This window comes from Anolis carolinensis, unplaced genomic scaffold (assembly GCF_035594765.1).
Source record: "Anolis carolinensis isolate JA03-04 unplaced genomic scaffold, rAnoCar3.1.pri scaffold_15, whole genome shotgun sequence".
Taxonomy (NCBI): Eukaryota; Metazoa; Chordata; class Lepidosauria; order Squamata; family Dactyloidae; genus Anolis; species Anolis carolinensis.
In genome coordinates, this window is record NW_026943826.1 from 13,386,434 (window position 1) to 13,456,664 (window position 70,231).

The window sequence follows — 70,231 nt, forward strand, 5'->3', positions numbered from 1 at the left end:
GAATCACCGAATATGGTATCCTCAAACGATATCATGCACATCCCTACTCTGGATTGATGTGTTCTAGCTCAGGCTGGATCTACACTGCCATATCATACTAATTATTAAAGCAGATAATACACATTATATGAGTCTACATTGCGATATAACCTGGTTCAAGGCAGACAATCTGGATTTTATATGGGAGTGTAGAAGCTGTCACTTGCCCGTGGGATGTGAAAGAGCCAAAGGTTGTCTTCTCCTCTCTCAAGTGGTGAGGTGTGTGTGTGTGTGTACCTAAAAGCCAGTCGTCTATATACTGGAACCTCATTTTGTACTATTTGCTTAGGCAAGCAACCTTCAGGGGCGGTAGGAATGCTAAACAACAAAATTAAGCAACAAATCCAAGTAATGCCCACCTGTTGCAAACAAACATGAACCCGTCTCGCCACTCAAAGCGAGTCATTCGGGGGGAAACAATTGTACAATATTGTTGTGGAAGAAGAAGGAGAGATGTTGTGTCGTGTTGATTTTCCACCTGACAGGATTTGTGTGTTCCTGTGCAATACCAAATAAAGTGCGCTCGGGAAGATATGACATATAAGGTAGACATATTGATCAATAGTCAAGAAAGAGCTGTCATAGCAAATCTATTGACTTGACTAGTTTTCCACTAGTTAATAGATACACGAGTACAAGAGTATGTCTTCCTACTCACTAAGCTGCCTTCTCCATCTCCTTGATGCTTATCCTCATGGGATTTATCTCCTTCCTCTGAAAGCCTGTCCCTATAAGGTTGACCTCCTTCTTCTTGATCGTTGTCCCCACAGGGTTTGGGCTGAGTATTTGATCTTGCAGGGTGTATCACATGCAACATAAGCAGATACACTGAGTCACACAGGAGAGAGGAAGTGTGTATAGATTTATAGTATATATATCTACTGTAATTGAGGCAATCAGTCTACTTGCTCCATCTATCTAAAGTGGAACTTAGCATTTGGGAAAGCAACAAAGGAGAGAATTTTTCTGGAACGTGACCCTACAGCCCGAAAAACTCACAGAAAGCAAAAATAGAAGATGTGTCTTATATTCTGTTAATGAAATCAGTTACACGTCGGAAATGGATTTGCAGAGTTGGGAATTCCAGGAATGGATTGTGAAAGCCGTGGAATCCGTCCTCGACATGATACCACGTCACTGGGACTCCGTTGTCCTCCAGTCGCTTCTTGTACAAGAGCCCGTCGTCTCGGAAAACATCGTACTCGCAGGTCAGAATGAAAGTCTTGGGGAGCTGTCGGATCATGTCATCCTCTGCTAACAGCGGGGAAAACATGGGGTTGGTTGATTCTTTGCATTGTTCGTAAAGTTCTGGGATAAACTGAGGCCACTCCATGGGCACGTAACCCTGGCCCTTGAATTTTTCCGGGATGAGGTCGGGACTGACCCACTTCTTGTATTTCATCCAGACGTGTTTGGGTAGGTGAGCGTTCCTCATGACACCTTCCACGTTGAACTTCTTCCCCGTCAGATACATCATGCCCATCTTCAAGGCCCTTTTCTTGAACAATATGGGGACTCTCTGGTTCTGCTGATATGAAGGCAAGTTGAAATCGACAGCCTGGAAATAGGGATAGATTAAGACCTGAGCACAAGGCTTTGGGAGATCCGTCCTGGCCGCCAACTGTTGACAAACGACGGTAGCAAATGTCCCTCCGCTACATTCTCCGTAGAGAGCTATGCGATTCGGGTCCACTCCGAATTCCGCAGCATTTTTCAAGAAGTGTGCGGTAGCCGTGCAGCAATCCATGACTGGGATCGGGAAGGGATGCTCTGGCGCCAAACGAAACCTGAAGCAGAAGCAAGAAACCGTCTGAATATGTAACTCTACAGGATAACGTTCTCTGGATTTTAGGATGTTTCCCCCCCTCCATTGTCAGTTTTATATGCTTCACATATTACGGATTACATGGGTAGAAGTTCGGTCAACATCAGGCTAATGGGGGCTAATGGGGATGAGGACAGTGAACAGTCTTAAAGGGAAACCCAGCGTAGAATGTGTAGGACCTTGTCATCAATATCTGGTGGAAGCACACCATGGAATCGAGCTGGAAGTCATAGGAAATGCGTCAAGAGAGACATTCCCTGGAATATCTAGCTCCTCCAGGATGGCCATAGGGTCAACTTGTGGTGGAATCACACCATAGAACCGAGTTGGAGGAGAGGGAAAAGGCTTAAGGAGAACACACTCCTCCCTGGGTTGGTGGCTCCTCCAATGGGAAGACGGCTAGTTGAGGAATGGATCATGGAGACAAGTCTCTTGGAAAGGGAATGGATTGAATAGTGTGGGAGAACGTATATCCTATACGACCAGAATGAGGGTGAAGTCACTTACGCAATGTTCACAGTGACGGAATCAGTCTCCTGGGAAATGTAGCGGCATAATGAGTCTCCCATCCCTGAAAAACACATCATGTTTCAAGAGAGATTATTACTGATGAGATTCATGACTGTGTACATAGAAAGATCCTATATACTCCACCCGAACCCTGTTTCCAGGAGAACTTACATATATTTCCGACAATGGCACCACCTGCAGGAATGACAACCACTCCTCTTCTCATCCCAGAAGGAGTCGTTTTGGGCCAATACACTCTGACCGGAACGCCATCAAAAACAAAGTCCTTGATTGTCAGTGTTGAGCTCCTCTTGGATAGCATTAGGCTAGCGGCCCTATCCAAAAATCTATCCTTATTCTGGATGCCAAGTTTTTCTAAAATGAATCCCTGTTTATAGAAAAATATAAAGGTGAAATTGATGTCACCAGGACCTGTTGACTTATGCAGCTTGAAAGATAATACATCTCTTGAGTAGAAAATTTAGGAAACGCTGATAAGGAATCACCAGATCAGAACAAAGGAAGTATGTATGAAATAACTTGCGTGTCCATGCTTAAAACCTTTGACTATAAAACCCACCGGAGCTGCGTCCTCAGTGTGTGGCACTTGCTCACCCGAAAGAAGGATTCATTCAACTAAACCTATTGTACCCGATCTCCTCGCTACTTTGTGTCTAAATGGATAGAGAACCTTGGAGTTTCAGGTTGCCTTTTTGGAAGAGACACCTTGTCTGAAGTTGGGAAGAGCGGGTTCAATGAAGAATAACTCAAGATGCTCAATGGAAGTCCAAGAATGTCCTGATACAAGTCATGGTGGGATTCCATATCCACGTCAAATTGCTCTTAGTTCTTGTTGAAGGGAAGTCCAAAGAGACCCGTCCCTTCGACTGTTGGTTCCACACTTCCGAGCTCTGCCCTCACCGCCCACGTGACAGGTCTCTTTTGGACATTTCCTTCCCCAAGAACTAAGGAAAATTCTTCCTGGATATGAAAACCCACCATGTTCTGCACCTTGCCCTTTTCAGTGGAAGGACTCTGATTCGACAACACACTGCAAATCCCAGGATTCCATAGGGAATATCCATGGTGTCGGAGTGCTCTCACGGTCTCGGAGAGGACACAGATCCCTCTAGAAGTTTCCAACTAGAACTAGAACCACTTTGGCAGGCTGGAAATCCAAGCCGAAGCTTCGAAACCATCCGTCTTCATGAGCTGAGTCAAAGCTGCCCATGCCCTTCAGAAGGCCCTTGTCTTGGTGGGACGCTGAGCGAAAGGAAGCATCCATACGATGACACCGCCAAAACGTGGACACAAAGTCACATAGAAGGGCATTAAAATCAGGAAGACTTACCATGGCCCCTCCATATCTGAATATGCCGTGCAAAACCCGTAGCCTTACGGGGTATTTGATTCCGGCGGGAATATCTAGCCTCCTCTGATCCTGATAAAGGGCCCACGCGATCACCAAGAGGAGAACCAGAAGGCTGGCATACAACACAACCATCCCCAGAGAGACAAGGAAGGCCATCCTCTTGACCAACAAGCACGGAAGAACTCTCCTTTCTCCTTGGTGGTTTCTGAGGTTCTGCACACCTTAGGTGTCCCCATTTAATAGGGAACTAATTAAGTCATGCCATCCCCTGCCCACACAACCATTCATTGAATCGGAAGTGGCTGATTATGTCCGATGGATGCTGCCCTTACAATTTATACCACGGTGACCCGTGTGAAGGAATACATTGTTGTGAATGACATGATGGGTTAATCTAGCACAGCGGTTCTTCTGCACTTCACTTCGCTTCACTTTATTTCTTAATTAGTCGCTCTCCACCAGAGTGCTCCGAGCGACTTACAATTTAAAATATCATTCCACAATATAAAAACATTCAACATAAAAACATTCAACAATGACTATTTGGCAAATTAGATCTGATTTACTTAAATGCACAACCAAACAGCCAAGTCTTGAGCGCTTTTACAAAAGGCCGCAACTCCGACATTGCTCTAACATATGGAGGCCATGAGTTCCACAGAATTGGAGCATCGGTCGAAAAGGCTCTACTAGGCCTTGTAGCTTCCAGGTGTACCTCCCTAGGGCCCGGTACGTGTAGGAGATTTTCCTGGGAGGATCGAGGTGACCACGGATGGAAAAAAGGAATGAGATATAATGGTCCTTGGCCATTTCGAGCTCTAAATGTCAGGACCAGTATCTTGTAAAAGATCCAGGTAACCAATGCAGTTGTTTCAGAATCGGTGTAATATGGGATCTTATAGATGATCCCGCTAGCAGCCTGGCCGCCGCATTTTGGACGATTAGGATCTTCTGGGTTTTTATCTTCGGAAGGCCGGCGTATAAGGCGTCACAATAATCCAACCTAGTGGTGACAGTTGCATGGATTACCGTTGCCAATGCTTCTGTCGAAAGGTAGGATGCCATTTTCCTTGCCTGACGAAGATGAAAAGAGGCCAGTGATCTGGGCCTCCGTTGTCAGCAATGAGTCCAACACAACCCCAAGGCTTTTAACAGTAGCAGACGGAACCAGAACTTCCCCATCGAGATCAGGCAGTGACTGGATTAACTCTGGTGGCTGGCTGGGACAGAGTATCTCAGTTTTCGCGGGATTCACTTGTAGTCTACTCGCTCGCAGCCAACTCAACACTGCTTCCAAACACAGCTTAAAGTTCTCAGGAATCGTGGTTGTCCCAGGTTCGAGACGCAAGAGTAGCTGGGTATCATCGCATAGCTCTATGCCAAAGCTCCGCACTAGTCCAGCAAGTGGTCGGACGTAGGTGTTGAATCGAAAGGATAGCACCCTGGGGAACTCCACAACCAAGGCAGGAGCTCTCAGAGCTTTGGCCTAGCCACTCCACCCTCTGTCTCCGGTCCCGGAGAAACGAACCATTGAGAAGCTAAACCTGGTACACCAGACATAGCCAATCAATGGATCAGCAAGTCATGGTACACGGTGTTGAATCTTTCTAAATCGTTCTGAAACCCATCAGCAATCTCTCTTGAAACATTATGTGTTCATCAGATATGACTGACCAACAATGCTGCTACATTGCCGAAAAAACCAATTCAGTCGTTGTGTGAGTTGGGCAAGTTTCTTCCTAGTCGTCCTGGTTGTATTGGTAAGTTTGTTCTAAAAGCGATGTCCTACCGAGAGCGCTCTCCCACCCAATTCAATCAATTCTGTATACAATAGTTTCCCAGAATACTCGTCCCTTTCTCAGTCAATGATCTTCCTACTGGGGAAACCAACAACCAAAAGGGGCATTCCTCAGCCCAAAGGGCATGACTTGTTTCGATATGCACCAAGAGGCCCAGAACATTAGTTCTCGAAAAAAATTATTGGTGCAGTTGATTAAATTTCGTGTTGCATTATTCATGGCTGAAGTTAATGTCTAAGGGAAAATTATTTGCTGAAGACACTCATTAAAAGAAATACCTTTTAATTAAATGAATGCAAAGGAATGATAAGAGTTGGGTGTCATCTGTATATACGTGGCATCGTAATCCAAAACTTCAAGGAAGCTCTCCCAATGGTTCCATCTATATGTTGATAGGATGCGGAATAAAACAGAGCCTCGAGGGAACCCACAGGCCAGATTCAACCATTTAAGTTTACCATCTAAGAAGAAACACCCAAGTTAACTCCATATACGATATGCTCTTTAATAATAGTAAAAGAAGCTACTCATGGGGCTATTTACCTCAAAAAAAGAATCCTACAATCTGACCAGTCAAAACAAAACTAAAATAAAATGTATGGTCCCGATCTCTGCAGTCCCTCATCCATGTTGGAGAAATTATTACTATTATTATTATTATTATTATTATTATTATTATTACTATTATTATTATTATTATTATTATTATTATTATTATTTTATGACACAGCAAACAAGATAGATACGCTGGATTTCATATCACAAAATCACAAGTCAAACACTTCCCAATAATAATAATAATAATAATAATAATATCAAGATTGAACTGCAAAGACTCTGGCAGAAACCAGTGCAGGTGGTCCCGGTGGTGATGGGCACACTGGGTGCCGTGCCGAAAGATCTCAGCCGGCATTTGGAAACAATAGACATTGACAAAATCACGATCTGCCAACTGCAAAAGGCCACCCTGCTGGGATCTGCACGCATCATCCGAAAATACATCACACAGTCCTAGACACTTGGGAAGTGTTCGACTTGTGATTTTGTGATACGAAACCCAGCATATCTATCTTGTTTGCTGTGTCATACAACGTCGTTGTGTCAATAATAATAATAATAATAATAATAATTACTCCAACTTAGATGAGAAACTGCAGAGATCGGGACTATACATTTTATTTTAGTTGTGTTTTGACTGGTCAGATTGTAGGATTATTTTTTTGAGGTAGAAGCATACCATAGAATCATGTTGGAGGACATGGATACCCCACAATCTCCGAGGATGCCTGCCATAGATGTGGACGAAACCCTATTATTATTATTATTATTATTATTATTATTATTATTATTATTATTATTATTGGGAAGTGTTTGACTTGTGATTTTGTGATACGAAATCCAGTATATCTATCTTGTTTGCTGTGTCATAATAAAATAATAATAATAATAATAATAATAATAATAATAATAATAATAATAATAGTAATAGTAATTTCTCCAAGTTAGATGAGAAACTGCAGAGATTGGGACAATATATTTTATTTTAGTTGTGTTTTGACTGGTCAGATTGTAGGATTATTTTTTTGAGGTAGAAAGCCCCATGAGTAGCTTCTTTCACTGTTATTATAGAGCATATCGTATATGGAGTTAACTTGGGTGTTTCTTCTTAGATGGTTACCTTAAATGGTTGAATCTGACCTGTGGGGTCCCTGGAGGCTCTGTTTTATTCCGCATCCTATCAACATATAGATGGAACCATTGGGAGAGCTTCCTTGAAGTTTTGGATTACGAGGCCACGTATATTTATTTATTTACAGTATTTATATTCCGTCCTTCTCACCCCGAAGGGGACTCATATGCAGATGACACCCAATTCTTATTTAATTAAAAGGCATTTCTTTTAATGAGTGTCTTCAGCAAATAATTTTCCCTTAGACATTAACTTCAGCCATGAATAATGCAACGGGAAATTTAATCAACTGCACAAATAAGTTTTTTGAGAATCATTGTTCTGGGCCTCCCGGTGCATATCGAAACAAGTCATGCCCTTTGGGCTGAGGAACGCCCCTTTTGTGCTTGTTTGTTTAGCCAGTAGGAAGATCATTGACCAAGAAAGGGACGAGTATTTTGGAAACTATTGTATACAGAATTGATTGAATCGGGTGGGAGAGCGCTCTCGGTAGGACATCGCTTCTAGAACAAACTCACAAATACAACCAATCCGAGTAGGAAGACACCCAACGCACAGAACGACTGAATTGTTTTTCTCATCAGTGTAGCAGCATTGTTGGTCAGTCATATCTGATGAACACATAATGTTTCAAGAGAGATTACTCATGGGTTTCAGAACGATTTAGAAAGATACTATACTCTTCACTAGGGGAGGAGGCTGATATAACTATATTCAAACTAATTCTTTTGGCTTCCTAAAATGGATCGCGGGTTGAAAGGGTGGACCTGGGTACACGTCTACATGGAATGGTTCATTTTCAGGGATACTCAGCTATTTCAGGAAGCATATTAGAGGCTTATTTGATATATGCAAATCAGTGTAAGTAGAGCCCCGGCTATCCGACTTCTGCTCATCCGACACTCCGGTTTATCCGACTTCCGCTCATCCGACACTCCGGATTATCCGACGTGTGGGAGGAGGGAGGGAGGCAGGCTGCAAAATGCGACAGCTAGAAGGAGGAGCCTGCCGCACTGTCGCCTTTGCAGCCTGCCCTCCCTCCCTTTCTCATTCACTCACTCACTCACTCACCTGCCTTCTTTCTCCCTCTCCCACCTTCTCACTAAGACCCGGCTGGTGAGTGAGAGAGGGAGGGAAGGTGTGCCTGCTACTCATAGCCAAGAAGCTAAGTGTGGAAAGAGTTAATTGCCAAGAAGCCATGATGTCCTTGATGTGTGGCTGGAACTAGGGAGTATCCAGACACAAGAGTTTGTGCATAATTGATTGCGTCAGTTCAGTTGAGTTCTGTCTGCCTAGAGTTCAAGTCAAGATCCGTTGGAGAACAAAACAGTCCTGTGTTTGTCTGTTTGTGTTGATTACTGCTGCATACAGTAAAACTTTGTAAATAGTCTTACCAACGTCTCTGAGTGTCTCTTCGTTCTGCGCTCCACTCCTTCCATCCAACTACTGCTGTGCTGCACATACTCTGACACGCCTTCCACTTGGAAACCAATGTCCTCAATGCGGGAGAACATGTGGGTCAAGAATAGGTCTCTTCAGCCCCTGCACTGGTCTCGTTTTCATGCATTCGGTAGTCGGAACATCTGAATCACCACATATGGTATCCTCAAACGATATCATGCACATCCCTACTCTAGATGGATGCGCTCTAGCTTTGGTTGGACCTACACTGCCATATTATACTAATTATCAAAGCAGTTAATCCATGTTTTATGAGTCTACATTGCTATGTAACCCAGTTCAAGGCAGACAATCTGGATTCTATATGGGAGGGTAGAAGCTGTCACTTGCCCGTGGATGGGAAAGAGCCAAAGGTTGTCTTCTCCTCGCTCTAGTGGTGAGCCAGTCGTCTATATATTGGAACCTCATTTGATACTACAGTAGAGTCTCACTTATCCAAGACTCACTTATCCAAGGTTCTGGATTATCCAAGGCATTTTTGTAGTCAATGTTTTCAATATATCGTGATATTTTGGTGCTAAATTCGTAAATACAGCCATTACAAGATAAAATTACTGCATATTGAACTACTTTTTCTGTCAAATTTGTTGTATTTCTTTTGGTGCTTAATTTGTAAAATCATAACCTAATTTGATGTTTAATAGGCTTTTCCTTAATCCCTCCTTATTATCCAAGATATTTGCTTATCTCATATTTCATGTTGTGAGTATATTGCACATTTAATACAAACATTCACACCTACATGTCATTTATCTCTTATCACATTTCTCCATCCTCTTCCCTTCTATATTGTCTACTCACATATCTAATATATCATCATTCTATTCATTCTATTCCCCCCTTTCTCTATCTTAAACCATTTATCTCTTTTCTCTCTCATATTTTCGAATAATGGTTTTATCTGGAACGCTTCATAATATAGTTCTAAATTTGGGATGCCCCACCCCAGATCTTCCTGGTGTGTAAAGTATATCTTATTTGGTAGTCTAGATTTCTTTTCTCCTAAGATCCATTTCTTGATAATCCTATTCCAAATATTTAATTGTCCTTGTTTAATTTCCAGTGGAAGAACTTGGAATAAGTATAATAATTTAGGTATCAGGAACATTTTAGTTGCTTTTTTTCCCCCCTAAGGTGCTCAGATTTTTGTTTTTCCAATTTTCCATATTGTTAGAAATTTTCTTCCATGCCTGTTTATAATTAATCTCCACCATCTTTCCCATATTCTTATGTATAATCACTCCCAAATATTTTATTTTCTTCTTACCCATACCCATTTCTGTTATATTATCTATTTCTCTCTTTTTTTGTTTACATCTAAATACATAATTTTTGATTTCTTTATGTTTACCCCCAATCCTTTTCAGATTTTTCAAAATCTGTTAGTATAATTTTTAATTCTCTAATTCCTATTAAAGGATGGGATAAAATTATCATAATGTCATCTGCATAAGTATTCAGCCTAATTTCCACACCATCAAATTTAAAGCCTTCTATCCTTACATTTCCTATTCCAAATTTAATCATTGTCTCCCGTAGAAATTCATGATTTATTGTATCAAATGCTTTGTATATATCCAATTTTAAAAATGCTAATTTCTTTCCTTGATGCTTATCCTCACCGGATTGATCCTCCACCTATGAAGTTGATAGAATTGTATTGGTGGTTGTTTGAGATTATTATTGTTGTATTAACTCATGGTTATTACCTTTATTGTGTTTTCACTTGTGTATATTGTGCAAATGTATTTATGTCGTTAATTCTGTGAATTATGTTGTCCCATGTGAGCCGCCCCATGGTGGCGGGGTATAAATAAGGTTTTGTTATTATTTATTATTATTGATCGACTTCCTCTGAAAGCCTGTCCCTATAAGGTTGACCTCCTTCTTCCTGATCGTTGTCCCCACAGGGTTTGGGCTGAGTATTTGATCTTGCAGGGTGTATCACATACAACATAAGCAGATACTCACACTGAGTCACACAGGAGAGAGGAAGTGTTTGTGGATATACAGTATATATATTTACCGTAATTGAGACAATCAGTCTACTTACTCCATCTATCTAAAGCGGAAGTTAACATTTGGGAAAGCAACAAAGGAGAGAATTTTGCTGGAACGTGACCCTACAGCCCGAAAAACTCACAGAAAGCAAAAATAGAACATGTGCCTTATATACTGTTAATGAAATCAGTCACATGTCGTAAATGGATTTTCTGAGTTGGGTATTCCAGGAGCGGAATGCCACTGACAGCCGTTATGCTGTGGAATCCGTCCTCAATGTGATACCACGTCACTGGGACGCCGTTGTCCTCCAGCCGCTTCTTGTACAAGAGCCCGTCGTCTCGGAAAACATCGTACTCGCAGGTCAGAAGGAAAGTCTTGGGGAGCTGTCGGATCATGTCATCCTCTGCCAACAGCGGGGAAAACATGGGGTTGGTTACTTCTTTGCATTGTTCGTAAAGTTCTGGGATAAACTCAGGCCACTCCATGGGCACATAACCCCGGCCCTTGAATCTCTCTGGGATGAGGTCGGGACTGACCCACTTCCTGTATTTCATCCAGACGTGTTTGGGGAGGTGAGCGTTCCTCATGACGTCCTCCACGTTGAACCTCTTTCCCGTCAAATACAATGTGCCGAGCTGCAAGGCCCTTTTCTTGAACAACATGGGGACTCTCTGGTTCTGCTGATATGAAGGCAAGTTGAAATCAATGGCCTGGAAATAGGAATAGATTAGGACCTGAGCACAAAGCTTTGGGAGATCCGGCCTGGCCGCCAACTGTTGACAAACGACGGTAGCAAATGTCCCTCCGCTACATTCTCCCAAGATAGTGATGCGATTCGGGTCCACTCCGAATTCTGCGGCATTTTTCAAGAAGTGCGCGGTAGCCTTGCAGCAATCCATGACTGGGATCGGGAAGGGATGCTCTGGGGCCAAACGAAACCTGAAGCAGAAGCAAGAAACCGTCTGAATATGTAACTCTACAGGATAACGTTCTCTGGATTTTAGGATGTTTCCCCCCCTCCATTGTCAGTTTTATATGCTTCACATATTACGGATTACATGGGTACAAGTTCGGTCAACATCAGGCTAATGGGGGCTAATGGGGTTGAGGACAGTGAACAGTCTTAAAGGGAAACCCATCATAGAATGTGTAGGACCTTGTCATCAATATCTAGTGGAAGCACACCATGGAACTGAGTTGGAAATCATAGGAAATGCGTCAAGAAAACCATTCCCTAGAATATCTAGGTCCTCCAGGATGACCATATGGTCAACTTCTTTTGGGAGCACACCATGGAACCGAGTTGGAGGAGAGGGAAAAGGCTTAAGGAGAACACACTCCTCCCTGGGTTGGTGGCTCCTCCAATGGGAAGACGGCTAATTGAGGAAGGGAACACTTCTTTGGAAATATGGAGTCAAGTCTCTTGGAAAGGGAATGGATCGAATAGTGTGGGAGAACGTATATTCTATACAAGCAGAATGAGGGTGAAGTCACTTACGCAATGTTCACAGTGACGGAATCAGTCTCCTGGGAAATTAAGCGGCATAGTGGTTCTTCTATCCCTGAAAAACACATCATGTTTCAAGAGAGATTATTACTGATGGGATTCATGACGGTGTACATAGAAAGATCCTATATACTCCACCTGAACTCTGTTTCCAGGAGAACTTACATATATTTCCGATAATGGCAGCACCTCCAGGAATGACAACCACTCCTCTTCTCTTCCCAGAAGGAGTCGTTTTGGGCCAATACACTCTGACCGGAACGCCATCAAAATCAAAGTCCTTGATCGTCAGTGTTGAGCTCCTCTTGGATAGCATTAGGCTAGCGACCCTGTGCAAGAATCTGTACTTATTCTGGATGCCAAGTTTTTCTAAAATGGATCCCTGTTTACAGAAAAATATAAAGGTGAAATTAATATCACCAGGACCTGTTGACCTATGCAGCTTGAAAGATAATACATCTCTTGAGTAGAAAATTTAGGAAACGCTTTATGCCTCATGGCTACTGCCAATTGCTGATAAGGAGTCACCAGATCAGAACAAAGGGAAAGGGAAGTATGTATGAAATACCTTGTGTGTCCATGGTTAAAACCTTTGACTATAAAACACCCGGAGCTGCATCCTCAGTGTGTGGCACTTGCCCACCCGACAGAGGGGTTTGTTCCCTACTACCTTTGCCTTCACTTCACTGGTGCCTCTTTCAATAATAATAATAATAATAATAATAATAATAATAATAATAATAAATCTCACAAAATATCGCATCTGATGTACGTGGATGACCTGAAGCTGTATGGGAAAACGGAAACTGAAATCCAGTCTCTGACTAACACTGTCCGAATTTTTAGCACTGATATCAGTACAACCACACTACAAACTAGAGCTGACAGTTGGCACAACAAAACATTGCATGGAAAGTTCCTTGACAAAATTGAAGGAAAAGCTGATAAGGAGAAGACCTGGCTCTGGCTCACGAATGGGACCCTGAAGAAGGAGAAACAAGGCCTGATCCTTGCAGCCCAGGAGCAAGCCATCAGAAGAAAGGCAATTAAGGCCAAGATTGAAAAATCAGCTGATGACGCAAAATGCAGACTGTGCAAGGAAACCGACGAAACCATGGATCATATCCTCAGCTGCTGTAAGAAAATTGCACAGACAGACTACAAACAGAGGCACAACTATGTGGCCCAAATGATTCATTGGAACTTATGCCTCAAGTCCCACCTCCCAGCAGCAAAGAACTGGTGGGATCACAAACCTGCAAAAGTATTGGAAAACGAGCACGCAAAGATACTGTGGGACTTCCGAATCCAGACTGGCAAAGTTCTGGAACACAACACACCAGACCTCACAGTTGTGGAAAAGAAAAAGGTTTGGATCATTGATGTTGCCATCCCAGGTGACAGTCGCATTGACGAAAAACAACAGGAAAAACTCAGCCGCTCTCAGGACCTCAAGATTGAACTTCAAAGACTCTGGCAGAAACCAGTGCAGGTGGTCCCGGTGGTGATGGGCACACTGGGTGCTGTGCCAAAAGATCTCAGCCGGCATTTGGAAACAATAGGCATTGACAAAATCTTGATCTGCCAACTGCAAAAGGCCACCCGACTGGGACCTGCACGCATCATCCGAAAATACATCACACAGTCCTAGACACTTGGGAAGTGTTCGACTTGTGGTTTTGTGAAACGAAATCCAGCATGTCTATCTTGTTTGCTGTGTCATAATAATAATAATAATAATAATAATAATAATAATAATAGTTCACATGGGGACCGAGCCCAAGAATCAACAGATAATCACAATGTCTTATTGGGACACCGATCAGGACCAGCTGCTTACACAGTGCTCTATAGACAGCTGGGATCAGCAACAACGGCAACACGCATAGGATCCATTCCCTTTCCTCCTGGGCTGGTGTACGGTTCAGACAGAGAACAAGTTCAACTAGCACCCATTCCAGCTGTCCAGATGACCCCAAAACGGGAGCTCCCAGCAAACCCAAGACATCTCCCAACCTTGTCTGAAGTTGGGAAGAGCGGGTTCAATGAAGAAGAACTCAAGATGCTCAATGGAAGTCCAAGAATGTCCTGATACAAGTCATGGTGGGGTTCCATATCCACGTCGAATTGCTCTTAGTTCTTGTTGAAGGGAAGTCCAAAGAGACCCGTCTCTTGGACTGTTCCTTCCACACTTCCAAGCTCTGCCCTCACCGCCCACGTGATGAGTCTCTTTTGGACGTTTCTTTCAACAAGAACTAAGGCCAATTCGACGTGGATATGAAAACCCACCATGTTCTGCACCTTGCCCTTTTCAGTGGAAGGACTCTGATTCGACAATACACTGCAAATCCCAGGATTCCGTAGGAAATGTCCATGGTGTCGGAGTGCTCTCATGGTCTCGGAGAGGACACAGATCCCTCTAGAAGTTTCCAACTAGAACTAGAACCACTTTGGCAGGCTGGAAATCCAAGCCGAAGCTTCGAAACCATCCGTCTTCATGAGCTGAGTCAAAGCTGCCCATGCCCTTCAGAAGGCCCTTGTCTTGGTGGGACGCTGAGCGAAAGGAAGCATCTATCCGATGACACCGCCAAAACGTGGACACAAAGTCACAGAAAGGGGCGTTAAAATCAAGAAGACTTACCAGATATGCTCCACATTTGGGAAAGCTGTGCAAAACCCGTAGCCTTACGGGGTATTTGATTCCCGGGGGAATGTCTAGCCTCCTCTGATCCTGATAAACAACCCACACGATCACCAAGAGGAGAACCAGAAGGCTGGCATACAACACAGGCATCCCCAGAGAGACAAGGAAGCCCATCCTCTTGACCAACAAGCGCAGAAGAACTCTCCTTTCTCCTTGGTGGTTTCTGAGGTTCTGCACACCTTAGGTGTCCCCATTTAATAGGGAACTAATTAGGTCATGCCATCCCCTGCCCACACAACCATTCATTGAATCGGAAGTGGCTGATTATGTCCGATGGATGCTGCCCTTACAATTTATACCATGGTGACCCGTGTGAAGGAATACATTATGTGAATGACATGGTGGGTTAATCTAGCACAGCGTCTCTTCTGCACTTCACTTCGCTTCACTTTATTTCTTAATTAGTCGCTCTCCACCAGAGTGCTCCGAGCGACTTACAATTTAAAATATCATTCCACAATATAAAAACATTCAACATAAAAACATTCAACAATGACTATTCGGCAAATTAGATCTGATTTACTTAAATGCACAACCAAACAGCCAAGTTTGCCATTTTCCTTGCCTGACGAAGATGAAAAGAGGCCAGTGATCTGGGCCTCCGTTGTCAGCAATGAGTCCAACACAACCCCAAGGCTTTTAACAGTAGCAGACGGAACCAGAACTTCCCCATCGAGATCAGGCAGTGACTGGATTAACTCTGGTGGCTGGCTGGGACAGAGTATCTCAGTTTTCGCGGGATTCACTTTTAGTCTACGCGCGCGCAGCCAACTCAACACTGCTTCCAAACACAGCTTAAAGTTCTCAGGAATCGTGGTTGTCCCAGGTTCGAGACGCAAGAGTAGCTGGGTATCATCGCATAGCTCTATGCCAAAGCTCCGCACTAGTCCAGCAAGTGGTCGGACGTAGGTGTTGAATCGAAAGGATAGCACCCTGGGGAACTCCACAACCAAGGCAGGAGCTCTCAGAGCTTTGGCCTAGCCACTCCACCCTCTGTCTCCGGTCCCGGAGAAACGAACCATTGAGAAGCTAAACCTGGTACACCAGACATAGCCAATCAATGGATCAGCAAGTCATAGTACACGGTGTTGAATCTTTCTAAATCGTTCTGAAACCCATCAGCAATCTCTCTTGAAACATTATGTATTCATCAGATATGACTGACCAACAATGCTGCTACATTGCCGAGAAAACCAATTCAGTCGTTGTGTGAGTTGGGTAAGTTTCTTCCTAGTCATCCTGGTTGTATTGGTAAGTTTGTTCTAAAAGCGATGTCCTACCGAGAGCGCTCTCCCACCCAATTCAATCAATTCTGTATACAATAGTTTCCCAGAATACTCGTCCCTTTCTCAGTCAATGATCTTCCTACTGGGGAAACCAACAACCAAAAGGGGCATTCCTCAGCCCAAAGGGCATGACTTGTTTCGATATGCACCAAGAGGCCCAGAACACTAGTTCTCGAAAAAAATTATTGGTGCAGTTGATTAAATTTCCTGTTGCATTATTCATGGCTGAAGTTAATGTCTAAGGGAAAATTATTTGCTGAAGACACTCATTAAAAGAAATACCTTTTAATTAAATGAATGCAAAGGAATGATAAGAGTTGGGTGTCATCTGTATATATATATATATATTTATTTATTTATTTATTTACAGTATTTATATTCCGTCCTTCTCACCCCGAAGGGGACTCATATGCAGATGACACCCAATTCTTATTTAATTAAAAGGCATTTCTTTTAATGAGTGTCTTCAGCAAATAATTTTCCCTTAGACATTAACTTCAGCCATGAATAATGCAACGGGAAATTTAATCAACTGCGCTAATAAGTTTTTTGAGAAGCAGTGTTCTGGGCCTCCCGGTGCATATTGAAACAAGTCATGCCCTTTGGGCTGAGGAACGCCCCATTGGGCTTGTTTGTTTAGCCAGTAGGAAGATCATTGACCGAGAAAGGGACGAGATTTTTGGGAAGCGATTTTAAAGAGGAATCGATTTAATTCGGTGGGAGAGCGCTCTCGGTAGGACATCGCTTTTAGAACAAACTTACCGATACAACCAGGACGAGTAGGAAGAAACTTACCCAACGACTGAGTTGTTTTTCTCGTCAATGTAGCAGCATTGTTGGTCTGATATATCTGATGAACACATAATGTTTCAAGAGAGATTACTGATGGGTTTCAGAACGATTTAGAAAGATACTATACTCTTCACTAGGGGAGGAGGTTGATATAACTATATTCAAACTAATTCTTTTAGCTTCCTAAAATGGATCCATTCGCGGATTAAAAGGGTGGACCTGGGTACACGTCCACATGGAATGGTTCATTTTCAGTGATAGCTGAGTATTTCAGGAAGGATAGCTATTTCAGGAAGCATATTAGAGGCTTATTTGATATATGCAAATCAGTATACAGTAGAGTCCCGGCTATCCGACTTCCGCTCATCCGACACTCCGGATTATCTGACTTCCGCTCATCCGACACTCCGGATTATCCGACGTGTGGGAGGAGGGAGGGAGGCAGGCTGCAAAATGCGACAGCTAGAAGGAGGAGCCTGCCGCACTGTCGCCTTTGCAGCCTGCCCTCCCTCCCTTTCTCATTCACTCACTCACTCACTCACCTGCCTTCTTTCTCCCTCTCCCACCTTCTCACTAAGACCCGGCTGGTGAGTGAGAGAGGGAGGGAAGGTGTGCCTGCTACTCATAGCCAAGAAGCTAAGTGTGGAAAGAGTTAATTGCCAAGAAGCTATGATGTCCTTGATGTGTGACTGGAACTAGGGAGTATCCAGACACAAGAGTTTGTGCATAATTGATTGCGTCAGTTCAGTTGAGTTCTGTCTGCCTAGAGTTCAAGTCAAGATCTGTTGGAGAACAAAACAGTCCTGTGTTTGTCTGTTTGTGTTGATTACTGCTGCATACAGTAAAACTTTGTAAATAGTCTTACCAACGTCTCTGAGTGTCTCTTCGTTCTGCGCTCCACTCCTTCCATCCAACTACTGCTGTGCTGCACATACTCTGACACGCCTTCCACTTGGAAACCAATGTCCTCAATGCGGGAGAACACGTGGATCAAGAATAGGTCTCTTCAGCCCCTGCACTGGTCTCGTTTTCATGCATTCGGTAGTCGGAACATCTGAATCACCACATATGGTATCCTCAAACGATATCATACACATCCCTACTCTAGATGGATGCGCTCTAGCTCAGGCTGGACCTACACTGCCATATTATACTAATTATCAAAGCAGTTAATCCATGTTTTATGAGTCTACATTGCTATGTAACCCAGTTCAAGGCAGACAATCTGGATTCTATATGGGAGGGTAGAAGCTGTCACTTGCCCGTGGATGGGAAAGAGCCAAAGGTTGTCTTCTCCTCCCTCTAGTGGTGAGCCAGTCGTCTATATATTGGAACCTCATTTGATACTACAGTAGAGTCTCACTTATCCAACACTCACTTATCCAAGGTTCTGGATTATCCAAGGCATTTTTGTAGTCAATGTTTTCAATATATCGTGACATTTTGGAGCTAAATTCGTAAATACAGCAATTACAAGATAAAATTACTGCGTATTGAACTACTTTTTCTGTCAAATTTGTTGTATTTGTTTGGTGCTTAATTTGTCCCCGTGGGAAGATGGTGGTGGGGTATAAATAAAGTTTTGTTATTATTTATTATTATTGATCTCCTTCCCCTGAAAGCCTGTCCCTATAAGGTTGACCTCCTTCTTCCTGATCATTGTCCCCACAGGGTTTGGGCTGAGTATTTGATCTTGCAGGGTGTATCACATGCAACATAAGCAGATACTCACACTGAGTCACACAGGAGAGAGGAAGTGTGTGTAGACATACAGTATATATATTTACCATAATTCAGACAATCAGTCTACTTACTCCATCTATCTAGAGCGGAAGTTAACATTTGGGAAAGCAACAAAGGAGAGAATTTTGCTGGAACGTGACCCTACAGCCCGAAAAACTCACAGAAAGCAAAAATAGAACATGTGCCTTATATACTGTTAATGAAATCAGTCACATGTCGTAAATGGATTTTCTGAGTTGGGAATTCCAGGAGCGGAATGCCAATGACAGCCGTTATGCAGTGGAATCCATCCTCAATGTGATACCAGGTCACTGGGACGCCGTTGTCCTCCAGCCGCTTCTTGTACAAGAGCCCGTCGTCTCGGAAAACATCGTACTCGCAGGTCAGAATGAAAGTCTTGGGGAGCTGTCGGATCACGTCATCCTCTGCCAACAGCGGGGAAAACATGGGGTTGGTTACTTCTTTGCATTGTTCGTAAAGTTCTGGGATAAACTCAGGCCACTCCATGGGCACATAACCCCGGCCCTTGAATCTCTCCGGGATGAGGTCGGGACTGACCCACTTCCTGTATTTCATCCAGACGTGTTTGGGGAGGTGAGCGTTCCTCATGACGTCCTCCACGTTGATCCTCTTTCCCGTCAAATACACCATGCCCATCCTCAAGGCCCTTTTCTTGAACAACATGGGGACTCTCTGGTTCTGCTGATACGAAGGCAAGTTGAAATCGATGGCCTGGAAATAGGAATAGATTAGGACCTGAGCACAAAGCTTTGGGAGATCCGGCCTGGCCGCCAACTGTTGACAAACGACGGTAGCAAATGTCCCTCCGCTACATTCTCCCAAGATAGTGATGCGATTCGGGTCCACTCCGAATTCTGCGGCATTTTTCAAGAAGTGCGCGGTAGCCGTGCAGCAATCCATGACTGGGATCGGGAAGGGATGCTCTGGGGCCAAACGAAACCTGAAGCAGAAGCAAGAAACCGTCTGAATATGTAACTCTACAGGATAACGTTCTCTGGATTTTAGGATGTTTCCCCCCCCTCCACTGTCAGTTTTAGATGCTTCACGCGTTGCGGTCAACATCAGGCTAATGGGGGCTAATGGGGTTGAGGACAGTGAACAGTCTTAAAGGGAAACCCATCGTAGAATGTGTAGGACCTTGTCATCAATATCTAGTGGAAGCACACCATGGAATCGAGCTGGAAGTCATAGGAAATGCGTCAAGAGAGCCATTCCCTGGAATATCTAGATCAGGGGTCGTCAAACCTTTTCAGTGGAGGGCCGGTTCACGGTCCCTCAGAAGATTGGGGGGCCCGACTATGATGAAATAGTCCAAAATTAGGATTGCTGTGGTTGTTTGCCTTCAACTCCTTGCAAACTTAGGTCAACCTTTAGTCTAAAGTTTAGGACAGAGACCAGGTAAAGGACCTTGGAGGATCACATCCAGCCCATGGGTCTTAGTTTGGGGACCCCTGATCTCATAAGACCATAGGTAAGGAAAGGGACCTCCAAAGACCATCTAGACAATCTCATAAGACCATAGGTAAGGAAAGGGACACTCAAAGGCCATCTAGATAGTCTCATAGGATGATATGTAAGGAAAGTGACCTCCAAAGACCATCTAGACGATCTCAGAAGACCATAGGTAAGGAAAGGGACCTCCAAAGACCATCTAGACAATCTCATAAGACCCTAGGTAAGGAAAGGGACACTCAAAGGCCATCTAGATAGTCTCATAGGATGATATGTAAGGAAAGTGACCTCCAAAGACCATCTAGACGATCTCAGAAGACCATAAATAAGCAAAGAGACCCCCAAAGACCAGGTAGACTAAGGTCAACCCTAAGTCTAAAGTTTAGGATAGGGGCCAGGCAAAGGACCTTGGGGGCCGCATCCGGCCCACGGGCCTTCGTTTGGGGACCCCTGATCTCCAGGATGAGCATATGGTCAACTTCTGGTGGAAGTACACCATGGAATAGAGTTGGAAGTCATAGGAAATGCGTCAAGAGAGACATTCCCTAGAATATCCAGGTCCTCCAGGATAACAATATGGTCAACTTCTGGAGGGAGCACACCATGGAACTGAGTTGGAAATCATAGGAAATGCGTCAAGAAAACCATTCCCTAGAATATCTAGGTCCTCCAGGATGACCATATGGTCAACTTCTTTTGGGAGCACACCATGGAACCGAGTTGGAGGAGAGGGAAAAGGCTTAAGGAGAACACACTCCTCCCTGGGTTGGTGGCTCCTCCAATGGGAAGACGGCTAATTGAGGAAGGGAACACTTCTTTGGAAATATGGAGTCAAGTCTCTTGGAAAGGGAATGGATCGAATAATGTGGGAGAACGTATATTCTATACAAGCAGAATGAGGGTGAAGTCACTTACGCAATGTTCACAGTGACGGAATCAGTCTCCTGGGAAATTAAGTGGCATAGTGGGTCTCCTTCCCCTGAAAAACACATCATGTTTCAAGAGAGATTATTACTGATGGGATTCATGACGGTGTACATAGAAAGATCCTATATACTCCACCTGAACTCTGTTTCCAGGAGAACTTACATATATTTCCGATAATGGCAGCACCTCCAGGAATGACAACCACTCCTCTTCTCTTCCCAGAAGGAGTCGTTTTGGGCCAATACACTCTGACCGGAACGCCATCAAAATCAAAGTCCTTGATCGTCAGTGTTGAGCTCCTCTTGGATAGCATTAGGCTAGCGACCCTGTGCACGAATCTGTACTTATTCTGGATGCCAAGTTTTTCTAAAAGGAATGCCTGTTTATAGAAAATATAAAGATGAAATTAATATCACCAGGACCTGTTGACCTATGCAGCTTGAAAGATAATACATCTCTTGAGTAGAAAATTTAGGAAACGCTTTATGCCTCATGGCTACTGCCAATTGCTGATAAGGAGTCACCAGATCAGAACAAAGGGAAAGGGAAGTATGTATGAAATACCTTGTGTGTCCATGGTTAAAACCTTTGACTATAAAACACCCGGAGCTGCATCCTCAGTGTGTGGCACTTGCCCACCCGACAGAGGGGTTTGTTCCCTACCTACCTTTGCCTTCACTTCACTGGTGCCTCTTTCAATAATAATAATAATAATAATAATAATAATAATAATAATAATAATAAATCTCACAAAATATCGCATCTGATGTACGTGGATGACCTGAAGCTGTATGGGAAAACGGAAACTGAAATCCAGTCTCTGACTAACACTGTCCGAATTTTTAGCACTGATATCAGTACAACCACACTAGAAACTAGAGCTGACAGTTGGCACAACAAAACATTGCATGGAAAGTTCCTTGACAAAATTGAAGGAAAAGCTGATAAGGAGAAGACCTGGCTCTGGCTCACGAATGGGACCCTGAAGAAGGAGACAGAAGGCCTGATCCTTGCAGCCCAGGAAGAAGACATCAGGACAAAGGCAATTAAGGCCAAGATCGAAAAATCAGCTGATGACGCAAAATGCAGACTGTGCAAGGAAACCGACGAAACCATGGATCATATCCTCAGCTGCTGTAAGAAAATTGCACAGACAGACTACAAACAGAGGCACAACTATGTGGCCCAAATGATTCATTGGAACTTATGCCTCAAGTCCCACCTGCCAGCAGCAAAGAACTGGTGGGATCACAAACCTGCAAAAGTCTTGGAAAATGAGCACGCAAAGATCCTGTGGGACTTCCGAATCCAGACTGACAAAGTTCTGGAACACAACACACCAGACATCACAGTTGTGGAAAAGAAAAAGGTTTGGATCATTGATGTTGCCATCCCAGGTGACAGTCGCATAGATGAAAAACAACAGGAAAAACTCAGCCGCTCTCAGGACCTCAAGATGGAACTTCAAAGACTCTGGCAGAAACCAGTGCAGATGGTCCCAGTGGTGATGGGCACACTGGGTGCCGTGCCAAAAGATCTCAGCCGGCATTTGGAAACAGAAGGCATTGACAAAATCATGATCTGCCAACTGCAAAAGGCCACCCGACTGGGACCTGCACGCATCATCCGAAAATACATCACACAGTCCTAGACACTTGGGAAGTGTTCGACTTGTGGTTTTGTGAAACGAAATCCAGCATGTCTATCTTGTTTGCTGTGTCATAATAATAATAATAATAATAATAATAATAGTTCTCATGGGGACCGAGCCCAAGAATCAAGAGATAATCACAATGTCTTATTGGGACACCGATGAGGACCAGCTGCTTACACAGTGCTCTATAGACAGCTGGGATCAGCAACAACGGCAACACGCATAGGATCCATTCCCTTTCCTCCTGGGCTGGTGTACGGTTCAGACAGAGAACAAGTTCAACTAGCACCCATTCCAGCTGTCCAGATGACCCCAAAACGGGAGCTCCCAGCAAACCCAAGACATCTCCCAACCTTGTCTGAAGTTGGGAAGAGCGGGTTCAATGAAGAATAACTCAAGATGCTCAATGGAAGTCCAAGAATGTCCTGATACAAGTCATGGTGGGGTTCCATATCCACGTCGAATTGCTCTTAGTTCTTGTTGAAGGGAAGTCCAAAGAGACCCGTCTCTTGGACTGTTCCTTCCACACTTCCGAGCTCTGCCCTCACCGCCTACATGATGAATCTCTTTTGGACGTTTCCTTCAACAAGAATTAAAGCCAATTCGACATGCGTTAAAATCAAGAAGACTTACCATGACCCCTCCATATCTGACGATGCCGTGCCAAACTCGTAGCCTTACGGGGTATTTGATTTCAGCGGGAATGTGTAGCCTCCTCTGATCCTGATAAATGGCCCACGCGATCACCAAGAAGAGAACCAGAAGGCTGGCATACAACACAACCATCCCCAGAGAGACAAGGAAGGCCATCCTCTTGACCAACAAGCACGGAAGAACTCTCCTTTCTCCTTGGTGGTTTCTGAGGTTCTGCACACCTTAGGTGTCCCCATTTAATAGGGAACTAATTAAGTCATGCCATCCCCTGCCCACACAACCATTAGTTGAATCGGAAGTGGCTGATTATGTCCGATGGATGCTGCCCTTACAATTTATACCACGGTGACCCGTGTGAAGGAATACATTATGTGAATGACATGGTGGGTTAATCTAGCACAGCGTCTCTTCTGCACTTCACTTCGCTTCACTTTATTTCTTAATTAGTCGCTCTCCACCAGAGTGCTCCGAGCGACTTACAATTTAAAATATCATTCCACAATATAAAAACATTCACATAAAAACATTCAACATAAAAACATTCAACAATGACTATTTGGCAAATTAGATCTGATTTACTTAAATTTACAACCAAACCGCCAAGTCTTGAGCGCTTTTACAAAAGGCCGCAACTCCGACATTGCTCTAAGGTATGGAGGCCATGAGTTCCACAGAATTGGAGCATCGGTCGAAAAGGCTCTACGCCTTGTAGCTTCCAGGTGTACCTCCCTAGGGCCCGGTACGTGTAGGAGATTTTCCTGGGAGGATCGAGGTGACCACGGATGGAAAAAAGGAATGAGATATAATGGTCCTTGGCCATTTCGAGCTCTAAATGTCAGGACCAGTATCTTGTTAAAGATCTGATGTTCTATTGGTAACCAATGCAGTTGTTTCAGAATCGGTGTAATATGGGATCTTATAGATGATCCCGCTAGCAGCCTGGCCGCCGCATTTTGGACCATTCGGATCTTCTGGGTTTTTGTCTTCGGAAGGCCAGTGTCACAATAATTCAACCTAGTGGTGACTGTTGCATGGATTACCGTTGCCAATGCTTCTGTCGAAAGGTAAGATGCCAATTTCCTTCCCTGGCGAAGATGAAAAGAGGCCAGTGATCTGGGCCTCCATTGTCAGCGATGAGTCCAACACAACCCCAAGGCTTTTAACAGTAGCAGACGGAACCAGAACTTCCCCATCGAGATCAGGCAGTGACTGGATTAACTCTGGTGGCTGGCTGGGACAGAGTATCTCAGTTTTCGCGGGATTCACTTTTAGTCTACGCGCGCGCAGCCAACTCAACACTGCTTCCAAACACAGCTTAAAGTTCTCAGGAATCGTGGTTGTCCCAGGTTCGAGACGCAAGAGTAGCCGGTATCATCGCATAGCTCTATGCCAAAGCTCCGCACTAGTCCAGCAAGTGGTCGGACGTCGAAACGATCGCACCCTGGGGAATTCCACAGCAAAGGCAGGAGCTCTCAGAGCTTTGGCCTGACCACTCCACCCTCTGTCTCTGGTCCCGGAGAAACGAATTGAACCATTGAAGAGCTAAACCTGGTACACCAGACATAGCCAATCGATGGATCAGCAAGTCATGGTCCACGGTGTCAAATCTTTCTAAATCGTTCTGAAACCCATCAGCAATCTCTCTTGAAACATTATGTATTCATCAGATATGACTGACCAACAATGCTGCTACATTGCCGAGAAAACCAATTCAGTCGTTGTGTGAGTTGGGTAAGTTTCTTCCTAGTCATCCTGGTTGTATTGGTAAGTTTGTTCTAAAAGCGATGTCCTACCGAGAGCGCTCTCCCACCCAATTCAATCAATTCTGTATACAATAGTTTCCCAGAATACTTGTCCCTTTCTCAGTCAATGACCTTCCTACTGGGGAAACCAACAACCAAAAGGGGCATTCCTCAGCCCAAAGGGCATGACTTGTTTCGATATGCACCAAGAGGCCCAGAACACTAGTTCTCGAAAAAAATTATTGGTGCAGTTGATTAAATTTCGTGTTGCATTATTCATGGCTGAAGTTAATGTCTAAGGGAAAATTATTTGCTGAAGACACTCATTAAAAGAAATACCTTTTAATTAAATGAATGCAAAGGAATGATAAGAGTTGGGTGTCATCTGTATATACGTGGCATCGTAATCCAAAACTTCAAGGAAGCTCTCCCAATGGTTCCATCTATATGTTGATAGGATGCGGAATAAAACAGAGCCTCGAGGGAACCCACAGGCCAGATTCAACCATTTAAGTTTACCATCTAAGAAGAAACACCCAAGTTAACTCCATATACGATATGCTCTTTAATAATAGTGAAAGAAGCGACTCATGGGGCTATTTATCTCAAAAAAATAATCCTACAATCTGACCAGTCAAAACAAAACTAAAATAAAATGTATTGTCCCAATCTCTGCAGTTTCTCATCTAACTTGGAGAAATTACTATTACTATTATTATTATTATTATTATTATTATTATTATTATTATTTTATTATGACACAGCAAACAAGATAGATATGCTGGATTTCATATCACAAAATCACAAGTCAAACACTTCCCAATAATAATAATAATAATAATAATAATAATAATAATAATAATAATAATAATAGGGTTTCGTCCACACCTATGGCAGGCATCCTCGGAGGTTGTGGGGTATCCATGTCCTCCAACATGATTCTATGGTATGCTTCCACCAGAGGTTGAGCGTTGAGGAACCCGTTCCTTGTCGTTCTCCAGATGTTGAGACACACTTAGGAAGAGATTCCGTTACATAGAACATTGGGTTGACCTTTGAGAAACGTGTTCTTCTTATGACGAAGAACATGTACCTCAACAGTCAACCCCATGTTCCATGTAACACTATCTCTTCCTAAGTGCATCTCAACATCTGGAGAACGACAAGGAACGGGTTCCTCAACGGTCAACCCAATGTTCTATGTAACGCTACCTCTTCATGAGTGTATCTCAACATCTGGAGAACGACAAGGAAAGGGTTCCTCAACGGTCAACCCAATGTTCTATGTAACACTACCTCTTCATGAGTGTATCTCAACATCTGGAGAACGACAAGCAACGGTCAACCCAATGTTCTATGTAACGCTACCTCTTCCTAAGTCTTTCTCAACATCTGGGGAACACTCCTGTGTCCCTTCCAAAAGAATTTTCCTTAGTTCTTGTGGAAGGAAACGTCCAAAAAAGACTCGTCATGTGGGCATAGAGGGCAGAGCTTGGAAATGTGGAACCAACAGTACAAGGGACGGGTCTCTTTGGACTTCCCTTCAACAAGAACTAAGAGCAATTCGACGTGGATATGGAACCCCACCATGACTTGTATCAGGACATTCTTGGACTTCCATTGCGCATCTTGAGTTATTCTTCGTTGAACCCGCTCTTCTTAACTTCAGACAAGGTTGGGAGATGTCTTGAGTTTGCTGGGAGCTCCCGTTTTGGGGTCATCTGGACAGCTGGAATGGGTGCTAGTTGAACTTGTTCTCTGTCTGAACCGTACACCAGCCCAGGAGGAAAGGGAATGGATCCTATGCGTGTTGCCGTTGTTGCTGATCCCAGCTGTCTATAGAGCACTGTGTAAGCAGCTGGTCCTCATCGGTGTCCCAATATGACATTGTGATTATCTGTTGATTCTTGGGCTCGGTCCCCATGAGAACTATTATTATTATTATTATTATTATTATTATTATTATTATTATTATTATTATTATTGAAAAAGGCACCATTGAAGTGAAGACAAAGGTAGGTCGGGAGATGAGCCCTCTTGTTCTTTCCAGTTGTAGAGATGCTTCTTCTGATATTAGAATGGGGCACCAACAATGGCCAGGAACTCAGATGGCTAGGTGAGAGTAGCCCTGCCAACACACAAGGTGAAGTGATGAACAACTTGAACAACTGTCTCGGTCTTTTGGACCATATGGATCCCATCCAAGCACCGCGACGGGTTTGTGAATCTGTTGAGACACACTGCTGCGTCCCTTCCAAAAAGGCAACCTGAAACTCCAAGGTTCTCTATCCATTTAGACACTAAGAGGCGTTTAGTTGAACAATACGTTTAGTTGAACAAATCCCTCTGTCGGGTGGACAAGTGCCACACACTGAGGACGCAGCTCCGGGGTTTTTATAGTCAAAGGTTTTAAGCATGGACATGCAAGGTATTTCATAATACTTCCCTTTCCCTTTGTTCTGATCTGGTGACTCCTTATCAGCAATTGACAGTAGCCATGCCGCATAAAGCGGTGCGTAAATTTTCTACTCAAGAGATGTATTATCTTTCAAGCTGCATAGGTCAACAGGTCCTGGTGATATTATTTTCATCTTTATATTTTCTATAAACAGGGATCCATTTTAGAAAAACTTGGCATCCAGAATAAGTACAGATTCGTGCACAGGATCGGTAGCTTACTGATATCCAAGTGGAGCTCAACACTGACGATCAAGGACTTTGATTTTGATGGCGTTCCGGTCAGAGTGTATTGGCCTAAAACGACTACTTCTGGGAAGAGAAGAGGAGTGGTTGTCATTCCTCCATGTGCTGCCATTGTCAGAAATATATGTAAGTTCTCCTGGAAACAGGGTTCGGGTGGAGTATATAGGACATTTCTATGTGCACAGTCATGAATCCCATTAGTAATAATCTCTCTTGAATCATGATGTGTTTTTCAGGGATAGGAGACCCACTATGCTGCTTAATTTCCCAGGAGACTGATTCTGTCACTGTGAACATTGCGTAAGTGACTTCACCCTCATTCTGGTCGTATAGAATGTATTGTTAATGTATTTGCGCTGTTACTTTTGTAACATTGTGAGCCGCCCCAAGTCCCCACGGGGAGATGGTGGCGGGGTATAAATAAAGTTTTATCATTATTATTATTATTATTATTATTATTATTATTATAGAATATACGTTCTCCCACACTATTCGATCCATTCCCTTTCCAAGAGACAACTCCATGTTTCCAAAGAAGTGTTCCCTTCCTCCATTAGCCGTCTTCCCATTGGAGGAGCCAACAAACAAGGGAGGAGTGTGTTCTCCTTAAGTCTTTTCCCTCTCCTCCAACTCAGTTCCATGGTGTGCTTCCACCAGAAGTTGACCATATGGTTATCATGGAGGACCTGGATATTCTAGGGATTGTCTCTCTTGACACATTTCCTATAACTTCCAACTCTATTCCAGGGTGTGCTTCCACCAGAAGTTGACCATATGGTCATCCTGGAGGATCTAGATCAGGGGTCCCCAAACTAAGGCCCGTGTGCCAGATGCGGCCCCCCAAGGTCCTTTGCCTGGCCTCTGTCCTAAACTTTAGACTTAGGGTTGACCTTAGTCTACCTGGTCTTTGGAGCTCTCTTTGCTTATCTATGGTCTTATGAGATCGTCTAGATGGTCTTTGGAGGTCACTTTCCTTACCTATCATCCTATGAGACCATCTAGATGGCCTTTGAGGGTCCCTTTCCTTACCTAGGGTCTTATGAGACCATCTAGATGGTCTTTGGAGGTCACTTTCCTTACCTATGGTCTTATGAGATTGTCTAGATGGTCTTTGGAGGTCCCTTTCCTTACCTATGGTCTTATGAGATCAGGGGTCCCCAAACTAAGACCCATGGGCTGGATGTGATCCTCCAAGGTCCTTTACCTGGTCTCTGTCCTAAACTTTAGACTAAAGGTTGACCTAAGTTTGCAAGGAGTTGAAGGCAAACAACCACAACAATCCTAATTTTGGACTATTTCATCATAGTCGGGCCCCCCAATCTTCTGAGGGACCGTGAACCGGCCCTCCACTGAAAAGGTTTGAGGACCCCTGATCTAGATATTCCAGGGAATGGCTCTCTTGACGCATTTCCTATGACTTCCAGCTCGATTCCATGGTGTGCTTCCACTAGATATTGATGACAAGGTCCTACACATTCTACGATGGGTTTCCCTTTAAGACTGTTCACTGTCCTCAACCCCATTAGCCCCCATTAGCCTGATGTTGACCGCAACGCGTGAAGCATCTAAAACTGACAGTGGAGGGGGGGAAACATCCTAAAATCCAGAGAACGTTATCCTGTAGAGTTACATATTCAGACGGTTTCTTGCTTCTGCTTCAGGTTTCGTTTGGCGCCAGAGCATATCTTCCCGATCCCACTCATGGATTGCTGCAAGGCTACCGCACACTTCTTGAAAAATGCAGCGGAATTCGGAGTGGACCCAAATCGCATCACTATCTTGGGAGAATGTAGCGGAGGGACATTTGCTGCCGTCGTTTGTCAACAGTTGGCGGCCAGGCCGGATCTCCCAAAGCCTTGCGCTCAGGTCCTAATCTATCCCTATTTCCAGGCCATCGATTTCAACTTGCCTTCGTATCAGCAGAACCAGAGAGTCCCCATGTTGTTCAAGAAACGGGCCTTGAGGATGGGTATGGTGTATCTGACGGGGAAGATGTTCAACGTGGAGGTCCTCATGAGGAACGCTCACCTCCCCAAACACGTCTGGATGAAATTCAGGAAGTGGGTCAGTCCCGACCTCATCCCGGAGAGATTCAAGGGCCGGGGTTATGTGCCCATGGAGAGGCCTGAGTTTAGCCCAAAACTTTATGAACAATGCAAAGAAATAACCAACCCCATGTTTTCCCCGCTGTTGGCAGAGGATGACGTGATCCGACAGCTCCCCAAGACTTTCATTCTGACCTGTGAGTACGATGTTTTCCGAGACGACGGGCTCTTGTACAAGAAGCGGCTGGAGGACAACGGCGTCCCAGTGACGTGGTATCACATTGAGGACGGATTCCACTGCATAACGGCTGTCAGTGTCATTCCGCTCCTGGAATACCCAACTCAGAAAATCCATTTCCGACATGTGACTGATTTCATTAACAGTATATAAGGCACATGTTCTATTTTTGCTTTCTGTGAGTTTTTCGGGCTGTAGGGTCACGTTCCAGCAAAATTCTCTCCTTTGTTGCTTTCCCAAATGTTAACTTCCGCTCTAGATAGATGGAGTAAGTAGACTGATTGTCTGAATTACGGTAAATATATATACTGTATGTCTACACACACTTCCTCTCTCCTGTGTGACTCAGTGTGAGTATCTGCTTATGTTGTATGTGATACACCCTGCAAGATCAAATACTCAGCCCAAACCCTGTGGGGACAACGATCAGGAAGAAGGAGGTCAACCTTATAGGGACAGGCTTTCAGGGGAAGGAGATCAATAATAATAAATAATAACAAAACTTTATTTATACCCCACCACCATCTCCCCGCGGGATGGGAAAAGAGCCAAAGGTTGTCTTCTCCTCCCTCTAGTGGTGAGCCAGTCGTCTATATATTGGAACCTCATTTGATACTACAGTAGAGTCTCACTTATCCAACACTCACTTATCCAAGGTTCTGGATTATCCAAGGCATTTTTGTAGTCAATGTTTTCAATATATCGTGACATTTTGGAGCTAAATTCGTAAATACAGCAATTACTAGATAAAATTACTGCATATTGAACTACTTTTTCTGTCAAATTTGTTGTATTTGTTTGGTGCCTAATTTGTAAAATCATAACCTAATTTGATGTTTAATTGGCTTTTCCTTAATCCCTCCTTATTATCTAACATATTCGCTTATCGAAGGTTCTGCCAGCCCATTTAGCTTGGATAAGTGAGACTCCACTAAGGATTCTTCAGGGACCATAGGAAGCAAATGCGAAACAGCAAACCTAACCAACAAATCCGTGTAATACCCACCTGTTGCAAATGAACATGAACCCAGCTCTCCACTCAAAGAGAGTCATTCAGGGAGAAATAATTATACAATATTCTTGTGAAATAAGGCGGCGAGATGTTGTGTTGTGTTGTGTTGATTTTCCACCTGACAGGATTTGTGTGTTCCAGTGCAATACCAAATAATGTGTGCTAAGATATGACAACGCATAAGTAGCCTAAGTAGACATATTCATCAGACCTATTGGCTGGACTGGCTTTTCACAGTGGTAATAGCTACTCACTAAGCTTCCTACTCACTAAGCTGCCTTCTCTATCTCTTTGATGCTTATCCTCACCGGATTGATCCCCCACCTATGAAGTTGATTGAATTGCATTGGTGGTTGTTTGAGATTATTATTGTTGTATTAACTCATGAGTTATTACCTCATTGTGTTTTCACTTGTGTATATTGTGTAAATGTATTTATGTCGTCACTTCTGTGAACTATGTTGTCCCATGTGAGCCGCCCCATGGTGGTGGGGTATAAATACATTTTTGTTATTATTTATTATTATTGATCTCCTTCCTCTGAAAGCCTGTCCCTATAAGGTTGACCTCCTTCTTCTTGATCGTTGTCCCCACAGGGTTTGGGCTGAGTATTTGATCTTGCAGGGTGTATCACATATAACATAAGCAGATACACTGAGTCACACAGGAGAGAGGAAGTGTTTGTGGATATACATTATATATATTTATGTATGTGAATATGCGTGTATTCATTTATTTATTTAATATACTGGTCTTCTCCCCCAGGGGAATCCAGAGCGGTCTTACACAATGGCAAAATTAAATGCCATGCTCGCCAGAACTGGTAGGACAGGCTTCAATATACAGTACTGTAAAAATATTAAAATTAAAATAGTGTCCCTACTTCACGGATTTTCACTTGGTCCTGCAACATAACCCCCACGATAAGTGAAGGAACACTGTATATATATATATATATATATATATATATATATATATATATATATATGTGTGTGTGTGTGTGTGTGTGTGTGTGTGTGTGTGTGTGTATTAGACATGTCCAGAAAATCGTTTTGAATCGTATATCGGATTTATTTCGGATTGTTCTCGCTTTTTGATACGCATTCTGAGACATTGTCTCACAGTGCAACCAGCAATGTAATTCGAACCATTATTGGCCCATTCTCTAATTGTCTTAATGTTTTGTTAATTTTTTACCCCCCAATTATTTTTTAAATATATATTTTTTTTAAATTTTCTAAAAAAAATGTGTTTCTGCAACCTACCTTGAATGGGAGCTTAGCGCAGCCTAACTTGGCTGCCGCTCCCCGGCCAATCAAAAGCTTCCACGATGGATGCAAAGGTGGGGGCTAGGTTCCTCTGCGTCCACGTGGAAGATTGCCATAAAAGCCCGTTGTGTAGCCCGGGCAAGCCATTCTGGGCTGGGCTTTGCGCGGAGAGGGTGGTGGTCGGCAAACAGAGAACAAGCAAGCCTCTTGAGGGGGAGAGAGGGTGAAGTGGCCCAGTCTGGCTGTTCCCACAGAGGGGTTTGGGGAAAAGGTTAGGGTTTTGTTGCTGGTTCTTTCTCTTAGCAAGGGAATTTCTAGTTTTCAAAGTATCTTTGCACTCCTTGCCAGGGCATTGCTTGGCGTGGTGGTCACTGGTCCATTTCTAATTGAAGGCATTGGGTTGAGGCTTGTGGGATTACATAGCCAGAGACACCATTGATTTCCAGTGTCCTTGCTTACAAATACAGCAAGAGATTTTCTAGTTTTCAAAGTATCTTTGCACAACTTGCAAGGGTATTGCAAATTTGATGTGGATAGCTCAAGAAATGAGGGCGGGAGAGCCCTGTAAAAGTCCCCCCCGCCCAGTTCTTTTTTTTTTTTTTTTGGCTATTGCGCATGCGCGTCCGCCATTTTAGAAACATTTAGAATCATTATGAATTTTTGGAAATATCCAAAAATTTTGGGTGAAAAAATCGGAAATAGTTTCTATGTCGAAGCGCTGGCGCCCCCTACTTTACAAACGAGAATTGAAACATTTTTTTCATCGATTGGACATGCCTAGTATGTATGTATATGTGTGTGTGTGTTTATTCATCTTTCAAAAGTACTTTGTAGAAACACAACGACATCCCGACTACTGAATTGCGAAGATGTGCCTCTTGGATTCCTTCTCCTGGCAATCTCAGATAAGTTCTTGACAGCAAAAGGAAGCGTGTGTTTTTTATTTACCGTAATCAGTCTACTTACTCCATCTATCTAAAGCGGAACTTAGCATTTGGGAAAGCAACAAAGGAGAGAATTTTGCTGGAACGTGACCCTACAGCCCGAAAAACTCACAGCAAGACAAAATAGAACACGTGTCTTATATACTGTTAATGAAATCAGTCACATGTCGGAAATGGATTTTCTGAGTTGGGTATTCCAGGAGCGGAATGCCAAGCCACACTGTTATGCTGTGGAATCCGTCCTCAATGTGATACCACGTCACCGGGACGCCATTGTCTTCCAGCCGCTTCTTGTACAAGAGGCAGTCGTCTCGGAAAATTTCGTACTCGCAGGTCAGAAGGAAAGTCTTGGGGAGCTGGCGGATCACGTCATCCTCTGACAACAGCGGGGAAAACATGGGGTTGGTTAATTCTTTGCATTTTTCATAAATTTCCGGTCTAAACTGAGGCCACTCCATGGGCACATAACCCCGGCCCTTGAATCTTTCCGGGATGAGGTCGGGACTGACCCACTTCCTGTATTTCATCCAGACATGTTTGGGGAGGTGAGTGTTCCTCATGACACCTTCCACATCGAACTCCTTCCCCGTCAGATACAATGTGCCGAGCCGCAAGGCCCGCTTCTTGAACAACATGGGGACCGCGTAGTTCTGCTGATACGAAGGCAAGTTGAAATCGACGGCCTGCAAATAGGGATAGATTAAGACCTGAGCGCAAGGCTTTGGGAGATCCGTCCTGGCCGCCAACTGTTGACAAACGACGGTAGCAAATGTCCCTCCGCTACATTCCCCGTAGAGAGCAATGCGATTTGGGTCCACTCCGTAGTCCGAGGCATTTTTCAAGAAGTGCGCAGTAGCCGTGCAGCAATCCATGACTGGGATCGGGAAGGGATTCTCTGGAGCCAAACGAAACCTGAAGAAGAAGCAAGAAACCGTCTGAATATGTAACTCTACAGGATAACATTCTCTGGATTTTAGGATGTTTCTCCCCCTCCACTATCAGTTTTACATATTTTAGGCTCTGTTTTTGTGTACAGGATTCGGAAGATTCGGGGGATTCGAGGGATTTGTCTGCCGAGTCCATGAAAACGAGCCTGGAGCGGGGCAGCTGAAGCCTTAGCTGAGATGGATAACAGAAACCATAACAACAACAAGAAGAAGAAGTAGAAGAAGAAGGAGGAGGAGGAGGAGGAGGAGGAGAAGGAGAAGAACTTGTCCTGGCATAATATGTAAAGGAAAGTGAAAAATCTGCTTTGATTGAAGTCAAAAATCAGAAACTCTTCAACAAGAAGACTGCACTACAAACTAGAGCTGACAGCTGGCACAACCTAGCATTGCATGGACAGTCCCTTGGAAAAATTGAAGCTGATAAGGAGAAAATCTGGCAATGGCTCACTAATGGAACCCCGAAGAAGGAGACAGAAGGATGAAATCACTTACGCAATTGACACAAGGACGGAATCAGTCTCCTGGGAAATGTAGCGGCATAGTGGGTCAGCCAACCCTGAAAAACACATCATGTTTCAAGAACGATTATTACTGATGGGATTCATGACTGTGCACATAGAAAGATCCTATATACTCCACCCGAACTCTGTTTCCAGGAGAACTTACATATATTTCCCATAATGCCACCACCTGAAGGAATGAGAACCACTCCTCTTCTCTTCCCAGAAGGAGTCGTTTTGGGACAATACACTCTGACCGGAACGCCATCAAAAACAAAATCCTTGATCGTCAGTGTTAAGCTCCACTTGAATATAAATATGCTAGCGGCTCTGTCCAAGAATCTGTACTTATTCTGGATGCCAAGTTTTTCTATAATGTATCCCTGTTTACAGAAAAATATAAAGGTGAAATTAATGTCACCAGGAGCTGTTGACCTATGCAGCTTGAAAGACAATACATCTCTTGAGTAGAAAATTTAGGAAACGCTTTATGGCTACTGTCAATTGCCCACCCGACAGAGAGATTCATTCAACTAAACCTATTGTACCCAATCTCCTTGCCTCTTAATGTCTAAATGGATAGAGACCTTGGAGTTTCGGGTTGCCTTTTTGGAAGGGACACAGCAGTGTGTCTCAACAGATTCACAAACCCGTCGCGGTGCTTGGATGGGATCCATATGGTCCAAAAGACCGAGACAGTTGTTGGAGCATCACTTCACCTTGTGTGTTGGCAGGGCTACTCTCAGCAAGCCATCTGAGTTCCTGGCCATTGTTGGTGCCCCATTCTAATATCAGAAGAAGCATCTCTACAACTGGAAAGAACTAGAGGGCTCAACTCCCTACCTACCTTTGTCTTCACTTCAATGGTGCCTTTTTCAATAATAATAATAATAATAATAATAATAATAATAATAATAATAATAGTTCACATGGGGACCGAGCCCAAGAATCAACAGATAATCACAATGTCTTATTGGGACACCGATCAGGACCAGCTGCTTACACAGTGCTCTATAGACAGCTGGGATCAGCAACAACGGCAACACGCATAGGATCCATTCCCTTTCCTCCTGGGCTGGTGTACGGTTCAGACAGAGAACAAGTTCAACTAGCACCCATTCCAGCTGTCCAGATGACCCCAAAACGGGAGCTCCCAGCAAACCCAAGACATCTCCCAACCTTGTCTGAAGTTGGGAAGAGCGGGTTCAATGAAGAAGAACTCAAGATGCTCAATGGAAGTCCAAGAATGTCCTGATACAAGTCATGGTGGGGTTCCATATCCACGTCGAATTGCTCTTAGTTCTTGTTGAAGGGAAGTCCAAAGAGACCCATTCCGTGGACTCTTTCTTCCACACTTCCGAGCTCTGCCCTCACTGCCCACATGACGAGTCTCTTTTGGACATTAATTAAGGCCAATTCGACGTGGATATGAAAACCCACCATGTACTCCATCTCCCCCTTTTTAAATGAAAGGACTCTGATTCAACAACAAACTGCCCATCGCAGGATCCCGTCGGACATAGCCATGGTGTCGTAATGATCTCATAGTCTTGGAGAGGATACAGATCCCTCTAAAAGTTTCCAACCAGCACGTTTTGACTTTGGGAAGAAAGGCTCTCTCTGAAGAGAACGTTAGGAGAGAGCAATTTATTTATTGATTGATTTATTTATTTGCTACATTTATAATCCGCCCTTCGCACCCCGAAGGGGACTCAGAGCAGCTTACAATTTATATTTACATACGATATTATATTATTAGCACAGTACAATACTGGCAATAATTTACTATATTGTACTGTATCAATATATTGTAATATTATTAGTAATATTACATGTAAAATATAATATATAATTAATATTATTATATTGTATTATTAGTATTATATCATATTACAAAATAATATTATGAATATTATATGTATATACAATCTATATATATAAAAGAGTGATGGTATCATGGCGACCCACAAAACAACAAAACTACAGGCCCCCCAACCTCGAAATTTGACAACACAACCCATCATCCACACCTCTAGGTTGATACAACAAAAAGAAAAGAAAAATAAAGTCCTAATTTGAGAGAGAGGAAAAATTGCTTTTATCCAATTGCTGCCAGTTAGAAGGCTAAGCTCCTCCAACTTGGTCTCCTAGCAACCCAATAAAAAATAATAAAAAACACTAAAAATTAATACAATAAAATACTATAATAACAGAAAATAACTAAAAATAATACAAGAAAATAATAAAATATAATAAATAAAATATAACTTACAATAAAATTAATTTAAAAATGCAAATAACATCAAATAAAAATTACACAACAATTTTTAACCAATACCACCACCACTTTGCCACAGCTACGTGTGGCCGGGCACAGCTAGTATGTTATAATTATTATATATTATATAATATGATCCCGGAAACAAATGGGTCTGGATTTGGTACAACATGCCGCCTTGTTTTAACCCCATCCAACTGGGCGCTTCCAAAACTGAGAAGTAGAACCATTTTGGCAGGCTGGAAATCCCAGCCGAAGCTTCGGAACCACGCGTCCCCATGAGCTGAGTCAAAGCCACCCAATGCCCTTCAGAAGGCCCTTGCCGTGGGGTGACACTGAGCAAAAGGAAATATCCAGATGATGATGCTGCCAAAACATGTACAAAATGACACAGAGAAGGGCGTTAAAGATCAAGAAGACTTACCATGGACCCTACAAATTTGAAAAAGACATGCCAAAATCGTAGCTTTCCGGGGTATTTGATTCCCGGGGGAATGTTTAGCCTCCTCTGATCCCGATAAATGGCCCACGCGATCACCAAGAAGAGAGCGAGAAGGCTTGTATACAACACAGGCATTCCCAGAGAGGCAAGGGAGGCCATCCTCTTGACCAACAAGCGCGGAAGAACTCTCCTTTCTCCTGCGTAGTTTCTGAGGCTCTGCACCCCTTGGGTCTCCCCATTTAATAGGGAATTAATTACCAAATGTCACCCCATGCCCTGACAACCATTAATTAATTAGGGAGTGGTTGATGATGTCCGAGGTATGCCACCCGTACAATTTATACCACGACGACTTGTGTCAAGGAATACATTATGTGAACGACATTATAGCGTAATCTAGAACAGAGAGTCTCAAAGCAGACCTGTCTCAGACCCAGCTTAGGGTTCTTCGTTGTTCAAAAGATGTTGAGACACACTTAGGAAGAGATAGCATTACATAGAACATTGGGTTGACCATTGAGGAACACGTTCTTCGTCATAAGAAGAGCGCGTTTGTCAGCAGTCAACCCAACATTCAAATCAACTGAATTATTAGAGGAACAGGTACGTTCCATATTCTAGGAGCATTCTCTCATGATGTTTTGCCCACATCTATGGCAGGCTTCCTCAGAGGTTGAGGGGTTGAGGGGTCTGCCACAGATGTGGGCGAAACATTAGAAGACAATGCTTCTAGAACATGGCAATACAGCCCAGAAGATTCATAACTACCTAATTGTATCTCAACATCTGGGGAACTATGAGGAACACATTCCTCAATGGTCAACTCAATGTTCTATGTAACCCTAGCTCTTCATGAGTGTATCTCAACATCTGGGGGATGATGAAGAACGTCTTTATCAAAGGTCAACCGAAATGTAATACTATCTGTACCTAAGTGTATCTCAACATCTAGGGAACGACGAGGTTCACATTTCTCAACCTCATATAGACTTAAATGGTCAAATCTGGCCTCTGGGGTCCCCAGGGCTCTATTTCATCCCATATCCTATTCAACATATAGATGAAACCACTAAGAGTGGTCATCTGGAGTTTGGGGTACGATGCCACATCTACCCAGATGACACCCAACTCCTATCATTCCTTTGCATTCATTTCATTAGGCATTTCTTTTAATGGGTGTCTTCAGCAATTAATTTTCCCTTAGACATTAACTTCTGCCATGAATAATGCAACAGGAAATTTCGTCAACTGCATAAATAACTTTTTTTGAGAAGGAATGTCCTGGGCCTCCCTGTGCATACGGAAGCACGTCATGCCCTTTGGGCTGAGGAATGCCCCACTTGGGGTTGTTGGCTTCTCCAGTAGGAAGATCGTTGACCGAGAAAGGGACGAGTATTTTGGGAAATCGATTGAATCGGGTGGGACAGCGCTCTCAGTAGGACGCCGCTTCTAGAACAAACTTACCAATACAAAAATTAGGAAGCAACTAAGAATCCAAGGCTGATATAACTATATTCACAGTAATTCGTTTAGCTTCCTAAAATGGCAGATTAAAAGTATAGACCTGGGTACACATCTACATTGGATGGTTCATTTTCAGTGATACTCAGCTATTTCAGGAAGCATATTAGAGACTTATTTAATAGTTACTCTGGGGCCCTAAGCTGGGCCTGATTCCCAATTTCAGCAGATCTGTTCCAATGGGTGTTAATGATAATATTAATAACAATAGCTACTCTGGGACCCTAAGCTGGGTCTGAGAGAGGGCTCCTTCCCCATGACAGCTGATGTGTACCAAAGGGTGATAATAATAATAATAACAACAACAACAACAACACTAGTTACACTGGGACCCTAAGCTGGGTCTGAGAGAGGAGTGCTTCCCCATGACATCCAATGTGTACCAATGGGTGTTGACGATAATAATAATATTAATAACAATAGTTACTCTGGGACCCTAAGCTGTGTCTGAGAGAGGCGTGATTCCCAATTTCAGCAGATGTGTGCCAATGGGTGTTAATGATAATAATAATATTAATAACAATAGCTACTCTGGGTCCCTAAGCTGGGTCTGAGAGAGAAGTGCTTTCCTGTGACATCTGATGTGTGCCAATGGGTGTAAATAATAATATTCATAACAATGGGACCCTAAGCTGGGTCTGAGAGAGGTCTGCGTTGAGGACCGCTGTGCTAGATTAAACTATCATGTCGTTCACATAATGTATCTCTTGAAAAGGGAACATGGAAGAGAAGGGAAAGCTTGGAGGAAGAGGAAGGAACCGATGAGCCGACGAGCCCCTCGGTACGGAGCTCCATGTTCTCTGCGGAGCACACTTTGAGAGCTAGATTAAGCTATGATGTCATTGGCATAATGTATTCCTTGACACAGGTCATCGTGGTATGAATAGTAAGGGTGGCATCTATCGGACATAATCAGCCACTCCCGAATCAATTCATGGCTGTCTGGGCATGGGGTGGCATTTGGTAATTAGTTTCCTATTAAACGGGGAGACCCATGGGGTGCAGAACCTCAGAAACCACCAAGGAGAAAGGAGAGTTCTTCCACGCTTGTTAGTCAAGAGGATGGGATTCCTTGCCACTCTGGGGATGTCTGTGTTGTATGCCAGCCTTCTCGCTCTCTTCTTGGTGATCGCATGAGCAGATTATCATTCGGGGGGGGGGGGGGGATTGCACAATCTATATATATAAAAAGGTAATGAAATTTCGGCCTAGGACAAAACAACAAAACTACACATCCCAGAAACACTAAACTTGGCAGCACAATCCCTCATCCATGCCTCTACGTTCATACAACAAACAGTTCCAGCTACTCCAGAAAACGGCCAGGCTTTGAGACTGCAAGGCTATTCACTGCTATTCCACCTGGCCAACAAAGGATTCCCATCAGTCACAGCAACGCGTGGCCCGGCCAAGCTAGTATTCTTATGAAAGAATAAATGTTGTGTCATGTTGATTTTCCACCTGACAGGATTAGTGTGTTCCTGTGCAATACAAAATAATGTGCACTGATACACTCGCGAAGATATGACCACGCATAAGTAGCCTAAGTACTAAGTACATATTGAACAATAGTCAAAAATGAGATGTCATAGCAAACCTATTGGCTTAACTGGCTTTCCACAGAGTTAATAAATACGCGAGTACCAGAGTATGTCTTCCTACTCACTGAGCTGCCTTCTCCATCTCCAACAGATAATAACAACGTCATCCTCTTGACCAACAAGCACGGAAGAACTCTCCTTCCTCCTGGGTGACTTCTGAGGTTCTGCACCCCTTGGGTCTCCCTATTTAATAGGGAATTAATTACCAAATGCCACCCTATGCCCAGACAGCCATTAATTGATTAGGGAGTGGTTGATTATGTCCGAGGTATGCCACCTTTACAATTTATACCATGATGACCTGTGTCAAGGAATACATTATGTGAACGACATTATAGCATGTGTGGGCATGGTGTGGCATTTGGTAATTAAATGGGGAGACCCATGGGGTGCAGAACCTCAGAAACCACCAAGGAGAAAGGAGAGTTCTTCCGTGCTTGTTCGTCAAGAGGACGGCCTTCCTTGCCACTCTGCGGATGCCTGCGTTGTATGCCAGCCTTCTCACTCTCTTCTTGGTGATCACATGGACCATTTATCAGGATCAGAGAAGGCAAGACATTCCCTCCTCTTTCATCTAACACTTTCCCTTGTCGCTTTGACTAGAAAATTACTATCATCCTCTTTTCGTGCATTTGGTAGTCGGAACACTGGAATTCCCGAATATGGTATCCTCAAACGATATCATGCACATCCCTGCTGTGGATCGATGCGCTCTAGCTCAGGCTGGATCTACACTGCCATATCATACTAATTATCAAAGCAGATAATTATATGAGTCTACATTGCCATGAAACCCGGTTCAAAGCAGACAATCTGGATTTTATATGGGCGTGTAGAAGCTGTCACTTGCTCGTGGGATGCGAAAGAGCCAAGTTTGAGGACCAGAGGTTGTCGTCTCCTCCATCTCATGGCGAGACAAAACTCCATCTTGTAATGTGTGTGTCTGCACCTTCAAGCCAGTGGTCTATATATTGGAACCTCATTCTGTACTATTATCTTCGGAAAGGAATCTTCAAGGGCCGTAGGAAGCAAATGCTAAACAACAAACCGTGTATTGCCCACCTGTTGCAAACGAACAAGAACCCAGCTCTATACTCAAAGTGAGTCATTTGGGGGGAAACAATTGTACAATATTGTTGTGGAAGAAGAAGACGAGATGTTGTGTCATGTTGATTTTCCACCTGACAGGATTAGTGTGTTCCAGTGCAATACCAAATAGTGCGCAAAGATATGACAACACATAAGTAGCCTAAGTAGACATATTGAATGAGCTGTCATAGCAATCCTATTGACTTAACTAGCTTTCCACAGAGTTAATAGCTACTCAAGTACCAGACTAGGTCTTCCTACTCACTAAGCTGCCTTCTCCATCTCCTTGATGCTTATCCTCATGGGATTGATCTCCTTCCTCTGAAAGCCTGACCCTATAAGGTTGACCTCCTTCTTCTTGATCGTTGTCCCCACAGGGTTTGGGCTGAGTATTTCATCTTGCACATACAACATAAGTAAGTATACTTGTTTACAAGTTCCACTCAGTGCACTTTGCCCAGCTCATTTTATGTTTTTACTGCTATGTTTCTCAAGTGTTTTATAATGATTGTGATTTTTAATGCCTTTTAAATTTATTTGTGTGTTTTTGTATTCGATATTATTGTATGTTGGTTTTATATCTGTAAGCCGCCCCGAGTCCCTCTGGGGAGATGGTGGCGGGGTACAAAAATAAAATTATTATTATTATTTATACTCAAACTGAGTCACACAGGAGAGAGGAAGTGTTTGTGGATATACAGTATATATATTTATGTATGTGCATATGTGTTTATTTATTTGTTTGTTTGTTTGTTTGTTTGTTTAATATACCGCTCTTCTCTCCCAGGGGAATCCAGAGAGGTCTTACACAATGGCAAAATTAAATGCCATATCTAATACAACCATGTGTGTGTATATATACAGTGCTCACATGCTACTTCGCGGTTCGCTTATCGTAGACTCGCTGTTTCACAGGATTTTTGTTTACTTATTTATTAATTTATTTACCCCATTGCTGCCCCCTTGCTCCGTGTCTGGCTGGAAAATAAACCCCGCGATAAGTGTAGGAACACTATATATATGTGTGTGTGTGTGTGTGTGTGTATTTATTCATCTTTCAAAAGTACTTTGTAGAAACACAACGAAATCCCGACTACTGAATTGCGAAGATGTGCCTCTTGGATTCTTTCTCCTGGCAATCTCAGATAAGTTCTTGAAAGCCAAAGGAAGCGTGTGTTTTTTATTTACCGTAATCAGTCTACTTACTCCATCTATCTAAAGCGGAACTTAGCATTTGGGAAAGCAACAAAGGAGAGAATTTTGCTGGAACGTGACCCTACAGCCCGAAAAACTCACAGCAAGCCAAAATAAAACACGTGTCTTGATTTGTTGTAAAACATGATGTTTTAGTGCTTCATTTGTAAAAGCTTAATGTAATTTGATGTTTAATAGGCTTTCCCTTAACCCCTCCTTATTATCCAACATTTTTGCTTATCCAACGCTTTTATTTTTCAGTGATTGGTTGGGGGGGGGAGGGCCAAAATTCTGTTCGCCTACACTTGGTTCGGGACCTGCCTATCTTCGTGACCGCGTCGTCCCCTATGAACCCACCCGATCGCTGAGATCCTCCGGGGAGGCCCTCCTCTCACTTCCACCCTCCTCACAACAGCGTTTGGTGGGGACGAGAGAGAGGGCCTTCTCGGCGGTGGCTCCCCGACTCTGGAACTCCCTCCCCAGGGAGGTTAGGTTGGCTCCCTCTCTACCTTCCTTCAGGAAGCAACTGAAGACTTGGATGTTTCGGCAGGCCTTCGGAGATAGTCATTAATTAATCAGCCCCAGTGGGTTTTTAATAATTTGTCCTGTTTTTATTACGGGCTTACCATTTATGTGTTTTAAATGAAATTTTTATCTTGTATTGTTGTCTATATTGATATATTGTATTATTGTTTTATCTTTTTATATTGTGATTGTATTGCGTTGCTTATATTTTGTTCTTACGTTGTTTGGGCCACTGCCCCATGTAAGCCGCCCCGAGTCCCCGTGGGGAGATGGTGGCGGGATATAAATAAAGTTTTATTATTATTATTATTACTTGAAAATTACCTAGGGCCGGCTCTGCATGCACACATCTACTATGGATTTACCCACACGCCATGGACTCCGCCTCAAGTCGAGTGAAGTTGCTGTGACTCGTATCTGGTAAGGCTTTGGCTGCCCTGCACTGGGCTCGCTTTCGTGCATTCGGTAGTCGGAACGTCCGAATCACCGAATATGGTGTCCTATGGTGCACATCCCTACTCTAAGTCAGGCTGGATCGACATTGCCATATAATAATAATTATCAAAGCAGATAATCCACATTATGTAACCCGGTTCAAAGCAGACAATCTGGATTTTATATGGGAATGTAGAAGCTGTCACTTGCCTGTGGGATATGAAAGAGCCAAGTTTGAGAGCAAAGGTTGTCTTCTCCTCCCTCTAGTGGTGAGCCAAATTCCCATCTTGTAATGTGTGTGTATGCCTAAAAGCCAGTCATCTATATATGGGAAACTCATTTTGTACTATTTTCTTAGGCAAGGAACCTTCGGGGCGGTAGGAACCTGCAAACCTAACCAACAAATCCGTGTAATACCCACCTGTTGCAAACGAAGATGAACCCGGCTCTCCGCGCAAAGCGAGTCATTCGGGGGAAGGAATCGTACAATATTCTTGTGGAAGAAGAAGGCGAGATGTTGTGTCATGTTGATTTTCCACCTGACAGGATTAGTGTGTTCCAGTGCAATACCAAATATTGTGGGCTGATACGCTCGCAAAGATATGACAACGCATAAGTAGCCTAAGTAGACATATTGATCAATAGTCAAGAATGAGCTGTATATATATATATATATATATATACAGCTCATTCTTGACTATTGATCAATATGTCTACTTAGGCTACTTATGCGTTGTCATATCTTTGCGAGTATATATATATATATATATATAGAGAGAGAGAGAGAGAGAGTATGTTTATGTATACCTTCCATCTGTATATTTATCTGTGTTTCTATGTGTGTCGGTATGTATGTGTGTATATATATGGTATGTGTATGTGTCAAGGACAGAACGCCACAAGATTCAAAGTAACAGAGTTTATTAGATTACAGAACTCAAAAATGCCCGTAAAACACAAGGGCCAGGCAGTTTTTGCCTTTAGGAGCAAAAAGGGGCAAAAGTAAATGTTCAAAAGATAAACCGGATTAAACCGGAGTTTAATCCGGGTAAAAACAAACTGCTTGCTTCAGCCTGGGTATAAACGAAACGAAAGCCAAGGAACAAAAGATACAAAGAATGCAACTAATTGGCAGCAGATTCCTCTCTGCTGCCAACACTGTGCTTAGAGTAACTTGCGTCGCTCCCCCACACACACAGCAGACAGGATCTCCAACACGAGTAAATCAGCCAAGGATTGTAGCAGTTGAGTAGACCAGTTCCGTTCCGTAGATCAAAGCCAGAAGCAGACGTTTGTAGTTTTTCCAAGTCCAGGAAGGGGGGGAAGACAAGCCGTGGTCAGTTCAGTCCGAGTTCTCAAAGCAGGAGATGGCGTCCGTCAAGAAGACGACGGAAGGTCAAGCTAATAAGAGTAAGCACAGGTTTGCACAAACAAATGCCCACACAATCCCTCCCGCCGTCTGACCCTGGATTCCAATCAACTTACGTCACAGCACAGGAAAGCACACAAGTCTTCAGGGAAGCGTCCCACACACACACGGATCCCAAGCGTTTGCCCAGATTACCTTGCCCAACGCAATTTGCAATTGCTCTCAAGCCCCATTTTATGCCAGTTACAAATCTTCATCACTGTCAGCTGTCCTCCTTAACCCGGGCGTTTCCTCATCACTTTCCTCGTCAGAGCTGGAACACCTCTGACTACGCCCAACAGCATCTCCAGCTGTGGATCCCGTCCCATCCCTCCAGCTAAACCATGGGTCTAATCCTGAAGGTCCCCATTCATCTTCTGTCCCATCATGGCCAGTGGCACCCACTTCCTCCCTTACCCGAGTCCAATCCATCTCATCCTCCTCTGAGCTAACCAGCCCCTCCTCCATTCTCTCCGTAAACCCTTCGAAAGACTCCTCGTCAGATGGTGCTGCAAATATGTCTCGCAGTCTTTTTCTCTCTCGCTCCTCGAGAGTATCTGACTCTCGAGGAGTCTTACGCCCACGTCTGTCAGTAACAGAGCCATGAGGCTCAATCATAACACTATCCCCTCTCACAAAGGCCTCCTCCCCCGATGGCGGAGAAGTGGCAGTGATACCCTCCGCTATAGCACCACGACGACTAGAGGTATCAAGTTTCAACAGCGAACGATGAAAGACTGGATGGACCTTTAAACTAGACGGTAAACGCAAACGAAACGCAACAGAAGAAATCTTTTTAACGATAGGAAAGGGACCCAAATACCGAGGCGCAAACTTTCCCCCAGCCTGTTTAATATGTTTGGAAGATAACCACACCAAATCCCCTTCTTCCAACTCCTCCCCTGCCTGCCTGTGGCGGTCAGCCTGAGTCTTCTGCGTTGCCTTAGCTTCCAACAGTAAGCGACGGGCAACATCATGCAATGCAGCCATTTCCGAAGAGCGGTACACAGGGTCCGAAGAGACCACATTGGTCGACGGCGCCACACCTCCCCGTGGGTGAAAACCATAAGTTAGCTCAAATGGCGTATGCTGACTAGACGTGTGCACCGCATTGTTGTAAGCAAATTCCGCCACCGGTAACCACTTTACCCAAGCCGTGGGTTGATCTAAACAAAAACAACGCAGATACTGCTCTAAGAGCCCATTAACCCGTTCCGACTGTCCATCCGTTTGCGGATGGAAAGCTGAAGACACGTTTAACTTAGTCCCCAAACACTCATGGAAGTGTTTCCAAAAGCGTGACACAAATTGCGGAGCCCTATCTGAAATAATCACCTCGGGTGCTCCGTGCAAACGATAGATGTGCTTTGTAAATAGTAAGGCCAACGTAGGGGCCGCCGGAATGGTTGAACAAGGAATAAAATGAGCCAGTTTACTAAATAAGTCCACCACCACCCAAATACAAGTATAACCCCCAGACTTAGGCAAATCTGAAATAAAATCCATGGAAATGATTTGCCATGGCCTCTCCGGAACAGGTAAAGACGATAACAACCCTCTAGGGCGCCCAACAGGCGTCTTACTCTGCTGACAAACGGCGCAGCTGTCACAAAAGCGCAGAATGTCTTGCCGCATCTTTGGCCACCAGTAGCTCCTGGTGATAAGCTGTACGGTCTTGAACCTGCCAAAGTGCCCAGCCATGGGTTCGTCATGGTGGGCTCTAATCACCTCCAACCTGAGGGTCCCTACTGGTACGTAAACCTGCCCCCTACGCACCAATACCCCGTCTTGATCCTGGAGATGCGGCAGTATGGTACGGTTACCTGCAGAGAGCAGCATCAGTTGCTCCTGAGTCCACACATCATCCTTCTGAGCCTCAAGGATCTGGTCATGTAACCCAAGCTCATTATCTACAACACACAGAGAGGCAGTAGGCAAGATGGTCTGACATACTACCTGCTCATTGGTCTTAAATTCCGGCTTGCGGGATAAAGCATCGGCCCGCAAGTTTGCCTTCCCCTCCACGAACTGCACCTTGAAGTTAAACCTGGAGAAAAACAAAGCCCAGCGGATTTGACGCTGGTTTAACTTCTTTGCTGTTTGCAAGTGCTCTAAGTTCTTGTGATCAGATCTGACCACGATCTGGTGCCGTGCCCCTTCAAGCCAGTGCCGCCACACCTCAAACGCCACCTTAATCGCCAACAACTCCTTCTCCCATATGGTATAGTTCTGCTCGAAGGGTGTTAGTTGCCGCGAGTAAAATCCACAGGGACGCAAGGTCCCTGAGGAATCCTTCTGAGACAATACAGCCCCCAACGCGTAGCTAGAAGCGTCCGCTTCTACCACGAACGGTCTGTCAACATCAGGATGGGTTAGTATGTTGTCCGATTGAAAACTAGACTTTAGTTGTAGAAACGCCTCGTGAGCTTCCCGCCCCCACACAAATGGCTGTTTCTTGCGCAGAAGCTGCGTCAAAGGTACCGTGAGCTTTGCAAAATTCGGAATAAACTCCCGGTAGTAATTAGCGAAACCCAAGAACCTTTGTACATCCTTCTTAGTCTTCAGCTCCTGCCATGAGTTGACGGCGTCAACCTTATGTGGGTCCATTTTAAGTTCCCTACCTGACACTACATGACCTAGGAACTCCACTTCAGGCACATGAAAGACGCACTTGGAAGCCTTGGCGAAAAGCCCATTAGCCCGCAGTCGGTGCAGAACCTGCTTGACATGTTGACGATGTTCTTTCTCGTCCTTAGAAAAAATCAAGATATCATCCAAATAAATCACTAAAAATTGGTCAATTAGGTCCCTGAACACATCGTTCATGAACCTCTGGAATACCGCAGGAGCATTACAAAGCCCAAAAGGCATGACTCGGAACTCGTGGCATCCGAAACACGTGTTAAATGCCGTCTTCCATTCATCCCCTTCCCGTATACGGATTAAGTTATAGGCCCCCCGCAGGTCAAGCTTGGTAAAGACCTTAGCCCCTTGCACCCTTGATAACAGTTCCGAGATTAAAGGGAGCGGGTACCTATCCCGAATGGTGTATTTGTTTAGGATCCGATAGTCACAGACCAGCCTAAGTTCCCCAGTCTTTTTGGCTACAAAGAATACTGGTGCCGCAGTTGGAGAACTAGATGGGCGAATAAACCCCTTGGCTAAATTTTCATCTAGAAACTCCCGCAAAGCTTGCCTTTCCGGTACAGTCAAGGCATACAGCCTCCCTGCTGGCAGTTTCGCACCTTCTGCCAACTTGATGGCGCAATCATATGGCCTGTGCGGTGGTAATTTGTCCGCTTCTCTTTTACAAAATACATCAGAGAACTCCCCATACTCAGCAGGCACTCCCTCCATATCAGAATGAGTAACATTTAGAGTGCAACAATCCTGCCTCTTTAAGATCACTTTACGTGTTGCCCAATCTACTTGTGGGTTTACTACAGCTAGCCAATCCATCCCCAGGATCACGTCATATCTAGGCAAGCTCGTAATATCCCACACAAACGTTCCCGTTACTCCCTGCACCTCCCACGTTACTGCTGAGGTTTCATGGTTAACCACCCCAGTCTCCAGCAGTCTCCCATCTGCTCCTTCCACCCACACGTCGCATGCCTTGCGCACTCTAGGAATGCCATGCTTCTTAGCAAACTCAATATCTACATAGGAGACCGTAGCCCCTGAGTCCAGCAGTGCCAAAGTAGAAACAAGTTCCCTTCCCCCAACAGATAATGTAATGGGTACGAAAACATGCTTCCTCCCCTCAGTTGACTGCTTGAGGAGCCCTAGTGCGTTGGACTCACGTCGCACTAGGGCTGGCCTTTTCCCGAAAGCTGGGAAGGTTTCACATTACAATTTTTGGCAAAATGCCCAGCATTCCCACAGTACAAACACAAGCCCAGCTGCCTCCTACGGCTCTTTTCCTCTGTAGACAGCTTTTTAAAGACCCCAAGCTCCATGGGCTCTTCCCCCATCACCACAGGTGCCCTGGTTACATGCATGGGTGGCGCACACATTGCTTTTGAGTGTTTACGAGCCTCGAACCTTGCGTCTAAACGCAGCACCTTAGCTACTAAGGCGTCCCAGCTTTCAGCCGGCTCCAAGCGTGCTAATTCATCCTGGAGCATATCACTTAACCCGGCAGTAAATAAAAGCATGAATGCATTTTCCCCCCAATCCAGCTGGTGGCGATACAGGTTAAACTTATTTAAGTAATCCAAAACAGTCCCCTTTCCCTGTTTCAACCGATACAGAGCCCACCCAGCGTTCTCCGTGCGGAGAGGATCCCCAAAAGTATCAGTTAACAACTTTTTGAAATTATTCAAATTGTCCTTGACTGGGTCATTTCCCAAAATTAAATTAGTGGCCCATTGTCCTGCGGGACCGGTCAACAAACTCAAAATAAAGGCCACCTTGCTAGTGTCTGTAGGAAAAGCATGAGCACTGAGCTGAGAAAAATAAAGCTCCACTTGTGCCAAAAAGGTTGGCAACTTGCACCTGGTTCCGTCAAAGCGTTCAGGAGTCAAAACATGTCCTTTCACAGCCTGAGCTGTTTGGCTAACGGTAAAAGCCGTTTGCAATTGGTCTACTTTGGCCCTTAACTCATCCATCGTCTTCCTGACGGGTTTATTGCTGCAATAAACTTTTTATGGGCGTTGGGCAATCTGTCAAGGACAGAACGCCACAAGATTCAAAGTAACAGAGTTTATTAGATTACAGAACTCAAAAATGCCCGTAAAACACAAGGGCCAGGCAGTTTTTGCCTTTAGGAGCAAAAAGGGGCAAAAGTAAATGTTCAAAAGATAAACCGGATTAAACCGGAGTTTAATCCGGGTAAAAACAAACTGCTTGCTTCAGCCTGGGTATAAACGAAACGAAAGCCAAGGAACAAAAGATACAAAGAATGCAACTAATTGGCAGCAGATTCCTCTCTGCTGCCAACACTGTGCTTAGAGTAACTTGCGTCGCTCCCCCACACACACAGCAGACAGGATCTCCAACACGAGTAAATCAGCCAAGGATTGTAGCAGTTGAGTAGACCAGTTCCGTTCCGTAGATCAAAGCCAGAAGCAGACGTTTGTAGTTTTTCCAAGTCCAGGAAGGGGGGGAAGACAAGCCGTGGTCAGTTCAGTCCGAGTTCTCAAAGCAGGAGATGGCGTCCGTCAAGAAGACGACGGAAGGTCAAGCTAATAAGAGTAAGCACAGGTTTGCACAAACAAATGCCCACACAATCCCTCCCGCCGTCTGACCCTGGATTCCAATCAACTTACGTCACAGCACAGGAAAGCACACAAGTCTTCAGGGAAGCGTCCCACACACACACGGATCCCAAGCGTTTGCCCAGATTACCTTGCCCAACGCAATTTGCAATTGCTCTCAAGCCCCATTTTATGCCAGTTACAAATCTTCATCACTGTCAGCTGTCCTCCTTAACCCGGGCGTTTCCTCATCACTTTCCTCGTCAGAGCTGGAACACCTCTGACTACGCCCAACAGCATCTCCAGCTGTGGATCCCGTCCCATCCCTCCAGCTAAACCATGGGTCTAATCCTGAAGGTCCCCATTCATCTTCTGTCCCATCATGGCCAGTGGCACCCACTTCCTCCCTTACCCGAGTCCAATCCATCTCATCCTCCTCTGAGCTAACCAGCCCCTCCTCCATTCTCTCCGTAAACCCTTCGAAAGACTCCTCGTCAGATGGTGCTGCAAATATGTCTCGCAGTCTTTTTCTCTCTCGCTCCTCGAGAGTATCTGACTCTCGAGGAGTCTTACGCCCACGTCTGTCAGTAACAGAGCCATGAGGCTCAATCATAACAGTATGTGTATATCTATATATATAAAAGGGTAATGAAATTTCGGCCTAGGACAAAACAACAAAACTACACTTCCCAGAAACACTAAACTTGGCAGCACAGCCCCTCATCCATGCCTCTACGTTCATACAACAAAAAGCTCCAGTTACTCCAGAAAACGGCCAGGCTTTGAGACTGCAAGGCTATTCACTGCTATTCCACCTGGTCAACAAAGGATTCCTATAAGCCACAGCAACGCATGGCCGGGCAAAGCTAGTATATATATATATATATATAATGTGTTTCTTCCATTTATATGTATATGTGTGTGTGTGTGGATATACAGTATATATATTTATGTGTGTAAGTATGTGTGTGTGTATTTATAGTGTGTGTGTGTGTATTTATTCATCTTTCAAAAATACTTTGTAGAAACGCAACGACATCCCGACTACTGAATTGCGAAGATGTGCCTCTTGGTTTCCGTCTCCTTGCAATCTCAGATAAGCTCTTGAAAGCAAAAGGAAGAGTGTGTTTTTTTATTTGCCGTTAGTTGGGACAATCAGTAGACATCCTCCATCTATCTAAAATGGAACTTAGCATTTGGGAAAGCAACAAAGGAGAGAATTTTGCTGGAACGTGACCCTACAGCCCGAAAAACTTACAGCAAGCCAAAATAGAACACGTGTCTTATATACTGTTAATGAAATCAGTCACATGTCGGAAATGCATTTTCAGAGTTGGGTATTCCAGGAGTGGAGTGCCAAGGCTAACTGTTAGGCCATGGAATCCGTCCTCGACGTGATACCACGTCACTGGGACGCCGTTGTCCTCCAGCCGCTTCTTGTACAAGGGCCCGTCGTCTCGGAAAACATCGTACTCGCAGGTCAGAATGAAAGTCTTGGGGAGCTGTCGGATCACGTCATCCTCTGCCAACAGCGGGGAAAACATGGGGTTGGTTACTTCTTTGCATTGTTCGTAAAGTTCTGGGATAAACTCAGGCCTCTCCATGGGCACATAACCCCGGCCCTTGAATCTCTCCGGGATGAGGTCGGGACTGACCCACTTCCTGTATTTCATCCAGACGTGTTTGGGTAGGTGAGCGTTCCTCATGACGTCCTCCACGTTGATCCTCTTCCCCGTCAAATACAATGTGCCGAGCTGCAAGGCCCTTTTCTTGAACAACATGGGGACTCTCTGGTTCTGCTGATATGAAGGCAAGTTGAAATCGACGGCCTGCAAATAGGGATAGAGGAGGACCTGAGCGCAAGGCTTTGGGAGATCCGGCCTGGCCGCCAACTGTTGGCAAACGACGGCAGCAAATGTCCCTCCGCTACATTCCCCGTAGAGAGCTATGCGATTCGGGTCCACTCCGTATTCCGCTGCATTTTTAAAGAAGTGTGCGGTGGCCGTGCAGCAATCCATGACTGGGATCGGGAAGGGATGCTCTGGAGCCAAACGAAACCTGAAGTAGAAGCAAGAAACAGCCTGAATCAGTAACTCTACAGGATCACGTTCTCTGGATTTTAGGATATTTCCCCCCTTCCATTGTCAGTTTTAGATGCGTCACCCAGTGATAGAAAACCCCTATGCACACACCCATGTGGTAGAGACAGGCACAAAATACCCTAACACGTCCTGTTACAATTCAAGTCCAAATCCCTGTAGGGTTGTGCATTATTGTTTTTGTGTACGGAATTCAGGAGATTCGGGGGATTCAGAGGATTTGGACAACTCTGGGGATTCGGAGGATTCGGCGGTCGAGTCCCTGGAAACGAGCCTGGCACAGGGCAGCCGAAACGTTAGCCAATATGGATAACAGAAGCCATATCTTATAACAACAACAACAACAACAACAACAACAACAACAACAACAACAACTTTATTTTTGTATTCCGCCTCAATCTCCCTAAGGGGACTCGGAGCGGCTTACGTGTGGACAGGCCCGGTCAACATCAGGCTAATGGTTTTGAGCAGCACTCCTGGAGGACAGGGGAAAGGCTTAAAGGGAAACTCATCGTAGAAAGTGTAGGACCTTGTCATCACTATCTGGTGGCAGCACACCATGGAATTGAGTTGGAAGTCATAGGAAATGCGTCAAGAGAGCTATTCCCTAGAATATCTAGGTCCTCCAGGATGACCATAGGTCAACTTCTGGTGGAAGCACACCATGGAATTGAGTTGGAGGACAGGGAAAAGTCTTAAGGAGAACGTGTTTCTAAAATGTCTAGACCAGTGGTTCCCAAACTTATTTGGCCTGCCGCTCCCTTTCCAGAAAAAATATTACTCAGTACCCCCTGGAAAGGGGGCGTGGCTTAGAGGAAGTGGCTCTTGCTCAAGAGGGTGGGGCGGAGCCTCTCCCCTAGTCCAAGATGCAGGGCTGGGAGGGGGAGGTGGGCGGGGCCACAAATGGGCAGCCAGGACTGGGATGGGAGGAGTTACGAGCTCTGAGGTAGGGCTGAGCTTCTATCCCTGTCCTGCAGTGACTGCCAGAGGGGGCAGGGCCTCTTCCCAAGTGCCTGATGGGGCTGAACCTCTATACCCGGCCCCCGTGTTCTAACAAGCACCTCAGAGGAGGTATACAGAGGCTCAGTCCTGTCTCGCCTTCTTGGGAGAGGCCCCGCCCCTGCCCCTAGCCCCGCCCTTTAGTCCTAAAAGGCCTCTCAGGAGAGGAATAGAGGCTCAGCCCTGTCTCAGGCTCTTGGAAGGAGGCCCCGCCCTCTTCCCTAGTTCTGCCCTCTATGTCCCAACAAGCGTCTCAGGAGAGGTATAGATTCCCAACCCTGTCTCGGGCTCTTGGGAAGAAGCCACGCCCACTCCTCTAGCTCTGCCCCCTGTATCCTAACCGGCGCTTAAGGGACTAAGACCTGTCTCCAGCACTTGGGAAGAGGCCCCGCCCCTCCCCTGTCATCAACATCTGGTGGAAGCATACCGTGGAATTGAGTTGGAGGGCCTTCAAAATGCAGAGAGAAAACCTATATTTGCAATGTGGTCAATCATAAAATCATAGAATCACCTGTAAACACAGGTCCTGGTGTTGTGGGGATGTACCATAGACATCTCTTTAGTCTGGCCAGATCCTTGGCTCTTCAAGAGAGTGCCTGCCTTTCAATTAAAAGGGCTGACCTTAAAAAAATAATTCATAAGTGTCTTCATACATTTTCATTAGCCATGAATAATGCAATATGCTCATGATATGAATCTGTCAACTGCATGATTGATATTTTGGAAAGGAACGTTCTGCACCGCCCTTCACATTTTGGAAGAATCTGGGATGAGAGACACCCTCCTCCCGTGTTTGTTGGCTCCTCCAATGGGAAGACGGCTTATTGAGGAAGGGAACACTTCTTGGAAACATGGAGTCAAGGAATGGATCAAATAGTGTGGGAGAATGTTCATTCTGATTCGGCCAGGATGAGGACGAAGTCACTTACCGAATGCACACGACGACGGAATCAGTCTCCTTGGCAATGTAGCGGCATAGTGGGTCACCCAACCCTGAAAAACACATCATGTTTCAAGTGGAATTATTACTGATAAGATTCATGACTGTGTACATAGAAAGGTCCTATATACTAGGATTGGGCAAAAAAGTCGTATCCGTCGTATGACGGATCTAATTCGTACGTTTTATCGCTTTCGAATGCAGTTCCGACGCGGGTTATCCCATCGTGTGTATCCCGCAATTTCGAATTTTTCTAATGCCGTCATATGTTTTCCGGTACTAAAGCCATGGTGAGCTAGAAGTGTTAAATGTGTTCTACCACTGTACCAAGTTTGAAGAGAATAGCTCAAAAAAATGAGGGCGGAAGAGTTCTGTAAATCTCCCCCCCCCCCCCCCCGGTGCTGTTTTTGGCCATTGCGCATGCACGTCCGCTATTAAGGAATTAATTCTGAATATTCCGAATATTCATAAAGTCTCAAAACCTTTTGGTTCAAAATTCAGAAGTAGTTTCAGAAGCAAAGCGCCAGCACCCCCTACTTTAGAAGCGAGTATTGAACCTTTTTTTTTTTCATGGACCGCACATGCCTACTATATACTCCACCTGAACTCTATTTCCAGGAGAACTTACATACAGTTCCCGCAATGCCACCACCTCCAGGAATGAGAACCACTCCTCTTCTCTTCCCAGAAGGAGTTGTTTTGGGACAATATACTCTGACTCGAACGCCATCAAAAACAAAGTCCTTGATCGTCAGTGTTGAGCTCCTCTTGGATACAATTATGCTAACGGCCCGGTCAATGAATCTGTACTGATGCAGGATCCCAAGTTTTTCGAAAATCAATCCCTGTTTACAGAAAAATACAGAGGCGAAATTAATGTCACCAGGACCTGTTGACCTATACAGCTCGAAAGAAAGTTGCATCTATCGAGTAGGAAATTTATGTACTGGTTTATGGGGGGAGGGTAATTTAACTCATTTACGACACCATTTACGACGTGTGGAAAGGAATAAGGAAGAAAAGTGTTCCCTCGCTACTTCGGGATTCACTTTTTGCTCCCTCGCTGTTTCGCGGGTTGTCAATAAATATTAATGCAAACATTTATCGTGGTATTTTTGCTGTTTCGAGGGTTTTTGTGGTGTGAAAAGAGAGGGGCATTAAGATCAAGAGGACTTACCATGAAACCTCCAAATTCGATGATGGCGTGCCAAAGTCGTAGTCTTACTGGGTATTTGATTCCTGGGGGAATGTGTAGCCTCCTCTGATCCCGATAAATGGTCCGTGCGATCACCAAGAAGAGAGCCAGAAGACTGGCATACAACACAACCATCCCCAGAGAGACAAGGAATGCCATCTTCTTGACCAACAAGCGACGAAGAACTCTCCTTTCTCCTTGGTGGTTTCTGAGGTTCTGCACCCCTTGGGTCTCCCCATTTAATAGGAAACTAATTACCAATTGCCACCCCATGCCCAGACGACCATTAATTGATTCGGGAGTGGCCGGTTATGTCCGAGGGATGCCACCCTTGCAATTTACACCACAATGCCTTTTGTCGAGGGATACATTATGTGAATGACATTCTAGCTTAATCTAGGACAGAGGCTCTCAAAGCAGACCTCTCTCAGACTCAGTTTAAGGTCCCAGAGTAACTATTGTCATTAATTTTGATAATATTATGAACACTCATTGCTACACATCAGATGTCATGGGGAAGCACTCCTCTCTCATACCCAGTAACCAGGGAAACTATTGTTATTAATATTAATATTATTATTAGCACACATTGGTACACATCAGATGTCACGGGGAAGCAGACCTCTCTCAGACTCAGCTTAGGGTCCCAGGGAAACTATTGTTATTAATATTATTATTAGCACCCATTGGGGTCCCAGGGAAACTATTGTTATTAATATTAATATTATTATTAGCACCCATTGGTACACATCACATGTCACGGGGAAGCAGACCTCTCTCAGACTCAGCTTAGGGTCCCGGAGAAACTATTATTATTAATATTAATATTATTATTAGCACCCATTGGTACACATCAGATGTCACGGGGAAGCAGACCTCTCTCAGACTCAGCTTAGGGTCCCGGAGAAACTATTATTATTAATATTAATATTATTATTAGCACCCATTGGTACACATCACATGTCACGGGGAAGCAGACCTCTCTCAGACTCAGCTTAGGGTCCCAGAGAAACTATTGTTATTAATGTTATTATTAACACCCATTGGTACACATCAGATGTCATAGGGAAGCAGACCTCTGTCAGTACCTGCTTATTATTACGCAGCCCAAAACGAAAGGAAAGCGAAAGCAAGCACCGTGACTGTGCAGCATTCCCTTTCATGTTGCCTTTCGTTTTGTCCGAAAATCGCATCTTTCATTTCGTGTATCCAGATGGACGATACTAAATGAATAGACGAATGAAAGAGATCAAACGAATACCGTGCGCATCACTAATGCACAGTCATTTCGATAGCCGTAGAAATGACAGAGAAACGAGCCTTGAAATTTCCCCCATGGCTGCGAAGGGAACAAATCTTATGAAGTTTCTGAAATTCAGATTACGAAACGAGATGGGACCTATCCAAATGTTTACAAAACAAAGCGGGGGCCATCCAAATCTCTGAAGAGAATTACTAAGTCTCTAATTACTAACTGGATTTCAGCTGCTTTGCACACCTCTAGTAACTTGAGATCCCTTGTCGTCATGGGCAAATAATTACAGTAGAGTCTCAGTTATCCAACATAAACAGACGGGCACAATGTCAGATCAGCCAAAAAAAAAAAAGCGAGGAGGAGGAAGAGGGAGAAAGAAGGCAGGCAAGTGAGTGAGTGAGTGAGAGAGGAAGGGAGGGCAGTTTGCAAATGCGACAGTCGGATAATCCGGAGTGTCGGATGAGCGGAAGTCGGATAATCCAGAGTGTCGGATGAGCGGACATCGGATAACCCAGAATGTCGGATGAGCAGAGGTCGGATAGTCGGGACTCTACTCTATACTGATTTGCATATATCAAATAAGCCTCTAATACGCTTCCTGAAATAGCTGAGTATCACTGAAAATGAACCATTCAATGTGGACGTGGACCCAGGTCCATACTTTAATCCACCAATGGGCTCATTTTACTCTGAATATAGTTATATCAGCCTCGAACTCTTCGTTGCTTCCTAGTTTTTCCAGGAAAAAAAATTCTGTATACAATAGTTTCCCAAAATACTTGTCCCTTTCTCAGTCAATGATCTTCCTACTGGGGAAACCAACAACCAAAAGGGGCCTTCCTCAGCCCAAAGGGCATGACTTGTTTCGATATGCACCGGGAGGCCCAGAACACTGCTTCTCGAAAAACTTATTCATGCAGTTGACAAAATTTCCCGTTGCATTATTCATGGCTGAAGTTAATGTCTAAGGAAAAATTATTAGCTGAAGACACCCATTAAAAGAAACGCCTTTAAATTAAATGAATACAAAGGGATGATGAGGCCCAGCCATGGCGTCATAGTGATCTGAAAGAAGACACAGATACCTCTAGATGTTTCCAACAGGTACGTCTTGACTTTGAGAAGAACGGTTCTCTCAGAAGAACACGTCAGGAGAAAGAAATATTATTCTGGAAACAAACCAGGAAAGAGGAAGTGAAGCTTGGAGGAAGAGGAAGGAACCGCTCAGTATGCTTCACACATTGAGAATCGCTGTGCTAGTTTAAGCTATAATGTCGTTCACATAATGTATCCCTCGACAAAGGGCATTGTGGTGTAAATTGCAAGGGTGGCATCCATCGGACATAATAGGCCACTCCCGAATCAATTAATGGCTGTCTGGGCATGGGGTGGCAATTGGTAATTAGTTTCCTATTAAATGGGGAGACCCAAGGGGTGCAGAACCTCAGAAACCACCAAGGAGAAAGGAGAGTTCTTCCGTGCTTGTTGGTCAAGAGGATGGCCTTCCTTGTCTCTCTGGGGATGCCTGTGTTGTATGCCAGCCTTCTGGCTCTCTTCTTGGTGGTCGCGTGGGCCATTTACCAGGATCAGAGGAGGCTAGACATTCCCGCCGGAATCAAATACCCCGTAAGGCTACGGGTTTTGCACACCTTACTCAAATTAGGAGGCTTCGTGGTAAGTCTTCTTGATCTTAACGCCCTTCTCTGTGATTTTGTGTACATGTTTTGACGGCGTCATCATATGGATGCTTCCTTTCACTCAGTGTCACCCCACGGCAAGGGCATGGGTGGCTTTGTCTCAGCTCATGGGGATGGAAGGTTCCAAACCTACAGTTTGGATGTCCAGCCTGCCAAAGTGGTTCTAGTTCTAGTTGGAAACTTCTAGGGGGATCTGTGTCCTCTCCGAGACCATGAGAGCACTCCGACACCATGGATATTTCCTACGGAATCCTAGGATTTGCAGTTTGTTGTCGAATCAGAGTCCTCGGTTTTGGAATCGCCCAGTTGGATGGGGTTAAAATAAGGGGGCATGTTGTACCAAATCCAGACCCATTTCTGGGATCATATTGCTCTCTCTTGACATTCTCTTCAGAGGGAGCCTTTCTTCCCAAAGTCAAAATGTGCTGGTTGGAAAATTCTAGAGGGATCTGTGACTTCTCTGAGACCATGAGATCACTACGACACCATGGCTTGGTCCGACGGGATCCTGGGATGGGCAGTTTGTTGTCGAATCAGAGTCCTTTCACTGAAAAAGGGAGAGATGTAGAACATGGTGGGGTTTCATATCCACGTCGAATTTCCCTTAATTAATGTCCAAAAGAGACTCGTCATGTGGGCAGTGAGGGCAGAGCTCGGAAGTGTGGAAGGAAGAGTCCCCGGGATGGGTCTCTTTGGACTTCACTTCAACAAGAACTAAGAGCAATTTGACGTGGATATGGAATCCCACCATGTATTAGGACATTCTTGGACTTCCATTGAGCATCTTGAGTTATTCTAGACAAGGTTGAAGGATGTCTTAGAGTGTGATTGGAGCTCCCATTTTGGGGTCATTTTTGGGGTCATCTGGACAGCTGGAATGGGTGCTAGTTGAACTGGTTCTCTGTCTGAACCGTGCACCATCCCAGGGGGAAAGGGAATGGATCCTATGCGTGTTGCTGTTGTTGCTGATCCCAGCTGTCTATAGAGCACTGTGTAAGCACCTAGTCCTCATCGGTATCCCAGCCTCCCCGCATAAAGCGGTACCTAAATTTTCTACTCTTTCAAGCTGCATAGGTCAACAGGTCTTAGTGACATTAATTTCTCCTTTATATTTTTCTGTAAACAGGGATTAATTTTAGAAAAACTTAGCATCCAGAATCAGTACAGATTCATTGACAAGGCCATTGGCTTAATTATAACCAAGAGGAGCTCAACACTGACGATCAAGGACTTTGATTTTGATGGCGTTCCGGTCAGAGTGTATTGGCCCAAAACGACTCCTTCTGGGATGAGAAGAGGAGTGGTTCTCGTTCCTGGAGGTGGTGGCATTATGGGAAATATATGTAAGTTCTCCTGGAAACAGAGTTCAGGTGGAGTATATAGGATCTTTCTATGTACACAGTCATGAATCCCATCAGTAATAATCTCTCTTGAAATGTGATGTGTTTTTCAGGGTTGGGAGACTCACTATGCCGCTACATTGCCAAGGAGACTGATTCCGTCACTGTGAACATTGCGTAAGTGACTTCGTTCTTATTCTGGCTTTATCAGAAAAGATGTTTCCCACACTATTCGATCCATTCCCTTTCCAAGAGACTTGACTCCAAGTTTCCAAAGAAGTCTTCCCATTGGAGGAGCCAACAAATAAGGGAGGAGTGTGTTCTCCTTAAGCCTTTTCCTTGTCCTCCAACTCGGTTCTATGGTGTGTTTCCACCAGAAGTTGACCCTATGGCCATCCTGGAGGACCTCGATATTCTAGGACAATGATGGGCAACCTTTTGCGCTTGGTGTGTCAACCATTCACCAAAAAAATCTAGCATGACTTGGGTAGTGTGTCACTTGGAGAGAAGAAAAAACATAATTTCACAATATGTATAGTTTAAATAACAAAAATATATAATTGCAATATATAACTGTATTTAATAAATCAAAAACTATTTACTGCCATTATTTCCATGTACAACAATCTATGGGACCTCTTGCAGTTTCCACGCTGATTTCTCTCTATTGTAGTTTCAATGTAGTCGTGAATAATTGAATAATATCTATATATATAAAAGAGTGATGGAATCCTGGCGATTGACAAAACAACAAAACTAAACACCCCACAACCTCGAAAATTGACAGCACAACCCCTCATCCACGCCTCTAGGTTGATACAACAAAAAGAAAAGAAAAATAAAGTCCTAATTAGAGGGAGAGGAATACAGTAGAGTCTCACTCATCCAAGCCTCGCTTATCCAAGCTTCTGGATAATCCAAGCCATTTTTGTAGTCAATGTTTTCAATATATTGTGATATTTTGGTGCTAAATTCGTAAATACAGTAATTACAACATAACAGTACTGCGTATTGAACTACTTTTTCTGTCAAATTTGTTGTATAGCATGATGTTTTGGTGCTTAATTTGTAAAATCATAACCTCATTTGACGTTTTATAGGCTTTTCCTTAATCCCTCCTTATTATCCAAGATATTCGCTTATCCAAGCTTCTGCCGGCCCGTTTAGCTTGGATAAGTGAGACTCTACTGTAATTGTTTTTATCCAATTGCTGCCAGTTAGAAGGCTAAGCTCCGCCCACTTGGTCTCCTAGCAACCCACTCAGCCCAGGGGACAGGCAAAGTTAGGCCTCACTTAGGCCTCTTCCACACTGCCTAAAAAATACAGACACCACCAGACAATGCCACAGCAACGCATGGCCGGGCACAGCTAGTAATAATAAAATAATAGTAATAATATAATAATATACTACAATAATAATAGAATAATAATAGAATGATTATATATATATATATATATATTAACCCGCATTAACCTAATGTAAGCCGAGGCCCCTTGGGGAGATGGAGGTGGGATGGAAAAATAAAGTTATTATTATTATTATTATTATTATTATTATTATTATTATTATTATTATTATTATTATTATTATTAGATATGGCTTCTGTTATCCATATCGGCTAAGGCTTCGTGGACTTCGTTTTCATGGACTCGGCAACCGAATCCGCCGAATCCCGTACACAAAAACAATAGCATGCACAACCCTACTATGCATTGGACTTGAATTGTAACAGGGGTTGTTAGGGTATTTTGTGCCTGTCTCTACCACATGGGTGTGTGCATAGGGGTTTTCTATCACTGGGTGACGCATCTAAAACTGACAATGGAAGGGGGGAAACATCCTAAAATCCAGAGAACGTGATCCTGTAGTTACTGATTCAGGCTGTTTCTCGCTTCTGCTTCAGGTTTCGTTTGGCTCCAGAGAATCCCTTCCCGATCCCAGTCATGGATTGCTGCACGGCCACCGCACACTTCTTGAAAAATGCCTCGGACTACGGAGTGGACCCGAATCGCATAGCTCTCTACGGGGAATGTAGCGGAGGGACATTTGCTGCCGTCGTTTGCCAACAGTTGGCGGCCAGGCCGGATCTCCCAAAGCCTTGCGCTCAGGTCCTCCTCTATCCCTATTTCCAGGCCGTCGATTTCAACTTGCCTTCGTATCAGCAGAACCAGGCAGTCCCCATGTTGTTCAAGAAGCGGGCCGTGCAGCTCGGCACGGTGTATCTGAAGGGGAAGAGGTTCAACATAGAGCCCGTCATGAGGAACGCTCACCTCCCCAAACACGTCTGGATGAAATACAGGAAGTGGGTCAGTCACGACCTCATCCCGGAGAGATTCAAGGGCCGGGGTTACGTGCCCATGGAGTGGCCTGAGTTTATCCCAGAAGTTTACGAACAATGCAAAGAATTAATCAACCCCATGTTTTCCCCGCTGTTGTCAGAGGATGACGTGATCCGACAGCTCCCCAAGACTTTCATTCTGACCTGCGAGTATGATGTTTTCCGAGACGACTGCCTCTTGTACAAGAAGCGGCTGGAGGACAACGGCGTCCCAGTGACGTGGTATCACGTCGAGGAAGGATTCCACTGCATAACAGTGTGGCTTGACATTCCACTCCTGGAATACCCAACTCTGAAAATGCATTTCCGTCATGTGACTGATTTCATTAACAGTATATAAGACACGTGTTCTATTTTGGCTTGCTGTGAGTTTTTCGGGCTGTAGGGTCACGTTCCAGCAAAATTCTCTCCTTTGTTGCTTTCCCAAATGTTAAATTCCGCTTTAGATAGATGGAGAAAGTTAAACGGTTAAATTGAGACTCATTGAGCTCCTGTCTCAATTTACCTCTTTCTCTGGTGATCTGGCTATCTGCTCAGTCGCACAGAAATAAAATCACACTTCCAAGTTGTTGGCTGGAACCAGCGGCTCTTATCTTTATTGCATTCAGCTGTCGCCTCCCATATTCCACAGCAATGACAATGTCCTGTGAGTACAGGAAATCTCACACTGTTTTCCTCTAGCAATAAATCTCTACTCTATGCAGTTAACTCTTACATTACTGAATTACTGGATTACATTCTGCATTACAGACACACACCGTCAGTTGGCTTTAAACTATAAGTGAAAATTTCAAAACTACACAAAACAATACATTCACACTCAAGGTGTTTTAGATTTCAGCTCTCAGAAATCCCAGCCATTTTACCAGCTATTAGGAAGTCCAAAACATCTGGAGGAGCACAGTTTGAGAAACTCGGATCTAACTCCTTCCTTTGTTGCTTTGACGAGAAAACTTCCTTCTCCTTCTCAAGATCGCTTTTGTTTCTCTGTCCTGGCTGATCTGGTTTAGTGGACGCTCGCCAGGCACGGATTCCTTAACCACAATCATAGCTGAAATCACGACATCAACACCCATTGTTACCTAATCTCAGGAAAAGTGTAGGCAGCTGGGAGGCCTCCAAACCCTCCCTGCAACTCTCGGGGGACTCAACAAAAATGTACATGCACATATTTTATCTGGAACAATTAAGCATAAAGCAACACCCACCCAGAATGCTCCTTGAGCTCATTTACAAGCTGCAAATAACTCGAGACGGACTCATTCTAATTTTTACAAAGCCAACCGGCAGCTTCCTGGACCTTCGGCCAAGTATGTCCTGAGCAACCTATTGTCATTTGAAGGAGATTTGTAATAACACGATTGCGTCCAGAGAAGATCGGGCCGTAGATTTACGAGCGGATTAGAAAAGCCAAAAGGCTGTCATTACATTCCAGCGACTGAAGCGGTGATGATTGCAGAACCTTGTTAGCAACTCAATTCGTTCACAAGGAAATTAGCAACATTGATATCCCGCTCTTCTCACCCCGAAGGGGACTCAGGGAGGCTGACAAGTTATAGGTACATACAATACATTACATTACCGGTACAGCACCATACACCACCACACCGCACTACACCACCATGCCGCAACACCGCCATGCAACACACAATACACAACTATAACAGTGCACTATCATCACTATCCCACTGTATCACACTACAACATTATCACCGATACCACATAATACATCACAGCACAATATCAACACTATACATGATTATACTCTTACATTGACAGAGGAGACGTGGTGGAATGATGTCTTCCTGGCCACCCCGTTCTTCACTCTGACCCCAAAGCGGCAGTATTAGACCCCATTATTATTATTATTATTATTATTATTATTATTATTATTATCCCCCATTATTTATTTATTTATTTATTTATTTCCAATATTTCTATCCTGCCCTTCTCACCCGAAGGGACTCAGGGCGGCATACAATTGGCAACAATTCAGTGCCGGCACATCATTAAAACAAATAGTATATAAAATCTATTAGAAATAGTTAAATACAGTATAAAATATGAAACATATGGTTAAAATCCGAAAGGATCCGGCTGCTGTGATCCACATCAAGAAAGGTTTCGGCTTCACCCCGCCAAGCTCATTTTCATGCATTCGGCAACCGAATCTCCCGAATCCGGTACAACAAAACGATATCGTGCACACCCCTAATATATATGGTGCATATGTGATACGGAGATGACCATGATGCTGTATAGTAGTAACTTAACAGGAGAGGCATTTCCAAGATTTCCTCGTGAATGAATTGAATTGCTAACAAGGTTCTGCAATGATCATATTGGGAGTTGAGGTTTTTCTCCATCTGTGTTTTTCACTTTCTTTCTCGCCCAAAAATCAGTGGATTGGTGAAACGTTCTGAAACTCGGCAAGCTTCCAGTCATAAACGTGGCCTACAAGTGAGGTGAGTTCCATACTGATAGGACTAAAAATGATGGAGAAACAAGCCTCTAGTTTCCCAGTCTGTTTCCTCCTCATCCTGTTTACTGGGAAGGTCCCGAAATTGGGAGCAGAGCTCTAGTTTCCCAGTTGGGAAACTAGAGCCCTGCTCCCAATTTCGGGACCTTCCCAGTAAACAGGACGAGGAGGAAACAGAAAACGGGGCCGAAAACGGCATGGGTTTTCGCTGAGTTTCACACCCCTAATATATACAGTGTTCCCTCACTACTTTGCGGTTTTCTTTTCGCTGATTCGCTATTTTGCGGTTTTTCAATAAACTCTAAAAGAATATTAAAAATTACAATTAACAGCCTAAGAAAGGGAGAAGCCGAAGGGAGAGAAAAGGAGCCCAAGTGGCAACGGGAGCAGAAGGAGGCAATTCATTGACACAATTGGTTGATAAAGACTTAAAATAGTGCATAACTACTAAAATAATGTATAAATATTAAAATAAATATCGCAGTTTTTCAATAAACTCTAAAATAATATTAAAAATTACAATTAACAGCCTAAGAAAGGGCGGAAGGAGAAGCCGAAGGGAGAGGAAAGGAGCCCAAGTGGCAACGGGAGGAGAAGGAGGCAATTCATCAACACACAATTGGTTGATACTTAAAATAGTGTATAACGACTAAAATAATGTATAAATATTAAAATAAATATAGCAGTTTTTCAATAAACTCTAAAAGAATATAAAAAATTACAATTAACAGCCTAAGAAAGGGAGAAAGGAGAAGTCGAAGGGAGAGGAAAGGAGCCCAAGTGGCAACGGGAGGAGAAGGAGGCGTTTTATCAACACAAGATTGGTTGATAAAGACTTAAAATGTATAACTAAACTACTAAAATAATGTATAAATATTAAAATAAATATAGTGTCCCTACTTCGCGGATTTTCGCTTATTGTGGGTGGTCCTGGAATGTAAACCTCGCGATAAGTGAAGGAACACTGTACTCATCTACAAGGCGAACTAATGTATGTCGAGGATGAATTTTTATTCTACGGAGTGTTTTCAAATTATTATATTTTAGCAATGTTGTGACTCGCCTCAAGACGTGAGGAGAGGCAGGTAAGAAATTATTACGATTATGATTATTTTGAAGTGTGGTGAGACGTATCTGCTGATGACCCCCAACTCTACTCCTCCTTCCCACCGAAAGCTAAGGGAGGTGTCCTGACCCTAAACTGGTGCCCGTCATTGGTAATGGACTGGATGAAGACAAACAAGTTGAAACATAATCCAGACACGAAGAAGGTTTTTATTTCCGTGGTGTTGGGTATGGTTTTGTATGGATTTCTAACTGGTTTTTTAATACGATACTTTATTCTGTTTGTAGATTTTGAATTGTATTGAAATGTTTTTAATGTACTCCACTTGAGTCTCCTTGTGGAGAAAAAATAACAGTTTCAATCACCATCATCATCATCATTCATTATTCATAAACCTTCTAAGAAATGTATTAAACGTTTGAAGCCGCTTCGCGCACTCGGAGTTTCCAAAGGGCCGTAGTCGATGAAAAACATGATTCCGTGGAAGCCATCCTTAATGTGATGCCACGTCACCGGCACGCCGTTGTCTTCGAGGCGCTTCTTGTACAACAGGCCATCGTCACGGAGAACGTCGTACTCGCAGGTTACTAAGAAAGTCTCGGGGAGTTGGCGGATCATGTCGTCTTCGGCTACGAGTGGAGCAAACATAATATTGCCGGCTTCCTTGAACTGTTCATAAACTTCTTGATTGAATGGATCTGGCTCCATCGGCACATAACCCCGGGCCTTAAATTCGTCTGGAATGTAGTCTGGGTTTATCCATTGTCTATATTTCACCCACATATCGGGGGGCACATGGGCGTTCCTCATACAGCCATCCACATTCAAATGCTTCCCAGTCAGGTAGGTGATGCCGAGTTTGATGGCGCGTTTCTTAAACAGCGGGGGCACCGAATGGTTTTGCTGATACGAAGGCAAATTGAAATCCATTACCTGGAGGAACGGGTAGAGTAGGATCTGAGCTCGGAGCTTCGGGAGATCCTTCTTTGTTGCCAAATGTTGGCTAACGGCTGCGGCGAATGTTCCGCCACTACTGTCCCCACAAACAACGATGCGATTTGGATCCACTCCGTATTTTGTTGCGTTTTTCAAAAAGTGTGTCGTGGCAGTGCAGCAATCTAGAACCGGGGCTGGGAACAGATGCTCTGGAGCCAAACAAAACCTGAAACGGAAATGAGAAACCGCCTGAATTCTCTCGTCAACAACTATTCTGAACCGTTACTTGTTTGTGATACTAATACGGTGTCATTTGCGTAGCTTAAATTACACTATATAACACGATTTTCGTTCCTAGGGTACGAATGCCATTTCCTAATTGGTTCTATCATAGAAACATGGGGAAAAATTACTAAACTGCCGAAGCTTTGTTTTTGCAAGACATCGTGCAGCACATTTTGAGATTAAATTTGTTTCCAGGCTAAATACAAAGTTCTGGTCATCTATATATATAAAAGAGTGATGGCATCATGGCGACCCACAAAACAGCAAAACTACAGGCCCCCCAACCTCGAAATATGACAACACAACCCATCATCCACGCCTCTAGGTTGATACAACAAAAAGAAAAGAAAAATAAAGTCCTAATTAGAGAGAGAGGAATGATTGCTTTTATCCAATTGCTGCCAGTTAGAAGGCTAAGCTCCTCCAACTTGGTCTCCTAGCAACCCAATAAAAAATAATAAAAAACACTAAAAAATAATTAAAAACACTAAAAGATTAATACAATAAAATACTATAATAACAGAAAATAACTAAAAATAATACAAGAAAATAATAAAATATAATAAATAAAAAGATAACTTACAATAAAATTAATTTAAAAATACAAATAACGTCAAATAAAAATTACACAACAATTTTTAACCAATACCACCACCACTTTGCCACAGCAACGGGTGGCCGGGCACAGCGCTCCCAACGGCTCAGGTCCAGGCTATTTCTGAAATTGTATCTCCCTGTTTAGACCATTTGTGGCATTTCGGTCAACAGAGGAGGCCCTACTCTCAGTCCCACCCCTGTCACAAGTACGACTGGTGGGCACAAGAGAAGGCCTAGTTTGTGGCAGCCACAAAAATGAAGTTTCTGGAGTGGAACATCAACTTTCAAAGTAACGATCGCACAATGAAACAGGAATAACAATTTCAAACCAGGAACAAAACATTTTCCAAATTTGGATTACATACTGTGGACACGTGTGGACAATCGGATTTTAGACAAAGATGCTCAACCTTTTTTTTTTTGGAATCATCTCACCACTAGAACAAGTTGCTCTTCCTTAGGGAATCAGCACGGTCATGAATTGAAGGCACTTACTCAACAGACACAACCACAGAATCGCTTTTCCGGGCAATGTAGCGGCTGACCCTTTCATATGCTTCTGAAAAACACACAGTTGGAACCAATATTACTGATAGGTTTCATGATTGTGAATAGGCTACACTATCTGCTCATTTGTGTTCCCAGGAAAGTCAGGACATGACCGGAAGGATCCCATGTTCTCCTAACATTAAACTGGACCAGTGGGGATAGGGAAGAGAACACACCTACACGCAAGTCCTAACGGAACAAATTCAGGCACAGTTCAAGGTACAGGCTACTAAGCTTGTATTGATGGCAGGACGATCAAGACACTAATTCTGAATAATTCTGTTTTCATAAACTACGAAAACAGGTCGAACACTTCCCAAGTGTCTAGTACTGTGTGATGTATTATTATTATTATTATTATTATTATTATGACACAGCAAACAAGATAGATATGCTGGATTTTGTATCACAAAACCACAAGTCGAACACTTCCCAAGTGTTTAGGACTGTGTGATGTATTATTATTATTATTACTATTATTATTATTAAGTTTATTTATATTCCACTTTATCTCTCCCGAATGAGACTGAACCCAAAGGTTTATATATATATGCAAGTATACATAAATACAGACATACATGCATACTTCTGGCTGGAGTTACACTCCATGTTAATCATGTTGAAGTTTTACTGCTCGGTTTAATGTTTTATCTGATTTGTGCTGTCGTGTCTGGGCATGGCCCCATGTAAGCCACCCCGAGTCCCTCCGGGGAGATGGGGCGGGATATAAGAATAAAATTATTATTATTATTATTATTATTATTATTATTATTATTATTATTATTATTATTATTATTATTCCCTGTGCTGACTTACAAAATTGTTCGTAATGCTTCTAAACAATATAAGAAAGTATGATAGATCGACTCCTTTCTGAGAACTTACGAATGCTTCCAAACAAGCCGACTCCTCCATGAATTAAAACCACTCCTCTTCTGTTCCCAGCGGATGACGTTTTGGGCCAATAGACCCGCACGGGGATCTCGTCGAAGAATAAATCCTTGATGGTCAGCTTTGAGCTCTTCTTCAGCGGTATCCCGTTTATTATAACCCTCCAGATCTTGTATCGATGGCAAATGCCAAGCTTCTCGAGTATCACTCCCTGTCCACAAAAAAAGAAGAAGTTAGTATGACATGGATACAGCGGACACTAAATAGGAAATCGTGCAAATGAAAACAAGGTCACATTAAAATGTACATATATAAAAATTAAAGGGACCGCTTAAACTGTTTGTCTCATTTCAATAATGGATCCCGAAGATACTGTCCACACCTGTCCCCAAAATCCCAAACACACCATAGTCTAATACAGTGATGGCCAAGCTATGACACGCGTGTCAGCACTGACACGCCTAGCCATTTTTGCTGACACGCTACCGCATGCAGATTGATTGGATGACTATGTCTTTTGTGGCCAAATTTGGTGTGATTTGGTCCAGTGGTTTTGTTGTTTACTCCATGGGAATTATGCACATTACATTTATATATACATACTAGCTGTGCCCGGCCACGCGTTGCTGTGGCAAAGTGGTGGCGGTATCGGTTAAAAAGTGTTGCGTAATTTTTATTTGACGTTATTTGTATTTTTGAAATTAATTTTATTGTAAGTTATCTTTTTATTTATTATATTTTATTATTTGCTTGTATTATTTTTAGTTATTTTCTGTTATTATAGTATTTTATTGTATTAATTTTTTAGTGTTTTTAATTATTTTTAGTGTTTTTTATTATTTTTTATTGGGTTGCTAGGAGACCAAGTTGGAGGAGCTTAGCCTTCTAACTGGCAGCAATTGGATAAAAGCAATTATTCCTCTCCCTCTAATTAGGACTTTATTTTTCTTTTCTTTTTGTTGTATCAACCTAGAGGCATGGATGATGGGTTGTGTTGTCAAATTTCGAGGTTGGGGGGCCTGTAGTTTTGTTGT

At 43.8% G+C, this 70,231-nt stretch overlaps 8 protein-coding genes across 8 annotated transcripts in view; 2 read left to right on the forward strand and 6 right to left on the reverse strand.

Annotated features, from left to right (window-relative positions):
* Nucleotides 1–392: 392 nt before the first annotated feature.
* On the reverse strand, nucleotides 393–3,242 carry LOC100559222 (arylacetamide deacetylase-like 3). Its single transcript, XM_003229186.3, has 3 exons — nucleotides 2,546–3,242; nucleotides 2,372–2,435; nucleotides 393–1,826 (listed from the first exon to the last, which is right to left on the reverse strand). Exons 1-3 carry the CDS (start codon nucleotides 2,694–2,696, stop codon nucleotides 1,064–1,066), a joined length of 978 nt encoding a protein of 325 aa, XP_003229234.2. The 5' UTR covers nucleotides 2,697–3,242; the 3' UTR covers nucleotides 393–1,063.
* Nucleotides 3,243–9,839: 6,597 nt separating this feature from the next.
* Nucleotides 9,840–12,681, reverse strand: LOC100559025 (arylacetamide deacetylase-like 3). Its single transcript, XM_016998454.2, has 3 exons — nucleotides 12,373–12,681; nucleotides 12,199–12,262; nucleotides 9,840–11,639 (listed from the first exon to the last, which is right to left on the reverse strand). The coding sequence occupies exons 1-3, from the start codon at nucleotides 12,521–12,523 to the stop codon at nucleotides 10,865–10,867; spliced, it is 990 nt and encodes a 329-aa protein (XP_016853943.2). The 5' UTR covers nucleotides 12,524–12,681; the 3' UTR covers nucleotides 9,840–10,864.
* A 4,991-nt stretch (nucleotides 12,682–17,672) lies between these two features.
* LOC100558828 (arylacetamide deacetylase-like 3) lies at nucleotides 17,673–21,498 on the reverse strand. The gene is made up of 3 exons (XM_003229184.3): nucleotides 21,295–21,498; nucleotides 21,121–21,184; nucleotides 17,673–19,693 (listed from the first exon to the last, which is right to left on the reverse strand). Exons 1-3 carry the CDS (start codon nucleotides 21,443–21,445, stop codon nucleotides 18,919–18,921), a joined length of 990 nt encoding a protein of 329 aa, XP_003229232.2. The 5' UTR covers nucleotides 21,446–21,498; the 3' UTR covers nucleotides 17,673–18,918.
* Nucleotides 21,499–27,679: 6,181 nt separating this feature from the next.
* LOC100558634 (arylacetamide deacetylase-like 3) lies at nucleotides 27,680–30,698 on the forward strand. Its single transcript, XM_062965977.1, has 4 exons — nucleotides 27,680–27,694; nucleotides 27,795–28,011; nucleotides 28,122–28,185; nucleotides 29,547–30,698. The coding sequence occupies exons 1-4, from the start codon at nucleotides 27,680–27,682 to the stop codon at nucleotides 30,319–30,321; spliced, it is 1,071 nt and encodes a 356-aa protein (XP_062822047.1). The 3' UTR covers nucleotides 30,322–30,698.
* Nucleotides 30,699–33,374: 2,676 nt separating this feature from the next.
* On the reverse strand, nucleotides 33,375–36,026 carry LOC100558435 (arylacetamide deacetylase-like 3). The gene is made up of 2 exons (XM_062965853.1): nucleotides 34,832–36,026; nucleotides 33,375–34,304 (listed from the first exon to the last, which is right to left on the reverse strand). The coding sequence occupies exons 1-2, from the start codon at nucleotides 34,909–34,911 to the stop codon at nucleotides 33,530–33,532; spliced, it is 855 nt and encodes a 284-aa protein (XP_062821923.1). The 5' UTR covers nucleotides 34,912–36,026; the 3' UTR covers nucleotides 33,375–33,529.
* Nucleotides 36,027–51,626: 15,600 nt separating this feature from the next.
* LOC100558238 (arylacetamide deacetylase-like 3) lies at nucleotides 51,627–52,683 on the reverse strand. Its single transcript, XM_016998455.2, has one exon. The coding sequence runs from the start codon at nucleotides 52,546–52,548 to the stop codon at nucleotides 51,814–51,816; it is 735 nt and encodes a 244-aa protein (XP_016853944.1). The 5' UTR covers nucleotides 52,549–52,683; the 3' UTR covers nucleotides 51,627–51,813.
* Nucleotides 52,684–58,946: 6,263 nt separating this feature from the next.
* Nucleotides 58,947–62,964, forward strand: LOC100558045 (arylacetamide deacetylase-like 3). Its single transcript, XM_016998452.2, has 2 exons — nucleotides 58,947–60,232; nucleotides 61,960–62,964. The coding sequence occupies exons 1-2, from the start codon at nucleotides 60,156–60,158 to the stop codon at nucleotides 62,732–62,734; spliced, it is 852 nt and encodes a 283-aa protein (XP_016853941.2). The 5' UTR covers nucleotides 58,947–60,155; the 3' UTR covers nucleotides 62,735–62,964.
* A 3,164-nt stretch (nucleotides 62,965–66,128) lies between these two features.
* LOC100557849 (arylacetamide deacetylase-like 4) overlaps nucleotides 66,129–70,231 on the reverse strand; it is a 5,674-nt gene continuing 1,571 nt past the window's right edge. The window contains exons 2-4 of the mRNA XM_003229179.4: nucleotides 69,192–69,408; nucleotides 68,253–68,316; nucleotides 66,129–67,101 (exon numbers count right to left, since the gene is read on the reverse strand). Of these exons, the coding sequence (XP_003229227.2) occupies nucleotides 66,327–67,101; nucleotides 68,253–68,316; nucleotides 69,192–69,408 (1,056 nt within the window). The 3' untranslated portion in view covers nucleotides 66,129–66,326. The remainder of the gene's footprint in view (nucleotides 67,102–68,252; nucleotides 68,317–69,191; nucleotides 69,409–70,231) is intronic.

Coding starts and splice junctions, on each gene's coding strand:
- LOC100558238 (XM_016998455.2), bottom strand. CDS start 52,548: ATGGATTGCTGCACGGCCACCGCACACTTCTTTAAAAATGCAGCGGAA.
- LOC100558045 (XM_016998452.2), top strand. CDS start 60,156: ATGTGTTTTTCAGGGTTGGGAGACTCACTATGCCGCTACATTGCCAAG. Junction 60,233..61,959: donor TCCGTCACTGTGAACATTGC/GTAAGTGACTTC, acceptor CTTCTGCTTCAG/GTTTCGTTTGGCTCCAGAGA.
- LOC100559025 (XM_016998454.2), bottom strand. CDS start 12,523: ATGCTATCCAAGAGGAGCTCAACACTGACGATCAAGGACTTTGATTTT. Junction 12,263..12,372: donor TGCCATTATCGGAAATATAT/GTAAGTTCTCCT, acceptor TGTGTTTTTCAG/GGATAGAAGAACCACTATGC. Junction 11,640..12,198: donor TCCGTCACTGTGAACATTGC/GTAAGTGACTTC, acceptor CTTCTGCTTCAG/GTTTCGTTTGGCCCCAGAGC.
- LOC100558828 (XM_003229184.3), bottom strand. CDS start 21,445: ATGCTATCCAAGAGGAGCTCAACACTGACGATCAAGGACTTTGATTTT. Junction 21,185..21,294: donor TGCCATTATCGGAAATATAT/GTAAGTTCTCCT, acceptor TGTGTTTTTCAG/GGGAAGGAGACCCACTATGC. Junction 19,694..21,120: donor TCCGTCACTGTGAACATTGC/GTAAGTGACTTC, acceptor CTTCTGCTTCAG/GTTTCGTTTGGCCCCAGAGC.
- LOC100559222 (XM_003229186.3), bottom strand. CDS start 2,696: ATGCTATCCAAGAGGAGCTCAACACTGACAATCAAGGACTTTGTTTTT. Junction 2,436..2,545: donor TGCCATTGTCGGAAATATAT/GTAAGTTCTCCT, acceptor TGTGTTTTTCAG/GGATGGGAGACTCATTATGC. Junction 1,827..2,371: donor TCCGTCACTGTGAACATTGC/GTAAGTGACTTC, acceptor CTTCTGCTTCAG/GTTTCGTTTGGCGCCAGAGC.
- LOC100558634 (XM_062965977.1), top strand. Junction 28,012..28,121: donor TGCCATTGTCAGAAATATAT/GTAAGTTCTCCT, acceptor TGTGTTTTTCAG/GGATAGGAGACCCACTATGC. Junction 28,186..29,546: donor TCTGTCACTGTGAACATTGC/GTAAGTGACTTC, acceptor CTTCTGCTTCAG/GTTTCGTTTGGCGCCAGAGC.
- LOC100558435 (XM_062965853.1), bottom strand. CDS start 34,911: ATGATGTGTTTTTCAGGGTTGGCTGACCCACTATGCCGCTACATTTCC. Junction 34,305..34,831: donor TCCGTCCTTGTGTCAATTGC/GTAAGTGATTTC, acceptor CTTCTTCTTCAG/GTTTCGTTTGGCTCCAGAGA.